Source organism: Culex pipiens, chromosome 3 (assembly GCF_016801865.2).
Source record: "Culex pipiens pallens isolate TS chromosome 3, TS_CPP_V2, whole genome shotgun sequence".
NCBI classification, from domain to species: domain Eukaryota; kingdom Metazoa; phylum Arthropoda; class Insecta; order Diptera; family Culicidae; genus Culex; species Culex pipiens.
This window is the reverse complement of record NC_068939.1, coordinates 103,485,040-103,556,689: the sequence shown is the minus strand read 5'-3', so window position 1 is coordinate 103,556,689 and position 71,650 is coordinate 103,485,040. Positions and strand designations below refer to the sequence as shown.

The window sequence follows — 71,650 nt, the reverse complement described above, 5'->3', positions numbered from 1 at the left end:
TGAAAAATGACAGTTGAGCCAGTCCGTTTTGCGATGCCTGTCCGTCGGGTCGCATGTTTTTTTCGCGTCGTTCGTCGTCGGTGATTATGTCGGGTGAGTGCGTGCGTGTGTGTGTGAAGGTGCGGCTGGCTCTGGTTGAAAAATGACAATTGAGCCAGTCCGTTTTGCGATGCCTGTCCGTCGGGTCGCATGTTTTTTTCGCGTCGTTCGTCGTCGGTGATTTTGTCGGGTGAGTGCGTGCGTGTGTGTGTGAAGGTGCGGCTGGCTCTGGTTGAAAAATGACAGTTGAGCCAGTCCGTTTTGCGATGCCTGTCCGTCGGGTCGCATGTTTTTTTCGCGTCGTTCGTCGTCGGTGATTATGTCGGGTGAGTGCGCGCGTGTGTGTGTGAAGGTGCGGCTGGCTCTGGTTGAAAAATGACAGTTGAGCCAGTCCGTTTTGCGATGCCTGTCCGTCAGGTTGCATGTTTTTTTCGCGTCGTTCGTCGTCGGTGAGTTTGTCGGGTGAGTGCGCGCGTGTGTGTGTGAAGGTGCGGCTGGCTCTGGTTGAAAAATGACAGTTGAGCCAGTCCGTTTTGCGATGCCTGTCCGTCGGGTCGCATGTTTTTTTCGCGTCGTTCGTCGTCGGTGATTTTGTCGGGTGAGTGCGTGCGTGTGTGTGTGAAGGTGCGGCTGGCTCTGGTTGAAAAATGACAGTTGAGCCAGTCCGTTTTGCGATGCCTGTCCGTCGGGTTGCATGTTTTTTCGCGTCGTTCGTCGTCGGTGATTTTGTCGGGTGAGTGCGCGCGTGTGTGTGTGAAGGTGCGGCTGGCTCTGGTTGAAAAAATGACAGTTGAGCCAGTCCGTTTTGCGATGCCTGTCCGTCGGGTTGCATGTTTTTTCGCGTCGTTCGTCGTCGGTGATTTTGTCGGGTGAGTGTGTGCGTGTGTGTGTGTGTGAATGTGCGGCTTGCTCTGGTTGTCACGATGACAGTCGAGGCAGTCCGTTTTGTGGTCACCTGTATGTTTGTCTATTCCTTTCTATTGACGTGGCTTTTTTTCTTCTTAGTTAGATTGTAAAGTTCAAATATCGCGATCGTCTTTCTCGTTAGTCAGTCGGGTTTCTTTGTTCTATGATTCGCGATTGTTTCATGGGAAGATTCGTTTTTAACTGCGTTAGCATAATATAAATTATATTTGACCTTTCGTTTCCCGCGAAATCACCTTTTAGCATTATAGCTCGTAAAGCACGGTGACAAATATTGTTTCAACGCGATTGTTCAAGTCCTTCAGATAACTCATAACTCATCAGTAATTAATTGGTCGCTCATCTTATAAAAACTTAAAAGTATAAATAGTCTCAGGTCAACTCTACGTAAATGTGTTACGCTGAGTATAATATTTCACCTTTTAATTACACACAATTTTGATTCTATCTTTCCACAGCCGGCTGTCTAAGATTGAATCATTTATGCTAAACTTAACACCAAATAACCGGGAATAGTCTCATCCGCATACTCCGACTGATTGCCTTGAGAATGCATAATACATCACACCATTAAACAAAATTTATTGATTATTGGGTCGCATCATCATCCTCTATGTTGAATCCTGGCCATTACCCTTACCCACTAACAAAATCCCAAGTAGAAGTAGTTTTCCGGCACACGCGGGGGTGTGGATATCGTATAGAACCCACCCTTGGTAGCAGCCTGTGCTAACTAACATTCCCGTCCCGTTCCCTCGAGATCTACAAACTGACATGGCGGGCGCCGTTGGTGGCCAATGACTGTTTCCTATTAGCAACGGCTCTAGTTTTGATGATCGTGATGTTTTATCTTTTCAGCGCATTCATGCATGCTGTTGATAAGGGAAACATTATTTGATCGTTGAAGCGTATGACCGGTTGTGTTGATAGGATATTACGGTTCTGTTCAGTAACGGAGAAGGACAACCATGGGTGGTCTCTCATGCTCATGCTCATGCTCATGCTCAAACCAACATTTTTTGTCGATCCAACAAACATGTTTGTTATGGACCAAAATGACATTTTCAATCTATCAACTATCATGAGGGATGGTTCAACAAACATGTTTATCGAATGAATAAACTATTTTATGAAACTGATAATCTGGTTTAACACGTTTTTCTTCTTCATGTCTTATTCTTTATTTTAAAAACAGTGTTGTTTGTTTATGTTCTATTTATTTATTTTTCACAGTAAGCATTTTACGTTAAAATTTAACTAAAATAATCACTCAATATTCCACTAATAACACTATTGTCCAGCAACTGCAGCCAAGAAAATCCTCCACTGAAGTCATGGAGTGACGTCATCTAATGTGGAAAAATAATGAAAAAATATGCAAATATTTTAGAATAAACATCCTTGAGCATAGTTCAATGTGGCATTATTTGATCAAAGTAACATTTTGTCAAAATAAAAAAGACCTCTAACCTGATAACAACAGGATTCGTGACAATCACAAATTGGTTAAAGAAAAAAAACACATTAATTATCAATATTCAATGCTGAAGATAATAAATACTTACGACCTTCCCACATTTTTCGGCATTATTTTTTTAAAAGCCGTACAAAGAAAACATTTCGTGTCCTTTTCACTTCGGCCATCTTATAATTCAGTGAGGGTGAAAAATATACACTCAAAATTTTTAGTACACGTTGAGAAAAATCAAATCAAAGGCAACAAACATGTTTGCCAAACTGACAAAATGTTTGTGGAATCAATAATATGCGATTGTTAAATTTATTAAATTGGTTTGTTGTTTTCATAAACCAAGATATTTATTTCTAACAAACAGGTTTGTTGATTCAAAATAACATAATTTCCGTGCGTGTTAACTTAACTTAACTTAACAAAAATCATACCATAAATGAAACCATGAAAAATCGTTAAAAAACAAATTAGATTTTTAAGGCAAATTGAATGATTTTCTATTTATTCACATGTAGAAAATACTTATTCTGTTAGAAGTTATTTGCCATGATAAACAATATTTCTGCATGATTTTTTTTTCATTTCAATTTATGGTCACTGAGAAAAATTTAAAAGCAATTGTATGTTGCCATAGATTATTACCGTTTAAACAATTTGATTAAAAAAATACTACTTCTCAACAAAAAATTCTGATTTTTTTTCGATTTGGTACGATTGAAAGACAGCCTAAAAAATTATAAAATTTATATATTTTCTCAAAGCTGGATGATTTTTTTTCAAGCAGTCAAGCAATTAATTGATCCTAACATTTATTTTGATCATTAAAGTTGCTGTTCTATACAAATGTGTTGCAAAATATTGATCAGAAACAGGATCAGAATGATTTTCGTTGAATTTCAGATTTCCCGGAAATTCCCGGGATTTCCCGGGAAATTTGTTGAAAATTTCCCGTTTCCCGGGAATTTTGTAACCCCGGGAAATTGGACGCTCTAATTGGACCTTTAAAAAAAATCCATATATTTATTATTTTACCAACCTTTGCCACTTTCTAAATTCCTTCCCGATTCGACACCCTGTTTTGTTTCCCCGTACATGATAAAAAAAATGTACGTTTTTTCAATGCTCAAACAAAACACACTCTCGGGATTCGCGAACTCTCTCGCTCTCAATTTTGTGCACTTTGCTCGTGCGAGCTGGTGTCTCCCCAAACGTGTGCCGTTAGCGTGATCCAATTTTTACGTGAATAAGTCAAAATTTGATGTTTATGCAATATTTAGCGAGTGTACAGCAAGGATTGCCACCCTAAAGGTAGTAGTTTTTTTAACAAAGAACTTTGTCCTAAGGGCCCTATCCACGGTGTTGATTCAAAATTTCGCGAAACGAAAAAGAAACAAATTTGTGTATGTTCTAAAACGCTTATATATTCTACCCATTCTACCCCATTCAAGCAATTTTTATGTTTAAAAAAACGAAGTTGACTTTTTTTTCAAAACTTTTGTTCGTAAAATCGCGATACTCGTGATGTTTATAAGCAAACCCATTATGTATGTATATCAAAACTTTTGTAATTGTCTGCTCTACAACTTTGTAGAACATTATTACACTAATAAAAATATCCCTGCAAAGTTAGAAAAAACACGAAATTTTAAAATGAAAATTTTTGTTCTAAGTGAAAAAATGACCCTTCTGGGTTAATGTAGATTCGAAAAGTACATTAAATTTCCCTTAAAATGACATGTTCCAATATTTTTAAAAAACGAGTAACGGAAAATGGCAGAGCTTTAAAACTTTTTTAGTGTTTTTTCGATGAAAAACACGTTTTTTTGGAATTCTAAGTACGCCATCAAATCGGGCGTCTAATTTTACATGAAAGTTCGTTTGACACCAAATTTCTATCTCATCACCGTTTCAGGCTGCAAATTATTGAAAACGTTACTTAATCCACCTTAAGGTGGTTGGTGCCTTCCTCGCATTCATGTTGTATTTTAGGTTGTATTTACAAATTAATCTAAGAGTTTTTCTAAAATTTATTTATTTTTTTAATAATTATTGATTTTACTTGAACAGCAATTTTCAATTCTTTTTTACCAACTCTCCAAAATAAAGGAGAAAAGTCTCATGAGTTATATATTTCAGTAGAAAGTTCGTGTAAATCTTTGTCGAGACAAAATGATGCAGCAACATAATTAATACAGAAGTTTTCCAGAAGACACTGCTTAAGCAATGTGGCAACCGGGCGATACGCATACAAGGGGATGTGGCTGCCAATCCTCTGCGTGGTCAGATCAAAATCCCTACGCACTCTCGCGCGTAAGCAAAAAGATCCGGCCTTTTAGGTTATGCAAAAATCACCCTTTTTTGTAGCTACAAAAAAACTTTTTCTTGGCATAACTTTAAAAGTACTTCACTAAACAGAATAAAATTTAATAGGGTCTTAGGGGACCCCAAAACGAACAGAATAAGGCGGATCCGGCCAAATTCGGTTCAGCCAGTTCTGAGATAATCGTGTGGAAAAAAAACCATGTCTACACACATCCCCACAGACATTTGTTCAGAATTTGATTCTGAGTCAATAGGTATACGTGAAGGTATATCTAGGAGATAAGATGTTCATTTTTCGAGTGATTTTATAGCCTTGCCTCAGGTGAGGAAGGCAAAAACACGTCTTTTTTCGCATGTTCAAAACTGAAAGGGGTCGTACCGCCCCTTCGTCACGAGATATCAAAAAACGGACCTCGGATTCGTGATCAGGGACAAAAGCTACCCCTTGGGACAAAGTTTCACGCAAATCGAAGGGGGGATCAGGGCAACTGCTGGGTGAGTTGGCGGAGAATTACCCATGTCTGAAGCATACTTGAACTTAAAAACGTATCTAGAGTTTTTTGTTGAATAGGTCCTAACAACATATGAAACATAATAGTTTAAAAAAAAACTTTAGGTATGTGCTTGGATGCACAGATTACTGATCATAAAATAGCAAATTGTTTAATATAAAATGATTGAAACTCAATAAGACAGATTTTATTCCAAGAGCTTTGAATTTGCTAAGAATGATTCAGAAGTTTAGTTTTTCAAACAAATAGTGTGAAAAAAAGTTTATTGTTTTTTTTTAAAACAGTTCTGGAGTTTTTTTTTGAAAAGGTTCAATAAATTTCCAGTTTTTGCTTTTTGGGTGTTTTTGAAACCTCCTTGAGTCAGGGGTTTTTAAAAACACCCAAAAAGCAAAAACTGAAATTTTGGTTTATTAGACCTTTTCAAAAAAAAAAAAAAAACTCCAGAGTTTTAAAATAAGTAGATTTTTTAATAAATATACTACATAAATTCATTATTGATGATTGAAAAAAAAACTTGAATTTTCTTTTAAGGGGGGTGGATCACACTAGTGGGCAGTTCGAATTTTCTCTCTGTCTCCCAACGTTGGCCCAACGACGATGTGTCAGTGGGGCTGGCTGGCTGGCTGTGGTGAGCAGTAGTAGCGTGAATACAGAGGACCAACAATAGTGGCTGGTCGATCACCATTCATCCATCTATCATGCGAGAAAGCATCGATGTATCGCGCGGTTTGACCGAATTTTTGCAAAATAATTCTGCGCAGGTGATACGCGGATCGTTTGTTCTATTTTCGCGTCCGTGATGCCAGTTTGAGCAACATGAAAAGTGGTGTGTTATTTTTAGTCCCCAACTCCTTAATTAACAAAAAAGAAAATCTCGCCTGATGAGAAAAACGACGATGTCGTCGTCACCGTCATTATATCTGTGTGTGGCTGCTTTCGCGATAGAGCTGCTGCCCCCTTCGCTGGATGGCTGGAAAGTGTTATTGTGTAGTGGTGTTAGTGCTGCTGGTTTGCAATAAGTGTCGCGGATTTATGCGAATTTCAGAGAAAGAGAGTAGCAGAGAGTACTTCAGTTTGCTTACGGTGCTTGCATTTTGAAGGTTTGTGACTGTGACTTGCGTGGTAGATTCGTTTAATTATTTTTTTGACTAGTTGGATTAGTGCGATGAATGGGTTTGTTCTTCAAGTTCTTGTGCAAAGCTATGGAGTACTTTATTTGAACATATAAGTATTAGCCTGAGTGATACCTACATGCATTATTGAACCAAACAAATATGAATGAATAGCCTTGGAAATCCATCAATCTTGTATAGAATGCCAGGGTTGATAACGTCAACAGGCATAATGATTCCAAATCAGACAACCTTTACGGTATTTTTTGATATTCAAGTTTAATATTTGTTTGTTTAATTGAACAATGTATAGAGACAGTTCATAACTGTGTTGATGTTTCGAAGAAGCAGAATATTTGATTAAATCCGATAATACAATCTACAAAACAAAACTTTAATAACATATTGTACCAGCCTAAACTATAATGATTTAAACGATCAATTTTCTAAAAACTCTTTATATTTTTATATCAACATTTGTGTAATTATTTGCTTGTCTGAACATTGTTACCCCTAAAAAATATCCCTGCAAAATTTAAAAAAAATAATGAAAATGAAAATTTTTGTTCTAAACGAAAAAAAATGCTAGGTTATTGCAGATTCGGAAAGTATATAAAATTTCCCTTAAAATGACATGTGCCAATCTTTTTTACAGTTGAGTAACGAACAATGGCGGAAATTTTGAAACTATTTTGTATTTTTCTCGATGAAAAATAAGTTTTTTTTTCGGAATTACGCCATCATCGGGCATCCAATGTTCTATAAAAGTCCCTTTGACACTAAATTTACAAACTATAGCTGGTTGCAAATTATTATTGAAAAACACGACTTCTTTCGATTTTTTTTTAAATGCAAGGGGTTTTACCGTTACGAGATATCTAAAAGTGTGAGGAAAGGAAATTCACGTATGTTTGACAGGTTAAAGACTCGGTCCTAATACCTAATACCAATTAGCATATTCTCACTATTTCAACATGTATAAAGTATCATTGTGTTCCGTAAAATAAGCTTAATTATCTTCTTTAATAAAATAAGCAATTTAAAGCAATTTAAAGCCGAAATGTCGGTGAAATAGGAAAAATACTTATTTTTTGGCTCTGTAAAAGGAAAATGTTTTGCTTAAAAATCAGTTAAAAAAAATTCAATAATATTCGCCTATTCAGGACGCCATGGCTTGGCACTTTGACTTTAAATTTTAAAAGAGATTTAACCCGTTAAATTGATGGCTTTTGGGTTCTGCCAATACCGAAGCCGCTTAAAGATTTTAGAAATTTTCAAAAACCTCAAAAACTTTGCCGAGGTTGCACACAAGATTCGTAAACTATATTGAGAATGTTATAGAATTTATAACAGCGCCGCTCAAAAATTCAATTTTTTCTTCAAGCTTTTCTCGCACTCTTCGGCTAAGTTGTTCCCTGTAACAGAAACTATGATCTCATGAGGCACGGGGTCTTTTTTAGGGGGGTAGTATTTTTTTAAAAATAGCAAGAAAACTGTCATATACAGTATGTAAAAAAAGTATTTGCACCCCTTGGGCTCTATGCACATTTTGTGATGAAACATGTAAACAATTTAAAATTTTACCTAGTAAAACTTAAAACCTAGTACTACGTTTTGTTCAAAAACTCATGCCGAACATTTTGCAACAAAAAGCTTATGAAAAGATGATTTCTATAAAAAGTTATATAACAAATGGGTAATGCTCCGCCAACTCACACAGCAGTTGCCCCGACCCCTCTTCGATTTGCGTGAAACTTTGTCCTAAGGGGTAACTTTTGTCCCTGAACACGAACCCGAGGTCCGTTTTTTGATATCTCGTGACGGAGGGGCGGTACGACCCCTTCCATTTTTGAACATGCGAAAAAAGAAGTGTTTTTCAATTATTTGCAGCCTGAAACGGTGATGAGATAGAAATTTGGTCATCGAAAAAAAAACACTTAAAAAGTTTTAAAAATTCTCCCATTTTCCGTTACTCGACTGTAAAAAAATTACGAACATGTCATTATACGGGAAATTTAATATACTTTTCGAATCTACATTGACCCAGAAGGGTCATTTTTCATTTAGAACAAATTTTTTTATTTTAAAATTTCGTATTTTTTCTAACTTTGCAGAGTTATTTTTTAGAGTGTAACAATGTTCAACAAAGTTGTAGAACAGACAATTAAAAAAATTAATATATAGACATAAGGAGTTTGCTTATAAACATTACGAGTTATTGCGATTTTGCGAAAAAAAGTTTTGAAAATGTTGGTCGTCGTTGATCATGACCGTTCTTAGTCTCCCGCGACAGACACGGACGACGAAACAAAGAGAAACGCAAAAAGTAACTTTTTCAAAACTTTTTTTTCGTAAAATCGCGATAACTCGTGATGTTTATAAGCAAACCTCTTATGTCTTTATATTTTTTTTTTGTAATTGGGTACTAAAGCCCTATGTAAATTTTTATGTACAACGGTAAAAAACACGATCAAAAACCATTTCTGATCACTTTTTTTCATTTTAATGCAAAAAAAATTTGACAAGGGCAACATTTTTTCGATGGATCATCTATGATCCCCTTGGAACGAGCTGTCAAGTAGGAGCTTTTCTGTCAAGAAGGACCGCGAGGTTAATTTTTCAAAATTGATTTAAAAAATCATTTTAAACTTTTTGTAGTCGTACAAAGGGTCATTGTATTCAGAAAAATAAGCTTTATCGCTGTAAACAATAATATCAGCAATCTAAGCTTCATTTTAGGACCCAATTGTCTGTTCTACAACTTTGTAGAACATTGTTACACTTACACTAAAAATAACTCTGCAAAGTTAGAAAAAACACGAAATTGCAAAAAAAGTTTGTACATCTTTCGAAAAATTAACATAAATAAAGTTATTTGTTGACAAATCACCATAAATCCAGTCTCCCAACTCCAAATAGGCATCCTTGACTGATTAAAGAAAATAATTTGGATTTAATATAGCGTTTACTAAATACTTTGTATAAAAGCTTATATAACTCTGGAAATTTTATATAAAACTTATCTAAACTTAATTTTGCAAACTTTCAATTTATCTAAATATATATATGACCATAGTATTGCTAAATAAACATTTTGGAGTGGGTATAACACCGTTTTGGGGGTCTTTGTATCGATAGAAAAGATTTTTCGTTGGAATTGGGTACCAACCCGGAATTACGTCATCGGAAAATCCACCGGCATCCGAACCGGTCCATAATTCACAAGTCAACCTATGTGGCATTGGAAATATGGGAGATTTTCGGATAAAATTGCACACCCCTTTCCCAAAAACCACAATATTTTTAATATTCAGATCATTATTTTGATGAATTCTTTTTTGAGAAATGTTTCTGGGCCCATTGGGTTTATAAATCACTACAAAATGTACAGTAGTTGTTCGGTAACTGGGTGTTGTTTAACTGGGCTGCTTTTTAACTGGGCGCTCGATAACTGGGCCGTAGCCCAGTTAAAAAGCAGACAAACGTCAAAGAACCAAAACAAACCGAAATGACCGAGGGGTTAATGGATGCAAAAATTATGTTCTGTAAATAAAACAACTTTTTTCAAACTTTTATGTAATTTCAAGTAACAATTAAAGAAATATGAAAAGCAAGCATTGTAAATTAATTAGATTAACTTTTTTTTATGCATCGGTGGTCCCCTCGTTATTTTCCGTTCAGCCCAGTTAGCGAGCAGCATTCGGTGACTGGGCTACGTTTTCAGCCCAGTTACCGAACAAGTACTGTAATTGGTTGGGTTATGCTGAACTGTAAGTCACTGTTTTGAATTTTGGATTTCAGCCGAATCAACATATTTTTGTGTGTTTTGGTTATGAAATGTACCGTTTACATTATATTTTCACATTTTTATTTGTCTTATTAAAACTCACAGGAGATCTCGTACTTATTTTGAGGTCAGGTGAAAAAATTGTAATTAAAAAGATCAATTATTTGTGTTTTCGCAAATTAACGGGGATATGTATATGACAGTTTTCTTGCTATTTCTAAAAAAATACTACCCCCTAAAAAGACCCCTTGGAGGATTTTGAAATAATCGAGATGCCCTATCACAGATTTTTACTTAACGATACCTTTTTCTAATATGTCGATTTCTCTGAAACGACGCAACTTTTTGGCAATCTTTTGAAAAAATTGAAAGCTTGGAGCCGTTTAACTTAAGATTCAACCAGGCGTCTCCATTAGTATTAAAAACACATTTTTGTCTGAAAACCTGAATTTGAAAAGAATCATTTCTCTTCATGATTAATCACAAGATTAAATATGATTTTTTTAACTTCATCATCCCGGTACGAGGATCAAACTTACGACCTGTGGATTGGAAATTTATTACTAAACATATTCTGATAAATCATAGCGTTACCTAACGAGTGATCAGATTCTTGATGGTTCAGCTTTTAATTCATAACTCGGTGATAATTTAAAGTCGCGAGTCACATCAATTAGAAGATTTGTCTTTAAAGGAGTGCACATCTTGTTTGCGATCTGTATCTTAGTTTAGCTCTGGCGGTCAGTCGAATTAGTAAAATAGCCTAGGGACTTTCTGTGATATGTATTTTTTAATGTGGTTTAAAGTAAATGTGTGTAAATGCAATCGTTTTCGCTTAGTTCGACTACTCGAATTTCAACAATTGTGTCGAAAATAAGGCCCATTAATTTAACTTGCACATGCTACTTGCAGAACAAACTGCTGCTTAGCCTTAATACACATAGCTTCGTAATTGCAACACTGTAGGTTGTGAACTAAACACACAAACGTGCTTTAATCCAGCAGCAAAAAAAAACTTACTGAAGCAACAAAACAACATCATTACAAATGAAGCCGGTAGTGTACTTATAGTGGATACGTGTGACTTATGCTGACTCTGGTGGTTAAATGTATGCAAGTATTATTATTGATCGATGAAGAGTGTACCTCAATTACGATTGGTGGCAGTAAGTGAAAATGAAGGAAAATTTCACCGAAAACACTGCGATTTGGCTTGTGAGTGAGAGCTAGTGCATAATTTGAGGTGGTTCGGCATGAGAAGAGTGATTCAAGTTTTATTTTGTTGAAACCTAGCCAATATCGATCGCGTTGACCAGGCAGTGTTGCAGAGTGTTGGGGGGTGTGGGTGGTTATAGCAAGGCCGTAAAATGGTTTCCCTGTCGGATGATTCCAATGGTGTGCAGAGAAAAAACAAATTTCTGCCGCAACTGGTTCGACGGCTGGGAATTGGCCGGAACAAGACCATCATCAAGCCGGGTACCGCACAGGATTCGGAAGATGAGGTGTGCCTGCGGAAAAAGATTGTGTCATTCGACGACGATGACGATGGGGTTGGTGACGAGGTAGTTGACCGTCCCACCAGTTTGCCGTTGTTGATCAGACACGGTGACAAAAGGCAATCGGTGGACGCTGGAAGGGAGGAAAAGGCAATTAGCTTGGGCAGCGAAGGAGCCGCCCGGTTGACGTCGATTCTTAAGCAACCTGGTTCGCAGGTGTACGTGGTCGAAGACGGACGTGAATTGTTCATCAGAGGAAAAGTGAACGGGAAACCGCTAGAAGAAGGCACCAACAGTTCCGGAAACGAATCATCTTCGTCTCCCTTCAGACGGGGCTCGTCCTTTCGTCAAAGTTTTAACTACCTCTTCAAACGAAATCGACTGAAATTAAAGGACCGGTCCTGCACCAGTGATAGCGATTCCAACGCCGTTCTCGAGCTAGACGAAGACAATAGTTGTGCCAACACGCCAAATAAACCTCTTTTGGATGCCTTCCTGCCGGAAAAGGTGCCTTCGAAACGTGCCAGTACGGGTGACATATTCGACGATATTGTGATACAGCTCAATGAAGATTTTGGAGTGAAGAACAAGGCAAAGTCCCATCGAAGAATGCATTCCGATTCGATGTACTTTAGTGTCGTATCCTCAGCTGCCACAGGCACCGATAGGTGAGTCGATATATTAGTATTTACAAACATACATTCATAGTTTAAAAAATAGAAGCAACACATTTTGTTTAAAAAGAAGCAACAGGCACTTCATTTGCAGCTTACAAGCCACAGAGGAAGTATACACAAATCCGCTTATGGAAGCAAACAACGTCATATTTCTTTTCTTTTTTGCTATTCTGGTCGATATAATAAAGAGTTGAATTACGACACTTGACGACTAGTTCCGCTGACAGTTGTGTTACATGCAAACCTAAGTTTTACTCCCCTCATAGATAAACGTGGGTGCGCTTGGTTCCTTATTCCCGAAAGGCGTCATCCATAAAGTATGTCACGCAAAAATCGGCCAATATAAATCCCCCTTCCCCCTATATCTCAAAGTTCGTCATATTTTGCCAGACCACCCCCCCCCCTTGTTTTCGATGGGATTTTTTATAGTTTTTTATTTTTTAAACTCTCATAATTTTGGTATGTATGCCAATCTATATATCTGGAGTTTTTTTTGAAAAGGACCAATAAACCAAATTTTCAGTTTTTGCTTTTTGGGTGTTTTTCAATACCCCTGACTCAAGGCGGTTCTAAAAACACCCAAAAGCAAAAACTGGAAATTTGGTTTATTGGTCCTTTAAAAAAAAACTCCAGATATATAAAATTTCGACGGTTTTGTTCGAACGCGAATCAGCTCAATACGGAGCGTCGGATCGAGGTGCTTTTTGTTACGTTGGGTTCGTATAAGCCCAAGGAAGGTTCTTACGCCAAAAAGTGGCAACTTTGGCCACTCTGGAACCGATTCCCGAAAATCTGCAGATTGTATGGGAAAAGCTGCGTAAAATCAAATTTTGATCACAGGAGGCTGAATAAGCAAACAAGCAAGAAACGTCAGGAAACCAAAAAAGGGCAGGACGAAGTTTGCCGGGAAGAGCTTGTTTTAACATAAAAAAATATTATAAGTTGTCTAAATATTCATTTGATAAACATTGCTTTTAAAAATTAGAAGAACTTGTCAAAAAAATCAAACCATCCACATTAACGACCCCCGGGTCTTTTGTGGTTTCTATTGCAAGTTTCTGCTCGAACCTAGGAGTCCGAAGGATTGAATGGGGAGAGCACCCAAACCTCTTTCTACTCCAAGGAACCTTCCACCCCAGTGTTTGAACTGACGACCTTCGGATTGCGAGTCCAACCGCCGCCAGCGATTCCACCGAAGTAGGTTTGGTTTGGTGTGTTGTTTGTACTTATGGCATGGAGACGACTCCTACACCTGGAATGACTTAACGGCCTAACAACCAAGGCCGGGACCGACATTTTACTTCCTCATCCGATGGTAGGTTGCAGCAGATGGGAATCGAACCCAGAATCATCCGCTTACAATCCGCCACCTAGAAGACCTTGTATAACATTCAAGTATTGAAAAATCTTAAAAACTGTTTTTCACAGCTTTGTATCTAATAAGTTCAAAATATTAAAAGCAGTTTCTTTGAACACCCTGCTTTCAAAGCATTTATTTTTGTCAAGCAAGAATTTGCAAAATATTGAAGTTCCAGCTGAATAAAAAAATGTGACTATATATCAATTATAATGTGATACTCGAGGTGATAATTCTAAATAATTGTAAGCATATAATTTAAGAAAAGAGGATTTAATTTAATTGTGTACATTTCGAATTAATATTATACAATCATAAAAAAAAACCTAGCGTGACGTCACAGTCTCGCAAACCCCCCTCCCCCCTTCGTCACATCTTGTCACACCTACGGTAACCCCCCCCCCCACTCCCCCCCCTAAGAGCGTGCGTATTTTATGGATGAGGCCAAATTTACAATTTTATTTATTTGCAGAGAATCCACTAAAATTAAATCCGGTCGATTTGAGCATGTACAGGAAGCCCACATTCCTCATATCTTGACATAACTAAAGCGTTCACTGACATCAACTTCTATAATGTCGAGTTGTGTAGTCATTGTTTGAAAATTCAATACATTTCAAGGCTGTAATACTCAAATCTCGAACTATCAGTTTTTTTTGCTTTCTATATCTCTATATTTGGTTTGTAAACCCTGATTTGCATTTCTGGGAAAAGAAAGAGAGCTCACCGTGTATGTACGGAAAAAGCAAAAAAGCAACAACACGATTCGAATGTGTGTATAATAACATGAAACCTGTCGGTAGTAGACCGGCTGGCAGTCATCGTCGTCTTCGTCGTCGTTGTGGTCATCATGCGTTTTATTTCTGTATTTGTTGAAGCACGTGCATCCACAACTCGACTTGGATTTGTCGGTCTTGGAAATCAGCCGTTAGCCTGCTCGCCAGAGTATAGTTTCATTCGATAGTGTGCAACGGACAGCAGCAGAGGTGGTCTCCGGTCCGTTCGCTCACCTTGCTAGCTAGTTTAGTGTTAGTGTTGTTGTCTGGTCCTAAGCGTTCCGATTAGTTTTGCCTTTACTTGTTGTAGGCCGTCAGTAGGTTTTCGCGAGTTTACAGCTGAAAAACGGTTCTCCGGACTCGGTCGTCACTCGTTCGTTCTTCTGCCGAAGAGTAACGATTTTTTTCTGTGTTCAAATGTGGGAAATGTGGGAAAAAAGTGTAACAGTAAATAGCCACGTTAATGCTCTATTCCCCGGTGTCGTACTCTGCCCAGTGCGAGCTCAACATATCGATCAGGGAATTGTGTCAATGTGAAGTAATTCGGCGGTTTTGCACGTTGACTTTCGTCATTTGGGATCGGTTTCCCAAGCAGAGCACATTTTGTTAATTGGTGGTGCCAACACCAGTAGAAGCCATGTAAATTTGGTACGGTTTTGTGCAATATTGGATCAGTGGAAACCCCAAAGCGAAAATACTGTGGAAGTTCGACCTGAACACGACGACGCGTAGAAAGTGTTTATTTTTACGATTTCTTTCGTGTGTGTCAAAATATGTGTGCTCGTAAATATTCGAATTTGTCTTTTTTTTTAAATTTCACATTTGAAGCAGCTCATAGCAAACCAATAGCAAACATCAAAAGTATTAAAAGTATCAAAAGTATATTAAAATATGTCTTTTTATATTGAGAGTAGTTTTATGTTTGCAGACTACTTTAATATTTTTCGTGATACTAATGTGGTATTTTTATTCAAACAAATATTGCTAAATAATTTGATGATTCAGCGTTTCAGCGTAATTTTAAATCTAAATATTATAAAAACAGTGATATGTATTTACTCCAACGAGTGTTGTGCGTGTTTTTTTTCTCGCCGAAAAATATCTTTTTGAAAGAAAAAACTTAAACGTCAAAATATAAGTATGTTTCCTTTATTTGAAGGATTTTTGTTAAAAAAAAAAACACAATTATTTCATTTTCACAACTTTTCTTCCAAATGTGCATATGGGTAATTCTCCGCCAACTCACACAGCAGTTGCCCCGACCCCTCTACAATTTGCGTGAAACTTTGTCCTAAGGGGTAACTTTTGTCCCTGAACATGAACCCGAGGTCCGTTTTTTGATATCTCGTGACGGAGGGGCGGTACGACCCCTTTCATTATTGAGCAGAAAAAAAATGTGACCCAGAAGGGTATTTTTTTCATTTAGAACAAAATTTTTCATTTTAAAATTTCGTGTTTTTTTTTTAACTTTTCAGGGTTATTTTTTAGAGTGTAATAATGTTCCACAAAGTTGTAGAGCAGACAATTACAAAAATTTTGATATATCAACATAAGGGGTTTGCTTGTAACCATCACGAGTTATCGCGATTCTACGAAAAACAGTTTTGAAAAAGTTGGTCGTTGTCGATCATGGCCGATCATCGTCACCCGCGATGGACAAGGACGAAGAAACAAAGAGTAACTTTTTGAAAAAAATGATCTTAATATCGTAATAACTAGTGATGTTTATAAGCAAACCTCTTATGTTTATATATCAAAATTTTTGTAATTGTCTGCTCTACAACTTTGTAGCACATTAATACACTCTAAAAAATAACCCTGCAAAGTTAGAAAAAACACGAAATTTTAAAATGTAGATTCGAAAAGTACATTAAATTTCCCTTAAATTGACATGTTCCAACATTTTTTAAAGTCGAGTAACGGAAATTGGCAGAGCTTTTAAAAGTTTTTTAGTGTTTTTTCGATGAAAAATAGGTTTTTTTTGGAATTCTAAGTACGCCATCAAATCGGGCGTCTAATTTTACATAAAAGTTCCTTTGACACCTAATTTCGATCTCATCACCGTTTCAGGCTGCAAATTATTGAAAAACACCTCTATTTTCGCATGTTCAAAAATGAAAGGGGTCGTACCTCCGTCATGAGATATCAAAAAACGGGCCTCGGATTCGTGATCAGGGACAAAAGTTACCTCTTAGTACAAAGTTTCTCGCAAATCGAAGAGGGGTCGGGGCAACTTTTCTCGATTTCGTGTGAGTTGGTAGAGAATTACCCATATGAAATCAAGTTTTAATGAATTACCTAAAGAAATCTTTATTTCAGCTGAGCACAATTCCATTAACTTTTGTATATAGTTTTTTAAAGAAATCAATTTTGACTTTTATTAAAGCTTATCACTTATCATGCATTACAGTATGGCCCATAAAAAATGCGACATTGTTAATAGGTGTAAATCAGGACTATTTTTACTATTTGTGATGTATGTAGCATGTGTACATGTTAAATAGGTTCAAAACAAACAATCAATGCCTTTAAAACCATTCCCTTAGCATAAAATAAGTTACAGCTCATTGAAATTTATAATTTTCCAATTTGCTCTACGCCCAGGCCATATAAAGAAAAACATACTTTTTTCATGTTGGTCGATCTGGATAGCCTATTATGGTATTTTTATGCACCCAAAACTGGCAGCGCTAGTCCGAGAGAATGATTGTTTCGAGTCGAGAGAATTGTGGTACCATTCACGGACGCAGAGAACACAGCTCGAGATGGGCGATAGAACTATTCTCTTGAGGTTCATTTGCAGACTTACCTTTTGACGGGTGCGACAACGGTTTGCTATGATACCGGTTTTTCTATGCGCACCATTTCTCGTCACGACCCAAAACCCGACACAACTCGGTAGCTTGATCGGTGCACCAAACCGAAGTTTGGTGTGACGGCGGTGTGGATCGGGTACACAAAACTGACATGGTTTCTGCGCCTACCACACGGGAGAAGTTTGGAACTCTTGATGCCTTGCAAGCCAACTGAACTCAACAGTTCTTAATGGTGTGGTTGTCAAAGGCAGTGCATTAGTATTTTAAAGGTTCTTGGTTCGAATCTCGACAGTTATTATTTTATTTTTTGAATGTTTTTTATTTGTTTAGAATAGTTTGTTAGGAATAGAATTTCGTAGTGTCATGAAATATAAACTTTAACTTCTCGTGCATATAATCCTGAAATAGGCATTTTCACTTAAATCTGCCTGCATAATATGGAACGTTTTTTCTATTCCACTACAAAAATCCATTCAATTTTCTAACTCTTTGACTAAAGCGTCGCAGGTTCGAAGAAGTTACTTAAAAAATGTATATAATCAGTAATTTTGACAGCAAATATTGAAAAAAAAATCCTCAAAAATATTTGTACCCAGGATTGAACCAGGAACCTCGTGGTAAAAAGACGGAGACAACAACCGCCACGCCATCCCGAAGTTGTGAATGATGGCTGGCAAACCTCAATCAAAACAATGTCGCCTCCGGTTTACTTGGATCAACCATATGTTGAGTTGCATCCTTGGTATACAATTTGGTGCACCGGTGGTGTACCAAGGTGCTTTCGGTACAGTTGCTATGGTGTGACAACAAACAGCTCGGTTTGGTTTCTAGAGTGACACGAAAACCGCACCACGGCGCACCAGATCTTGGTGTTCAGTGAAGCCTGTTCATTTGCAAAAAAAAGTTCATCCGTCAAACAAAAAACCAAAAGTGTCGACAACGGGAATCGAACCAGAGACCTTTGACAAACCAATCCAATGACTTAGCTGCCTCGGCCACCACAGCTAGGTGACCAAGGAGAAGTCAGAAGTCGATGTATGACACTTGTTGGAGATTTATTGATTCAACTAACGAATGAACTCATTTGTTATGATGGTGTGAGTTGGTACCATTATTCTATCGATTTTGGCACTGAGCCCTCAATAAATTTTGAGAGAACGATTATCTCGACTCTGAATTTTGGGTGTGGACTAAAAAGTATACAGCCTTCAAGGTTACTGTTTTTGAGAGTTGTAAGAGTTAGTTCCACCGAATTTTACGCATTCTATTTACCAGTTATAGTAAAATAGTGAACTTTTCAAAAATATCCCGATTCTGAAAATGCATCAATTTTTGGTATTTTTTGGAGCCTACAATGTTTCAACGAAAAAAACAAATGCTACTAATGATGGTAATTGATACTAACAGATGCTCTGATGTGACTTTTAACAATATAGAGCCGCTGGGCACGCTTTTGAGCCATCGACAACGGTTTTAAGTTATTGATTTATTTTGACAGAATCACACAAAATAATAACCAAAATGGCATTTTTCACACAAATTACCAATTTTAACAAAATTAAAAAAACTTTCTTGATTGGGCGTTATTAAAAAGGACTTCTAATGATGCTTTCGGTACATTGTTGGATATTTTAAACTGTTTCGATTTTGAAATATAAATTATTTAATTAGGGTTAATATTGTTCCAAAAACACATTCATAGTTGTAGACCGCCTGTACACAGTTTTGGTGAACTGCAAAAAATTATCATGACGATATCTTCAAAACATACTAAACTAACACCATAATACATAAACAATCAGATTGTTAAATAAATTTAAGAATGGCACCATTTTTTCTGTGAAAAAATGCACATGTCGCATTTTTGTATGGGCCATACTGTACATGAGGACAGTTAAAACAATCTCCAGAGAGTTTACAAAAATTTGAAAAAATATGTGTGTCTGTGGTTTCAACATTTAAAATAAAAGTTGTTGTGAAACACACGTTAACAGATGTTTTACATTTTTAATTATTCAAATATCTAGGTTCAATCTAGGTTTTTTTTGCAAGAGAATCTATATGCAGAAGAAAAGAAATCGATAAAAAATTTAGCAAACAAATGTAAACTTTTTACTCGTGGAGCATTTATCGCATCAGGAAGGAGCAGCAGGTTATTGTTTTGCTTGGTCTCACCCTTGAACTGTTTACGTGAGCTGAGAGGTGGAGAAAAAAGATTCAATCGTGTAGATACTTGCACATACAGCAGCTCTGTAATTACTTATATACACATTGTGGTACGAGAACGGATGGTATTGATGAGTGAAAGTTGCTGCATCTTCTCCGTCAAAAAATAGCCCGTCTTTGTCGTAGCTAATCGGATTGTAACTTAACTCTTCTATTACTCTTTCATGTAATTAAAAGAATTTTACTTATTTGTTTAACATAAATTATCCAAGGCACAAGTAAATAACAAAACAGTTAAATTATTAGATTTTTTATGCATTTGTTTGTTATTTCTGCATCGAAATTATAGATTCATCTATTTTATGCAAATTTTGCAAGTTATGAGCAATTAGTTATAAATAAACAAGTATTAACTATCTAACATTTCAGTGGTTATTTCTCAGAAAATCTAGCCAATGTAATTAAAATTAAAACATTTTAAAAGACACATAAGGGGAATCACCTAAATGAGTTTAAAAACTTAAATTTAAAATTTATTTTGTTGAAAGCAGAACTAGATTTGATAGAATTGGATTGTTGGATTATGATTTCATACACATTACTAGAGTTTCAACCCTCTGCTGTGGGATTTGCTCTACGGTTTGAACATTTTTTACATCTGTCGCTTCTATCTACCGCGCACGAGCTGGGTGGAGCTCAGACGATTGAGTGATAAATTATGCACACTATTTTGAAAAATTCATTCACACAGTAGTAACTGACCGCATGCATTAGTGAACCAGCAAAAACACAAAAAGAGAAAGAAACACCGAAATTCTACGAACCACCTCGAACTGTGATAAAAGCTTGTGATGGAGGAAAGTGTATAAGCAAAAGATGATATTAATTTTGTGAGGAAAAACAGAATTGCTTATTCATAAGTTGGCGCCTTGCTATCGTGGACATTTACTATGGTACAACAGGTTGTACATGGTCAAGTGTTGCTTCTGTTTGTGGTTTCTGTACCGGAGCAGTTTAGTAGTGGCGTGCTGATGTACTGGACAACATTATCATAATTCTGTGCAGAGGACTTTCTACTTGGGTCACTTACAAGAGTTGCACGTTGATGAGTAGAAACGAAAGCGAACGGCAGCGAGAAAAGGAAAATCGCATGAAAGACTCGTTTTACGGCCAGTCAAAATTTTTCCAACCATGCTGTGTCTCGTGCAAGGTATTACCGGAACGATACCCAGCGAAAGAAATAGCAAAATTAATTCATCGGATGGATCGTCCACGGAAATACTCGATAGTAATCTCATCGGTGGCGGTTGCAGAAACAACATCAACAGCAACAGCAACAACAAATGGGGCATGTTACGAAAATCTAGGTATTTATAGTGTTGAAATCATAAATGTTTTCCGCGACAACATCGAGCTCATTATCCGTTGCTCAAGATTCTCGGAGTTGCTGTGGGCAACGAATTGTATTGCGACTGCAAACTGCGTAATAAGTTCAGAATGTCAATCGGTTTGACTTCAGGAGAAATTAGAAAAGTATATTTGTTTTTATTGCAAATACATATCAGCATTTGCTAATATATTTTAGAGAGTTTTGAGAATATTTTAATTATACAATTTACATTTCTTATGTTTGAAAATAACTTAATACATTTTTAACTCGCTGTGCATATTTTTAAAAGGTGGGTGCACTATGGGCCATAAAATTAAATTAAATTTATGAACACAAAAAACACACAATCACACGTATACATTTTTTTTCAAATAATGTATCATTACTTTCAAAAGCTCTGTAATTCTTCACGGTGTCTGATAAGCTTTGCATGTAGTGAATATTTTTTGGAAAATGAATGGTTCAAGATATGCCCTAGGCAAGCGTTAGGCACATTGTTGTGATTGGTTAAATGTGTATGCAAGATTTCATTTCCAGTTTTGAGATATTGACGAATTCGACGACATCATCTATCAGATTTGAGCACAATCTATAAGCACACAAAGCAAAAAAAATGTAAAATCGCATACAAAAGCATGTACATCACCTTTGTGAGGAAAGAAACTGAAAATTACTCGCTGCATGTACACTCAAACCCCGAAGGTTTGACACCAACTGTTGTCAAACGAACGACCCCTTTTTAGTTTGACACCCCTTTTACACGGAGTTCACAAACACTACCAAATGTTTGTTTTGATAGTGTGCGTGAGTGCCGTGTAGAAAGTGACAGTTCGTCACTTTTTAGTTTGTCAAACCAACGGGGTACAAACTAAAAAGTGTCAAACGAAAAAGTGACCAACCACCGGGTTGAGTGTACTATTCAGCACCATCAGAGAGGGCTAGCGCCCACAAGATCCTCTGTAATTACTCTTAGCTTTAAGTAAAATGTAATTACAAAAGCCAACTCGGCCCTAACCAGGTCCCAGCACCGAAAAGAACCTAATAAAAATAATTTTATGAAAAAAGTGGGCTAGCGCCTAAGCCCGCTCGGCTGTTAGACAGATGGAGTATTGGAAGACGCCTATATGAGTCTGACATTTCTAATATTGCATAAAATATCATAAAGTATTGCAATATTTATTTTACACGCAGCTGAATTACTTCTTTTTATTGCTGTGCAATGAAATTTTTAAAGTCCTTTATGACACAAAGTATTTTGTTTGATGTTCTAGGGACAGCTTTTGAATCGTCAAAACACAGTTGCTTTTTTTATTTTTCAATATTTTTAATTAAAAGAATAAAATTATCTGGATCTACTCTGTCAAAACTCCGTCTTCTAGGACCAAAACAAAGTCCAGGTTATATTGGCGCTCAGTATCGTTTTCTCAAAAAATGTCAAAAATTGTTATGTTATATTATTATCTCATCGAATACAATAAATTTTTTTTTTAATTTTATTACTTTATGTCCTAGCCTACATTCTGACTGTTAAAAAAAATATGTTTATGCCTAATAAGCAATCGTGTTTGAATGATGCTGGATAATCTGGAATGTTCCTTGAAATTCACTAAAACCAAGTACACCAACGAGAAGAGCAACTTTTTGTGAACATTTCTGTTTATTTTAACTTTTATCAAAAGTTATGCTATTCCTTTTACAAGCATTTAAAAAAAATATTTCAAAAATGCATTCTAATCAGTCGAGAGTATTGGGCCATGCCCATTTTTCTATTTTCAGCTTAGTTCTTTTTCTTTCAGCGCTCTTTTGGGTCTGCTTAGTGCTGCCAAATTGATGAAATTTTAAGCGAACACTCACGAAAATTAGCATTCATAGCGAAAGTTTCCTGGCAGCACTTGCTCACTCCAACAGGCGCTGCACCAGAATGTTGGTGGTGTTGGTGGCCACCCTTTGTTCTTTATTTGCCTTCGCTCCTCGCTCGGTTTTCTTCAGCCTTCGATTGGAACGGGTATTCAAAATTCATACGCCTGAAGACTTAGCGCGTTTGTTTTTTTTATGGTGCTTGCAAATCATTTGCATTTTCGGGATTATTTTTCAAGTTAGTGACTAACTAATGTGCAAAAGAACACGTTGCCGGTAGTTGGAAGCAATTTTATATCTTAAGCGCTTTGAAAACGTTAGAAAACGTTAGATCTTGTGTGTGGATGTGTGTGCCACCAAAATGATGAAAAAATGGTCTCGCAAAATAGAAATTATGATCAAAAGTGCATTAAATTTAATCTTTTTGGGCAGTAAATGGCATATATTTGCGTGCTTACTCGGTACTGTTGCTGGTATGTTTATAGCCTAAATAGTATTTTTGGAGCTTTAATCGAGCATAAGATAGGTGTTTGATTAGAAAGGGTATATTTCCCCTTCTTCACGTTTTCGCAAATCGACTTTTATTTATTTCGATAGAACTTTGGCCATTGATTCTTGAACATTCCTTCTTGAATTGACAAAAATTTCTTTTTTTTTCAAAAGATTCAAAATCCATTTACCCACATAAAACCACACCAGCCCTAATGTTGAAAAGTAAATATTATGATCGGATTACTAGACGAGTACCTGGTACCACCTGGCAGGTAAATCGAGTAGGCCTGGTTCTCCAGTTGAGAATCGCTGCTCTAAATTATATCATAAATTTAAAAATAAAACAAAGGGGTAAACTTTGGGGACCCGTGGTGTAGGGGTAAGCATGGTTGCCTCTCACCGGCCTGGGTTTGATTCCAGACGGTCCCGGTGGCAAATTTTGAGACGAGATTTGTCTGATCACGCTTTCCTAGAGGTTAGGTCGTTAGCTCAGTCCAGGTGTAGGAGTCGTCTCCCTGGGTCCTGTCTCGGAGGAATCGGTGGTAGGCAGTTGAACTCACAGTCCCAAGGTTGTCAGTTCGAATCCCGGGGTGGATGGAATCTAAGATGTAAAAAAAAGGTTTGCAATTGCCTCAACAATCAAGCCTTCGAACACTTAGTTTCGAGTAGAAATCTCGCAATCGTGAACGCCCAGGTAATGCTGTAGAGCGAATAAGTTGATTTTTTTATTTGAAACTTTGTCAAAATCAAGTTTTTGCTGTAGAATGTTGAATAAAAAAATCCGTGTAACCATTTTATATGACAAGCCCTAATCGGTCTTTTATATGTTTTTCATATGTTTTCATTCTTAAAAACACCATACGTCTCCAGCAAAGACGCTGGTCTTATGCAGACGCATGGTGTTTGAAGTATGATTTTTCCGAATTCATTTTTAAAAAACTTTACTTTTACTTATGTTATGTATTGTAGCCGCCACTGTTTATTAAGTACAGAGATAATTATTTTGAAAATATAAAGAATAATAAATCGGTGTTATATTGCATTAAGCAAATTAGATTTTTGCTCAGCAATTATTTACAAATAATTCATGTTGTTCTCTATATATGTCCGTTTCAGATCTACAAGCAGCGTTGGTATAGGCTGTCGTCCACTTCCAATTTCCACAACCATCGAGCCGTTGAGTTCCGATGTGCTGCAGCTCCAGAACAACAGTCAGTTGTCGCGTAGCCCAAGTCACACCTCCACAGGAAAGAGTGATCAAAAGTGAGTAAATTGCCGGGTTATCTCTACACCAACGTCGGATTTAGAGCCTAACGTCTATTTACAAATCTGGTAGCAACGCAAAATACTGCGCCCAGATACCAAGCTTCTAGCTTCCCGTGGCGTTCATCAAACAATCGTCATAAAATCTGCCAGGTGTTCAAATGCTCTATCAGAGAAACACTTGTGTGTCACTAGACGATAGTAGATAGGAGGACCAACCTTTTTTTGTTTTCTTGTTCTGCTCGATTACCCACTGATAACGGCCCGGATAGGTATACAAACCAGATGTTCACAATTGTTCTGGGAGTTTAATCAGGTGGGGAGAGTGAATGTGTCCTGCTTTATATTTTTTGTACTGGCTGACGCAATTCAATTCTAGCGCATCAATCAGCAGCTCTAACCCGTATTGCGGTGTACACTGTAGAGCAAAATTTATTGGAAAGACGCATTTTTAAATAACTTTTTTTGTTCAGCTCTGATGTTTAGCTTATCTTATGGGCAATACGAAGAAGCATAAAGTTTAAACAATAATGTGGATTGTGTTTCATTTCCTTTGCATCTAATCGTATCAAATAACGTAGGGTTCAAAACCCAACTTGGTTACACAGTGTCTATGCTTGATTTAATAGGCGATGATGTATAGCACAATTGATAAGCTCTATCTTATCAGTCTGAGGGGAACTTCCTGAGAGCGTGCTCTGCGGCTGAAAATCATAACTTTTGACCAGCAACGTCAGTAGTGAGCTTTGGGAATCAGTTTCAGTGCTACTTTCACAGTTAGTAGTTTGGTTTAATTGTGTTTCAATTTACAGTTTAGCCGAATTACGAATCCGAGTTTTGTGCGTTTTTTGAAAAGGCAATTCGCACACTGACGAGTGTGAACAGAGTTGTAAACAACTGAGCTAGCAAAAACAAAAACCGCTCGCCCAGCGTATCATGTGATGAACGTGTAAATATCAGAAGAAATGTTTACTCAAGAATAAAAGTTATGTTTGTGAAAAAACGCTGCTAAACACAACTGATGAACAAGACGTGAACTTTCTGCGTCGTCGTGAGGGCTAGTTTAAATGTGTGAGAAGAAAAGCGGAGAATTTATTTCAGTGTATGCTATAGAATCTGCACAGCATCCGTAAACAAACCTTTGATATTGTGGTGATTTGCAAAGCGATTATCTTTTGTAAACAATTTACTGGGTAGTTGTTGTTGAAGTGTGTAATAAATCGAGGTTATCACTTACGTTTAACACTCTACTACCCAATTTTTTCGAATATTTTTATTTTTCCCGTGTTCAGGAGGTCATGTAGAGCAACTTGTGTTCTACATAAAAACTTTACTTCTCTAGTTTTATCTATTTCTTATTTAATTTTTAGTTTAGTTTTAATTTGCATTTATCTAGTTATGTTTATGTTTGTTTTCGGAAGTACCGTCAGTGGGGGTGACTATGGGTCAAAAAACGATACACCTCTCGTATTTTCTTAATAACAAAAACAATTTAAATAACATGGAAAATCTTTCAACGTAGATTTGTTCTTAGATAGTTTACTAACATTTTCCCAAAATATGGTGGATTTTGATGAACACTACCTTAAATGCCAATTGTTTGAAAATTGACCCAATCTCACCCCTTAGAGGGGGTGTCAATGGGTCAAATGAAACTAAAATGATTCTCAAAAACAACGATATGGTAACAACAAGTCATGCAACAGTGTTTCTTGTTCGAGGGAATCGTATTAACACGCTACAATGTTTGAAGTGGAGATTTTCAAACATTTGGGTAGTTTTCGAGCAATTCTTACAAACATATTAGAGAAATGATTTTTCGAGAGGTCATTTTTGGCCAAAAACGTACCCCAACTTTAGACATCTGCCAAAATAACAGGATTTGTTCTAGGAATGAGATTTTTTCAGCGAAGTCATCTTAAGATGTCCCCTACACAACCCTTTCAAAAGAATTCATTTTCATTGAGAAGAACCTGAGAAATGGTAAAATCCGTAAAAAATCACTTTGACCCAATCTCACCCCCCAGACCCAATGTCACCCCCACTGACGGTATTTGGCCTATTCAACCACCTCCTATCATTACATTTTGCCTATCATATTTTTTATGTTTTTACTGTAACTTTTTCAATTTTCTGCATCTTTTTCACATTTTCTGCTATAAAATGGCACCATTATCATTTAAATTGTAAATAAATGCGTAGAGGCATAGTCTGGGGCACTAGAAAAATTACTGCATACTTCTTTTTACTTTAAGTACCTATTCGAAATGTTAGTAAAAACACAGCCAGAGTTGACCCCTAATAAAGACATTTTTAAAAACATTGGCGAAGTCACATTAAGTAAAACTTCCAATTTTCTACATTTCATTTTCTGAAATCATAAGAGTTCTTCTTTCCAATGCTTTTTAAAGTTCAAAAATTGGTTGAAAAATGTTTTTTTTTCGATTTTTTGAGGTGTAGAGGGTTAAATTATTTGAATCGAAGGAATTTTCCAACTCTCAAATTATCAAAACATTGTTAATGTTAAACAGATTATGGCTTTTTTCTGTAAAGGCTTGTTCCGTTGGACGTACCGAGCCCAAATATGTATGAGCGTGATTGAACGTAACAGGAGCTGGCGCTTTGCAAATTAATGATTTATCAAAAAAGCTCATTTTTGAGGTATTTTGCCACCTGGTATTCTGGTATTGCGATACTAAACCTCAAATATGATCGAACGAAAACTCGAGCATCCCAAGCAAAGTACTTTTGTTATGCAATTTTGTATGAGAAAAGACACTATTTCTGTTGTAGCCATTTTGAACACAAGTATGGTTTTGAAGTTTAATGCTTTTCGGAGCCTTTGTAGGAACAGGCTCTTCAATGTTTGGTCTAGTAAGAATTATATGAAACATTTTCCAATTGTGCTAATGTTTATGCTTTTGACAAGTTAATCACCATTTTGTAATTTCGATGCTTTGCAATAAGCTTGCTGGGATTTTTACCTAGTTAGCATAAGAGATCACAAAGGCATCGATTTGTGATTCCATCGCTACTACATAAATTAAATTATAAACAACAATTTTCGACGGTTATAGCAATCAAATATTGTGACATGGATTGTAATATGCATAAGCGTCTCCGATGTTTAAAACTGGCCTGACAGCCAAAACTTTGGCCATCTCTGATGTTGAAGGCTTCAATTAAGATTGAATATAAGTTTTATTTCCTGAAACATTGATTTCATGCGATTATGGACGGTATTTTTTGATATACTCAGCGGAGTTAGTACACTATTAACTACTAACGTACAATTTCGATAGGTAGAGAAATCATGGGAATAGGTAAAGCAATAAAACAAAGTTAAGTGTTAGCCTGAGATTTTTTGGCATCAACACTCCAGATGGAATCTACTGTGTGACCGTTGAAGTGAGTGCTAACAATTGTAAGTGGACAATCGTCTTTAGCAAGCAAACAGTTTTTTTTGTGCGATCACCATGCCGATGACTCCAGCCCATTCCACGCCCAATATTGCGCTTGAAGATAGCAGTGATGCCGAGGGGGTGGTTTTCCGTAGGAAGCATACTGCTTTCTATTATGGGTGAGTGACACATTTTGGACCTTGTGCAAACTATTCTGTGATAATGAACTGCACCAACAGTGTTATATTGAGTCTCAGACGTACGTTGTGATTGCATTTCATGTATAGAGATGGGGGGGGGGGGAGCTTTACGTGTGATCATCACGTTTGAATATGTCATTAGCGAGAGATAATAGTGTTAAGTGTTTGTGAAATCGCTGGAATTGACTTTTAATTCACGTGTCACGCGTCAACGTGCTAAATAGTTGGGCAAATTGCAAAAGCTTAATTGAAAATATTTTTCTCCGGGATGAGAAACAAAGGTATTTTGCATGTTTGGTTGCGATGATGAAGACGATCAAAAGAAGTTTGTAAGTTGTGATTGAATTCTAAGAAGTTTCACTATGTAATCGAATCGGCTTGACCTTATTACCATGCCAATTGAAGAAATGCAAATCATGTTATAAAAGGGTAGCGGCGTTTGTATTGGATCGGAATAACAACTTAAATATTGGCACAATGTCACACTATAGAATCATTCACCACATTCCCTTTCCATATTGCTTACAACGCTCCGGCGTAACTACAACTCTACGTTGTACGTTCATTTGTTTGATCGATTCCGGTGTGTGTGTTTTTGTCTCCGATTTCTTTTCAGATCTTTAAAATCCCTCACGTCTTCACCGCTGGCGGTAGCACCGACGATAAGAAGTTCCAGCCCACATCCGTCAAAATCGGTCACCAAAAATGACTCCAGTGAAAAGCCGGAAAAGCCAGAGAAAGAGAAGAAGAAAAAAGAGTTCAACAGTTCCCGCCAGAAGAAGTTCTCCCGGCATTTTATCCAGGTGGAGGACGAGAAAGTGTTGAACTGTGAGTTGAATAACTATAAAATGTTTTAAAATACTGGAGCAGCCTCCAACGCTTTTTTTGTTGAAAAATAATTGTTATCTTGATATACCTATTTGCATTTTTTTTATCTAAAAATTTACAGACTTTTCTTGCGCTTTGGTCAGTGACATTCTGTTGCAAGGTCACCTCTACATCACGCAGAATTACTTTGCATTTTACTCCAACGTGTTTGGATATGTAACAAAGGTGAGCATTTGTTCGGTAATGGCGTGCCAACAGATAAGTAACTCTACTCCATTTTAGCTTTTGATTCCCACGGTGTCGGTGATCAAAATCTCTAAGGAAAAGACCGCCAAAATGTTCCCGAACGCGGTCGGTGTAACTACATGTGACGATCGTCACGTGTTTGGTAGCTTTATGAGCCGTGAGGCCGCCTACCGGTTGATGTGCAGCGTGTGGCGTCCGGTGGCCCCGGCGGAAATATTGGAACCGACCGCACAGAAGGTTCCCGACGTCGAAGTGTCCGAGTGTTCGGTCGAGGACGACAGCAGCTGCTCAATTAGTGGTAACGAAAGTTCTTCCCATGTGAAAGATAAAAAGTCTGACTTAGTTGATTCGGGTGACTCGACTAACGATAAGCTGACGGTAACAGATGGCACCAAGCGATCCCACGACGGTGAGTTACGCACTTTGCGCGCATGTGGACGGGCTGACTCATCGTTTGGGATTTTTTTCTCTGTATCATTTCAGTCACCAAAAGTATTAAATCGGTGCAGAAGGAAATTATCATCAAGTCTCCGGTGGCGTTGCTCACACCCGGAGTGATCCTGAAGGCGGCAGCTTCGGCCAATATCGGTCTCAAAGAGAAATCCAACTGTAGTGATACCCTCTATCAGAACACTAGCAGCAGTAGTAATGACGATAGTATGCTAACAAGACTTAGAAACAGGCTACAGAAAATCTTTCCCTCCGATTTTGGTGTTATACACGTAGGAATAATTTTAGCAATAGGATTAGCTCTGTTTTCCTGTTTTCTCATGTACAAAATACACTACCTGCAGACCCGGATGTACAGTTTCAACGACTTGCGTTGGGTAAGTCTTCAAACTGTTGTATAAACACGAATGACTTTTAAAATTATTTTTTTCTTCAGGGCGAGAACGATAATATGGATGTTTACGCTGAAGTTTTACGGTGGCAGAAACAAATGCAGGACAAAAGCACGGAGGAGGCTCAAATAGTTCTTAATTCTAATTTAGAGCAAATTGCTAAGGTAGAGCTACTTTCGTTTTTAAATATTTTTCTTGTTTAATTGAGTTGTGCTGCCTTGATTAAAAAGTACATCAGATGGGAATTAAAATTGAGGTAACATTAAGTCTGTCAATTTGGGGGTATTCATTATCCACAATAATTACCAAAACTTTATTCCGATTTTTAAGAATATTTTAAGGACGTTATGAATGGTAACGGCTTTATGCCCGTCTGAAAAGTCATAAGCAAAACAGCTTTTTACGCGGTACCAACATTGTAAAATAGTGTCGCTGTCAATCGTACCACATTTTTTCTGATGTTGAGTACTGAGAAACCTCATTTTACGCGGTAGCGTTACGCGTATTGTCTCGTAGATTTATCTTAAACCATACAATATTTTGGCATGCTTCGAAAAGCGTTCTGTAGATCTGAACAAAATCTATCAATTGCTTTTAAAAGATTGCAAAAATGTTGCGTCGTTCCAGAGAAATTGACAAATTAGAAAACGTATCGCGTTAAAAGAGGTTTCACTGTATTACACTAGTATCACGAGATTTTGACTATTCAGGTAGGTATAACGCCGTTACCATCCGTTACCATTTATATCGTCATCGCATACATGTTCAACTGATCGCTGTTTATGTGTTAAAAGTTGTTTTTTCCTTATTTTGTTATCGTAAGCTCGTAAGATCTTTGATCCTGACACCGTCAAGTCGGCATACCTCCCTACTGATTTTTTCCTTCCATCTTCTCGTTCAGGTACGCAAAAGTTTGGAAACATTGTCAGTTCTATTGCACGATTCCTCCAAAAAGTATGGTGTGGCGAGTGGCAACCCCGACGTGGGCAACGTGGTTCTGGAGAGTACATCCGAATATACGACGTAACAAACAAAGTAACAAACAGTGCATCGTAGTGTTTGTGTGCTTCAAAAAGCAAAAAAAAAGTAATACAAGCTGCAAGTAGAATAGTTTTGCTATCATCTTTAACTTATAATCGTGATATTTATTTTTAAGTATTTATTCGCGAAAGCTAGGTTGCATTTAAGAACAAAAATTAACAAAAGCAAAATGTGTGCGCTGGATCGATCACAGAACCAGCCAAAATAGTTAACAGACAGAAAGACAGTTCAACACAAATCAACATTAAAAATTAAACAAATTGTTAGTCATTAGTTCCTTTAGGCCTATCCACACGTGCTAAAGTTTAGGACGATTACTCCGTACTCCCAGCATAGCTGAACTTTGATCATGGCTCTGAAATAATCGATATCGCAGTTGTCAAAAGCTAGCTAGTCACAGCAGAAGAGAAGAGACAACGGACATAGTCCACCCAGGTTTAGGATGGCAACGTTTTGGACTTTTAGTAATATTTCAAACAGCTTTGAGATTACAAGGAGTGAGCAATAGTTTTCGCTGTGGTTCATCAAGTGGCGCTGAAAAGTTCTCATAAATTAGGCCTTTTGTGTAAAGTAAATTAATACAAAACAAATGTTATACGTCTAGTGAAATAGTTCGTTTAAAAATGTTTTGAGAAATTATTGTTATGGACTCATAACAAGACCGGAGGCATATTGTTACATTGATAATTTCGGTGGATTTTTCTGAAATATTTCATCTGCCAAATTCTACATCACGTGTCATTTTTATGTTGAACCCCGGCAAAAATTTCACCGGCATGGCATGTTGTAGTTGACAGAATAAAGTTTTAAAAATTTCCACCAACATTATCAGTTTAGTAATATGCCTTGGTAGTTTTCCTTTAACTGAGCTTTTTAAATTGAGTTATTTTCCTTGCCGATAACTTTTCATGAACTAATAGGAATCCACAGACGTGCAACAAGCCTGTCAAAAAACGGTTTGATTAAATTGAAACTGCATTTTTCACACATGTAATGCCAAACTGCTGCTCCTTTTTCGTTGACGAATGTGTCTGTGATAGAGAAATGAAGAGTGGAGAATCAAAAGAATGGGCGACCTTTTTTCAGAAGCAATATGTCAACAATATCAGTACATTACAACAAAATAAAATAAATAACTCTACGGTCACAGTTTTCTAACGGGAGTAGGTAAATACCGTACATTGCTGGTTTAAGTTTGATTATGCTTTGTTATAACTTGGGATGATTTTCTTTTGTTTATTTTTAGAAATATCTGAAATACACAGAAATGCATTTGAGTAATAAAACTGAAATTTTATTCATCCGAAAGCAAATCGTCGAAATCTTACTAGTACGATTGTCTGCTAGGCTGCTAGCAAAACAATCCACTTTAAAGCGATATACGCACATCGGAAGGAACCGGTCAAGAAAAATTTCAAATGGGCAGCAGCGGCAGCGAAAGCAAGCCAGAGAGGGTGAAGAAAATCCCCAAGAAAACGCTCCATCTCCTTTGTTCTGCTGTTCTTAAAGCTGTTTATTGACCATCGGATCTCTATACTAGCCTTAGCACTGGAACGCGCAACGCATGTCCAACTTACACGGACGAATAAGCCTCCCAAAAAAGGTGGCCTTGGGCGTTGGAATGTTAATGACCCCCGGATCTTTTGTGGTCTCTGTTGCAAGTTTCTGCTCATTTTTAGGCGTCCGAAGGTTATGTGTGGTGAGTCACCCAAAACCTCTTTTACGCAAATGGACCGACGTTTTACTTCACCATCCGATAGAAGGCTAGGAGGATAAGCCGGGCATCGCACCCGCGACCCATAGCAATTAAGCGATCGGCAGCCGTAGCCGCTAACCACCGCGCCACGAGGCCCTTCCTGCTAGGCTACTATCAGTTATCAAAAGTTGTTTAAGATGAATTGGGACTTATAGTTTACGCAACTTCGTATCTGTCAAACGATGCAAGCCGATGAAATGTCCGATAGTTTGACAAGATAACAACGGTGCATGCGTATTGGTCAAATGTACCGAAGATGTCACAGGTTCTGTTCATGCTATAGAGCTTTATGACGTTTCGCGTACGCACACTAGCGCACCGGACAAAATTTAACCTCAATCTTTTGTGTACGTACACGCAATACATGCACACGTAGAAACCTCTATTCTCAGCTTATGGTACGTTCGTTTGATGGCTAGTTCCACACTGAGTGCCGCACTCAGAGCTGTCAAAGTGTTTCTTTGAAGAAACTCGCGCTAGTTCCGCACGAGTTTCGCCGCCATCTTGGAACTGAAAAAACCAAAAGAAACCGAAATCACCGAGGGGATAATGGATGCAAAAATAAACTTCAACAAATAAAACAAACTTTTTTCTAACTTTTATGTAATTTAAAGTCACAATTAAAGAAATATGGAAACTAATTATTGTAAATAAATTTGAGTAACTTTCATTGTTATATTTTATTAAAAAAAAAATTATGCATCGGTAATCCTCTCGTTATTTTTCGTTCAGCCCAATTACCGAACAGCATAGAGCTTTATGCTGTTTCGCGTACGCACACTAGCGCACCATTTGATTTTGCTGCCTGACAAAATTTAACCTCACTTTATTTTCGTGTACGTACACGCAATACATACGCACGTAGATTGCTCTATTCGGTGACTGGGCTACGTTCTCACCACAGTTACCGAACAAGTACGCTGAAAACCCGATGGTTTGACATGAGCTCACACCTACACAGAAAAAAAGAAGTTGAATTTTGGAAGGTTGAAAATTTGACTGGTTGAATATTACCTCTTTTTTGTGTTATATTACTAAAAAAATGTGTAAAAATGTGAACCTGATGAATATTCATCAAAAACTGATGAAAATGAAAATTCATCATTTTCAGTGGTAAAATTAATAATTTTTGCCACAAAATCTGTCACCATTTCCTGATGAATATTTATTACCATCATTTTTTTCTGTGTACTACAAAACGTTTGGTTTGATAATAAGTGTTAGTCCCGTGTAAAAAGTGACAGTTCGTCACTTTGTAGTTTGACTTTGATCATCCTACGGGGTTCAAACTAGTGGTGGGCAAAACCGCTCATTTCTGTGAGCCGCTCATTTTCGTTCGCTCATTCAAATGAGCAGCTCTTTTGAACGGCTCATCCGCTCATTTCGCTCAAAGTCAGAAAGTAGTCTGAATGAACTGAAGCATCTGCTCAAGATACCGTAAAACGGGGTGACTTTGATAGCCGGGGTGACTTTGATAGGTTTGCGATTTTTCCGCAAAATGAAGAGTACAATTAAAATACGTAAGGAATGGTTTAGAAACATACTGACCGTGGTAGAGAAGTGTTCAAAGTACCTCAAGAAGAACTTTTCATAAAATTTTGACAAGTTTAAAAAGTTAGTTAACTATAGTTAAGAAAATGTTGATGAATGTCATTATTTTAAACTTCTCAAAGGGTCATGATTTTCTCAATGAACATGATTTTGAATCGGAAAACGGAATGAATTTTCGGATTCTTTGGACAATTTTCCACTAGGAGAAGGTTAAAAAAGTTTGTAAAAAATAAATAATGTGTGTTTTTGAATCAAAATTATAAAAACTCTCTAAGTTTATAGGCAATTTCAGTTGAACAAATTTCATGTAAAATGTGAAAACTTGTGATTCGTGTTTCGAATTCAGTATAAAATGCAACATAAATCGATAATTTTATGAACAAAATTAGTTTTAACAAATTTCAGGCAAATTTCCGACTTTTTAACAATTTTACCTAAAATTTATATGTATTTTGCTTAAAAGCTTATACACTTAGTTAACTAAATATAAACATTGATTTTTTTCTTAAATACTATATCAGCTACTTTAGTGATGGTACATTTAACGTACAAATATAGTTTGAACATCTTAAATATGATTTTAACAAGAAAAACTATGACTATCAAAGTCACCCCGGAATTCAAACTAAGAATTTTTAACGTAACTATTTTTCTAAACACTATTGAAAAAACTTTTTTTCCGAAATAGTGCATGGACTTTGTGTGGCCTACCCCAGTACATGTTTTAAAAATAATAATCTTAAGAAAAACCTTACCTGTTGGAAAATATTCTAAAAACAAATTGAAATTCTATCAAAGTCACCCCGGTTTACGGTATTTAGATTTTTTTTCAAACGACCAATGGAGTGTCCATGAGTGTCACGCTTCGTATGATTTTTGTTGATTGTTAATTAAAAAATATATGTTTTCATAGCACTTATTTTGAACAGATTGGAGATCGTCTATAAAACATAGAAAATCGTCGATTTGCTTTATCCTTTTTTGGAAAGCATTTCAAATATAAACGTTTTATATGAAAAAGGAGAAAAACATTGATCTCTGAAGTCCAAAATATCGAAAACTTTTTTCATAGAGAGGTAAACAAAGTTTGTTTGTTTAACAAACCTTAGTTTTCTTCAAAAGTGAATATTTTCAACCAAATTATTGCTTTCGACCCTCCGTGTACGCACGAGTGCAAGCAGCAGTCAAGTGCTCAGTGCTCTATCGTTTTTTCGAAATTTTTCGCCGTAATTTACCGTGATTAGCCGCGAGTTTGCTCCAACAGCATGCCAAGGGCCGGCCGTGGCCGTGGCAGTTCGAGTGCGGCCTCGAAAAACCCGCGAAGTTCGTCTACCGGCCGTGTGCAAAAAGGTAAACAAACAAACGCCGCGTCGACCGCCATCGCGCCGGGGAGTGTGTGCGCCAAAGGATTCGACCCCAAGTTATTACACCCTAATTACCGTGTCCAGGGCCGCAGCCCTATAAGGCTCCGTTCAGCTACTTCCGGCAATCCGTCGACCGATGGCGCTTCAACATCCGCCAACATTCCCACCAGTAACAAGTTCGCGAGACTGAGTGACGAGGAAAGCAACAACAACAACAACAACACCGACGGTAGCACTACCGACGACGACGACGACGATGGTCGTGCACGGAAGAAAGTTATTTCGCCAAAAAAAGTAATTACTCCGAAGGAACGACGACCACCACCAATTTTCGTTTTGGACACGTTGGCGGACGATGTTGACGAGAAGCTGGAAGGCCTCGTGTTCTGCCTCAAAATAGGTAAATCGTCAGTGCAAGTGTTCACATTTGACCAAAAGAACTTAGACCTGGTTGTGGAGAAATTGAAGCGTAAAAACTTCAAGTTCTACACATTCGACCCCGTGCAGAAGACCGCTGTTAAGATCGTCTTGCAGGGGTATCAAGACCGCCCGATCTCCGTCCTCAAGGAGCACCTCTCGGGTGTCGGAATAACGCCGCGAGACATAAAAGTCCTCTCGCGCAAGACAACGGTAACAGGTACACACACACTGTACCTGTTGTACTTCGACCGCGGCACCGTCAAAATTCTAGACCTGCGGCGGACTAAGGCGTTGGACGGTTTTTGGGTAAACTGGCGGTTTTACTCCAAAAATCCGACGGACGCAGCGCAATGTCACCGTTGCCAGAAATTCGGCCACGGCTCGCGGAACTGCAACCTCCGGCCCCGCTGCGTGAAGTGCGGTGAGTCACACCTCTCGGAGGTGTGCGCACTGCCACGAAAGGCGGACTTGGGGGAAAACGCAGAACAAACCAAGCCGCGCGTAAAGTGCGCGAACTGTGGCGGTAACCATACCGGTAATTACCGCGTATGCGTCGCGCGAAAGTCCTACCTCGAGGAGCAGGAAAAGAGAAAGAAGAAAGCAGCAGCATCCCACCCTTCTCAAAGAAGTACGAGCGCAGCCGTTCCTGCAGCTGGCCAGTGTACGGTTCCAACGGACAACCCAGCGTTCCCTCCTGGATGGGGGCGGTCGTTTGCAAGCGTGGTCGCTGCCGGTAGTGGCGATGCGGCCAAGCAAGGAGTCACCGGGGAAGATCTCTTTACCCTGCCGGAGTTCTTTGCTCTCGCGGGGGAGATGATGACGCGGTTTCGGACCTGCCGTAACAAGGCGGAGCAATTTCTGGCCCTCGGGGAGCTGATGATTAAGCACATCTATAAAGGATAAAAAACTGTGATCTAGTTTTAAGCTTTTTCTATTTCTATCCCCTTTCCCTTGCAATTTTAGTAAGTTTTTTTCTCAACTTTTTCTTACTTTCGGTAACCCCTTACTACAAGCAACAATTGTTCCAATATGGATTATGATGTAACACACAGCTGAAAGGAACTCCAAAACTCTGTTTTGTACCTTAAAAGAACTTATTGTATCTGATTATTCACCAATAAAACCGAATTTGAATTTGAATTTGAATTATTGCTTTCAATCGTTAAAAGTTATGACAAGTAAGCTGAATTATCGTTTTGATAATTATCTTTCCATTATTTTGTGAAACAATAGATTTAAGTTGGTGTTCAGTAACAGGCATATTTGAGGTAGCCTTTTGCTGCACTTGATAAACTAGTCTTGAAATGCAGTTTTTTGTTTAATAAGAAAAAATCAAATCAAATTATTCGCTCTACAGCTTTGCCTTGGCGTTCTCGATTGCGAGATTCCTACTCGAAACTAGGTGTCCGAAGGCTTGATTGTTGAGGCAATTGCAAACCTCTTTTTACACCTTAGCTTCCATCCACCCCGGGATTCTAACTGACGACCTTTGGATTGTGAGTCCAACTGCCTACCAGCGAATCCACCGAGGCAGGACCCAGGGAGACGACTCCTACACCTGGACTGAGCTAACGACCTAACACCTCTAGGTTAGACCGGGACCAACATTTACATCCCCATCCGACGGAAGGCGTGATCAGACAAATCTCGTCTCAAAATTTGCCACCGGGACCTTCTGGGATCGAACCCAGGCCGACTGGGTGAGAGGCAATCACGCTTACCCCTACACCACGGTCCCGGTCCCGGTAATAAGAACAACTTTTATTAATGACAGCAAATGAATGATCAAAACAAGCGTTAAAAAAGAAGATCAGAAAAAAATGCATTAAGAAAACTATTGAACAATTACCACAAAAGAGTACCAAGTTTGTGTGATGTGCTGTGGTAAATTACATTTTAAATCATAAACGGTCCAATTCATGGGTTAAACTAGCATACGAACTATGTTCGAGAGCGAAATGTATCGATATTTTCATAATGAGATCATACAACATCGGGCGACAGTCAGCTGATTCAAAATCACAGGCGCCCCGACACGGGCTAGCAACAAGCATAAAGTGCGCCATAATGTGGGAACATGAGGCGACCGGTGAGAACCCCCTCTTTTCTCCACAGCACCGTCACCACCAGCGCGTGGAAGAACGAACCAAACGAGAGCGAATGAGCGAGATCGAAATAACGAAAGAGTGAGCGAAAACGACGCCGTTCGACGACGCCGACGACGGCGCGAGCGACGCTAATCAAGCGCTCCGTTCGTTCTTTCCGTTCATTCGCTCTCGCTCATTCGCTCTCGTTCGGTTCGTTCTTCGACTCGCTCTTTGATTTGACGGTTCTTTGAAAAGAACCGGTTCACAAAATGAACCGCCGCTCATTTTTTCTGAGCGGTCGCTCATTCGTTCTTTTGCTTGAGCCGGTTCATAAGAACGGTTCGCTCAAATAAGCCCATCTCTAGTTCAAACTAAAAAAGTGTCAAACGAAAAAGTGGCCAACCACCGTGGGTTGAGTGTACTATATTCATTGATATAGATCAGTGATTCTCAACCTTCTTCTATCTTTTGTTCCAAAGCTCAGAAATTATCGCTCTTCACTGATGAAAACGGTGCCGATTGAAGCGCATAAATGATTTATTTTACAGCGCGTAAACATTCGTGGGCAACCACAACTGTCAGCGATTCGGTCAATTGCGCAATCGTGAAATTAAAAAGAGAGATTTGAACATGCACAGAAAAAATGTTGAATTTTGGATGGTTGAAAATTTGATTGGTTGAATATTACCTCTTTTTGAGTAAATTTACTTAAAAAATGTGTAGAATAGTGAATCTGTTGAAAATTCTTTAATTAAAATAAATCATTTATTTGGACTCAAAATCTGTCACCATTTATCGATGAAATTTTCGCAGTTGTCATGATAAACTTCTCACCGACATAATGTTTAACTAAATGTTGTACTTTAAACATCTCGATACAATGCTTCTTTCATGGCAACTCCGTTCGTCAACGACAGATTTTGAAAAAAAAAAATACATTGAATCAGCTTAGAGCGACAATCGGCCTTCTTGGAGCCATTTGCTGCGAGAGGAAGGTTTTCAGCGAGAGAGGTTTTCGGAAATGATTGGTGTGGTAGTGATACACCAGAGCAGAATTGCGTCTAGTCCGAATTGTGGGGAACCTGCTTTGAGAGTACCGGCCACTCCACGTTTTGGCCACCACTGTCGAAATGGCCATTTTTCATGAGAACCGCCACATCATGGGGACTTCCACCGGTCCGCTTGGTGCGGCTTTGTACGAAATTCCTCCTTCTGCTGCTGGTGGTTCTTCCTTCTGGTTGCTGGTCCTCTTCTCCTATTGGCCGCTGCTGCTGCTGCTCCGCACCGGCCCGATGTACCCGGTTCGAGTGCTCGTTCCAAAGTGACTTGCTTTTGCGAAATTTTCTGCTTAAATAGCGGCAGAGCCGGAGAACAGCACAAAAGGGGCGCGGCCTCGAATGCATACGCTTGCTCTGATTGGTCATCTGCCCGATTTGAACTGAAAAATGACTCATTTTGATTGCATGTTTTAAGCGCTTTAACTATGTTTAGTCAAAGTTATTATGTAGCTTAAGTCTTCCCCTTTCGACTTGTGATTGAATCTTCTGGATCAATCGATTGGAGGAAAAGATATAAGCGTTTGAAATATGTCATTTTTTTCGCACGCTTGTGACGGTTTGGATCGAATTTCTGAACTGGCCCCCCAGTATAGTAAGTAGAGACATAGTCCTATGTCAAAAAATGTATATCGCAGTCCAAGCAGGCAAAAATAACATCTCAATAGCAAAATTCATTGTTATTTAATGTTGATCGGATTAGAAATGAACAGGAACAGTAAACGGTAAACATAAAATAACGATTTCATAATGTTACAATAACAATTGAATGTTATTTTTTTGCGGATCGAGGAGGTAAAGCCAGGATCAAGTCAGTACAAGTACGATTGATAACATTCAGGTTATCGATAAGTTATTAAAATAACGGAGATGGTTATTTATAGCACATTTCGCTGTTATTTGTCTGTTATTAATGAGTTTTTTTAAAATAAAATTGATGTTATTTTTCACTTCATGGAATGCATTTTTTCAGGTAAATTATTTAACAAAAAAAAAAAAAAGACTTTGTTTTACTATTTACCGCATGGCTTGTTTTATTGTTCGATTAAGTAACGTTGGGCTTTTCTTTCACAATTTTAAATAAATAAAGTTTCGGTGTCGCACAATTGATCTTATAGTAAACTCAACGAATCTACGGCTGTTTGTAGCGGGAGAGGAATATGGCAGAGGTCGCACATTTTCTGCTTGCTGTTTTGTGTTATTGTCCAATACTCACTGCTGAATGAAACGAAACTACTGACTCATTGAACGGTGGACTGTTTTATTCAGAATTATAATACTGGCTGCTCGAAACTAGATTTACTGTTGCGCCGTATCTTCAAGGGAGGAGTGCTCTGCATTCTGACACGGGACAGGCGACTCTCAATTAAATGTAGGCAATAAGAATATCATTTAGAGGTATAAGTTACTTTTTTCAACCTAATTTGACCGGTGCGCGCTTGTAAAGGTAAATTGAAACTATCCGAATTGTATTCTTGCCTGGGGCTAGCGAGTTGTTTTTGGTGGAAGAGCGACAGTGTTTACTTTATTCTCTCGCAGATGGCGTTGGTGTACTCCGAGCACTTGGCCTTGCCACCCAGATCGCCGGTCAGATATTTAGCGTCCTTAATGGTTTCGAAGCAAGCTGCCTGGATCTTCTCCGCGTGCTGGTTCAGCTCCATGTGCCTCAGCATCATCACGGCAGACAGCAGCAGGGCAGTTGGGTTAGCCAGATCCTTTCCGGCAATATCCGGGGCGGTACCGTGCACCGACTCAAACAGGGCACCATTGAGGCCCATGTTACCGGACGGGGTCAGACCCAGCCCTCCCACCAGACCAGCGCACATGTCGCTCATGATGTCACCGTACAAGTTTGGCATGACCTGCGAACGGCAGAGAGAAAAAAATCTGTAACGCATTGGCATAGAAAATAAAGTTATACTTACAAGAACATCAAATTTGCTAGGATCTTGCACCATGTTCAAGCACACGGTGTCCAGGTACTTCTCCTCAAACTTGATCTCCGGATACTTCTTGGCCATGTCACGGCAGCACCGCAGAAACAAGCCGTCGGACATACGCATAATGTTGGCTTTGTGCACAACGGTGACCTTCTTGCGATTGTTGTCCTTGGCATACTTGAACGCGTACTCGGCCACTCGGTTGGAGGCTTCCTCCGTGATCAGCTTGATACTCTGCACGACGCCGTCGACGATCTCGTGCTCGATACCAGAGTACTCACCCTCAGTGTTCTCGCGAATCGTCACGACATCGACGTTATCGTACAAGGTCTTGTAACTGCGGGAAACATACAAGTTAGGAGATTGTGCAAACATACATGCTAGACGCAACATACCCCTCCAGACTTCTGCAAGGACGCACATTGGCGTACAGGTTGAACTCTTTGCGGAGGGCCAAGTTCAGGGAGCGATGACCCTTGCCGATCGGAGTCATCAGCGGGCCCTTCAGACCAACCTTGTTGCGGTTGACCGAGTCGATGGCACTTTGTGGAATTCCAAATTTGCCGTCCGGATTCTGGAAAATCACAAACACAAAGTTGTTATCACTAAATAAGAGACTAAATAATCGTGACGTGAAACTCTTAACATGTGTCCTGTTAATAATCGATCATGGTTCACATTAACTCTTTAGAACCACTCTCAGCATAATTCGCGTTAAAACCCCAATATACCAGCTTCTAAGTTTGTTATAATTCTAATCTATAGTCAAACAAGGTTGATTAGCTTGGATATTGGTGTTTGATCACATGCTCATGCTGATAGATGCTCAAAACTAAAGGTCAGCATTACTACTAAGCGATTCAAGGGACATCCGAGTTTAGGTGTGTGATGAAGAACTGTCTTGATTATCACTGCTGGATTGGGTATTGATAACTATTACAGGCGTCTTTCCTCGTTGACGAATCGACTGACCCAGCCCACCCACCCAATTCGGTGCTTGTTAGTGCTGAAGCCCAAATCTCAAAGCAGCTCACCCTGACTGGTGTGACATCGACGGCTTCCCATTCGATGGGCACGTTGGCAGCTGCGAAAATCTTCTGCACAGCGGCGGAAATCTCCGGTCCAATTCCATCTCCCGGGATAAGCGTTACCTTCCTGGTGCCGGACGCGTATCCACGTGCCCCAAAGGGACTGGAGGCCTGAAAGTGGGGAAAAGTTATTTTACTGGTAACGTGAGTTTTACATGGGACAGTTTTGTTCATTTAGATACAGCACAAGCACTAAAGTGTAGTTACGTAACATAAAGTTTATGTTGGAGTCAATGGAAAAAAAAATGGTCGCTTAAGCTTTAATTTTCAACATTTCGCTATCAATTTTGATGACGCGTGATTTCTAGACTTAGTAAATATTTTACTTATCAGAATGTTTATTTACTTGGACAATTGGCTCGGTTTTATTATGCTTGGATTCGGGAGACGAGGTTATGTAAATTTTGACCGAGTTGCCCTTCACTTTTTGTGACAAATTCTTTAGTAAATTTTCAATATCGACACCGAACTGAAAAACAAATAAAATATTTATCATTGAAAAAGAACCAAATGTTATAGGCGCAAAAAAACTAAGGGAATAAGAAACATTTTGATTTTCTAAGCACTTGAAACCGCCATTCTGTTCACAAAGTAAATTGAATACAATCATTTGGCAATGATTCACGAAACAAGTGTAGTTTTGGAAATTCAAAAACAAATTTCACACTTTGCACTAAATAGAACACTGTTCTTACAATTTTGTTAATCAAACGGGCCGCCATTCTTTGGAGAGATTTCGTTCGCAAAAGTTCGCGACCGCAATGAATGAAAAATTCTGAAGTTTCGCCTCCCGAAGTACGATGACAGACTGCCTGACAGTGACAGGAGGGAATTCGAGGATGGTTTCGGTAACGAAAATCAATAAAAAAGAAACAAGAAATGACAGCTTAGGTGATTGCTTTGTTCACTTGCTTCAACATTTTTTCTTGAAACGAAGTGTTTTAAGGGCTTCCATAGAGTTATCTACGTGCGCATGTATTGCGTGTACGTACACGAAAAAGATTGAGGTTAAATTTTGTACCCGCCAGCAAAACAAATGGGGTGCTAGTGTGCGTGAGCTCGGGCTTAGATAACTCTATGGAATTGAAGAAGAACATTCTGGAGTTATTTTTTTTGAAAAGGTCCAATTGGGTCCTAAAATGAAGCTTAGATTGCTGATATTATTAGGTCTATTCCCGTACTGCAGAATTCTGCAATTCTGCACAAAAACGGCAGCAGAGCGTTCCCGTACTTTTCTGCAAAAAAGTAACTTTTCTCTCAGGCAGAACTTCTGCAGTGAGAGAGGTAGAAGTTGCAGCGAAACCGTTCCCGTACTTTTCTGCAAACTCTCTCTTCTCTTTCTTGTTGAAAAGTTACTGCAATTTGGTGTGATGGATGTTGAGTACACGCTTACATAAAATTTGCAAGTTGGGTGAAATCAAGCATTTTATTATTAGTTGTAATAATAAATGATTTTGGGGTAGTTTTTTTATGTCTGGTTTTATTGAAAACGATTTTTTTATGTTTACGATTTCAGGCTTAGTTCATTCATGTAAATGATAAAGCGATTTTTTTAGTGTTTTTTATCTGATAAAAACGGCTAGTACTTCAACAAAACAAAATACACTATAAAAACAAATTGTTTTTAAAATCTTTTAAAATACACATTTCTTTTGAGTTTAATAATTTCAAATAAATATTTGTTCAGGAATAACTTTTGATCTTAAATTGATTTTGAATTAAGTATATATTTAGTAGTGTTAAAATAATAGGTAAGTTTCATTGGCAAATAATGAAATGTACCTTTAACGGTGCTACCAATTTGTATTCTTATATGAACAAAAAAAAGACGTAATTTTGTCAAAACTAAAATTCTGAAACTCTGAAATTCTTGAATTCTTAAATTCCTAAATTCTCAAATTATTAAATTCTTAAGTTCCTAAATTCTCAAATTCTTCGCAATCTTGAATCATAAAAAACACACATTTTTTGGAGTCATATTTTAGGTTAGAAACTTAAATTTAGAGGATCAAGAGATTGGAAATTTGGACTGTATCTATTTTATTTATGTTTGAGTTTTGAAATTTTTGGTTAACAGAATTTTTTAGTTTTACCTATTTTTGAAATTATAATTTCTTTAATTTTCAGTCTTATTATTTTTAACTGTTGCTTTTGAATTTTTGGTGTTCTGAACTCATAAATATTCAAACTTTTGTTTTTTTTTTATTTCAATTTTTTTTCAACCTTCATTTTTTAATTTTGAATTTTCAAAATTAAGATTCTTTTGAAATTTTAAACATTTTGAAATATTTAGTTTACAATTATTTGAATTTTTAAGCTTTGAATTTGTGATTAATTACTCTTTTTATATTTTTCTGATATAATTATTTGCATTTTAATTTTCTCAAATATCTGATTTATGTTTTTTGAAAGTTTCTCAATTTGAAAATATTAGTTTTTTTTTAATTATGGATTTCTTAATTTAAGTTTTTAATTTTTTTTTTAAGTTTTTGATTCATTTTTCAAATTTGTAAATTTTGCTGCTTCACAGTTGATCTTTCATGTGACATCTAGTCATAATTTATTTATGTTATTATGAATAATCTTTCAAACATTCTGCAATTAAAACATGTTGGTCCCTTCTATATAAATCCTATGTTTGTCTTTTTTTAATCATATTTATTAAACGTACCTGCCACTCTAATTTGTAAAATTGTTTACCTAATGTACGAAATTTGAGTTGTTTCTAAAATAATTTCTACCTAAGCATAATTAATTTCTAGTTACTTAATAAATAATACATCCTTGATTTTTCAAATAAAACGTTGTGCTGCATAAAAAATTGTATCCCCGTTATAGAGGTAAACTTCTTTCAATTACTTTTTTGTGAACCATTTTTTTAATATGTTGAAATAATTAAAAAAACTTTAATACCCAATTTGAGTAAATCCACTCAACTGTGTACAACATTGCAGAAAAAGTACTGGAACGCGCTACCCAGGCAAAAGTTTTGCAGTTTCTCTCCTTGCAGAACTTCTGCAAAAGAGAGAGATGAAGAGAGCGAACTGAAACGTACGGGAACGTGCTGCAAAAAAGTGACTTATGCTGGCTGCAGAATTCTGCAGAAGCTGCAGAAATTCTGCAATTCTGCAAGTACGGGAATAGACCTATTGTTTACAGCGATAAAGCTTATTTTTCTGAGTACAATGACCCTTTGTACGACCACAAAGAGTTTAAAATGGATTTTTAAATGAATTTTGAAAAATTAACCTCGCGGTCCTTCTTGACAGAAAAGCTCCTACTTGACAGCTCGTTCCAAGGGGACCATAGTTGATCCATCGAAAAAATGTTGTCTTGTCAAAAAAAAAATTTGCATTAAGATGAAAAAAAGTGATCAGAAATTGTTTTTAATCGTGTTTTTTATCGTTGTACATAAAAATTGACATAGGGCTTTAGTACCCAATTAACCAAATTTCCAGTTTTTGCTTTTAGAGTGTTTTTGAAACCGCCTTGAGTCAGGGGTATTAAAGAACACCAAAAAATCAAAAACTGAAATTTGGTTTATTGGACCTTTGCAAAAAAAACTCCAGGCATCATCTATTCTTGTTTTTGACATGTTGTGAAATGTGAAAACGTTTTAATCGAGAAATTAAAAGTGCATCATGGAGTTAAACTTTCTGCCAAGCTTCTGTAAAGTTTACCATGGCAGTTGCGAAAGTTTAACCACTGACGAACTGACGTGCCACCACTGACGAACTGACGTGCCACCCCATACATTTTTATGAGATAATTCTGTGTGTGCAACCAACCAAACGGGACCACGCGGTCGCTTCTTACAAATTGAGTTGTTTCCATGTATTTTTAGCTCTCATTCTATACATGCAAATAACTCGCATAGGCATTTGGAAGGTGTTAGCTCTGCCGAGCTTCGGTGACCCATTTCTACGCTGGCTAGCCGAGCGCGAGGTACTTCAGCTTTGTCGACAAGCCCCGCCCTGAAGAACGTTTGGACCAATCAGATTCAAACGTTATTTAGAACTTCCGAACCCTTGTCAAATGGACAAGGACCCAGCGCGTATATAGTTGATGGTGGTAACAGTATTCCTAATTCCAGTCATAGCTCACAAAGTCGCGATGGCCTAGTGGTTAGCATTTTTGCTTACCAATCCAAAGGACGGGGGATCGAACCCCGACTCGAGCGACTTTGATTTTTCGTACATGTTCAGAGTTTCAAGATTTATATTTATATTTCCTATACTTTCTCGTTGGGAGCAGATGGGAATCGAACCCAGGACCATTCGCTTACAAAGCGAACACCGTAACCAGTAAGCCACGGCCGCTCCACATTTTTATGAGATAATTCTGACCGCAAATTCTTCAGCGAACACCAACTCCATCTACCTCCAGGTTCGCTGAACTAATTCTCTCTCCCACACGTGTTTTTGATATTGCGACTCTGCTTCAATTTGTAATCTGCGTCGTTTCAAAAGAGTATGCGCTCAGAACGATTTTGGAACGCGCTGTTCGTTTCGGCGAAAGCGTGTGTTAGTTTATGCTGACTTCAACAATACATTGCATGTAAACATTGGCGCGAAGCGAAAGAAGAGAGCTAGTGAAGAGAGGGAAGAGAGAAAAATCGGTTGACAGATTGTTCGCTAGAAGCAAAAACGCCAAACAAGAAGAAGACAACTGCGGTCAAAAGTGGTTTGCTCGTGGCACGTCAGTTCGTCAGTGGTTTAACTCCATGTTACCGGCTCACATCTCTCTTTTAAATTTTTCGAGAGACAAGAGTGTATCACTTTCACACCTTATGCAAACTCTCCTAGTCAAATCAATCCGAATTCTGAAACGGAATCTAATTAGAATCGTATAAAAATTCCGTTTCAAACGCTACAACCGGTTCGAACACGGAACCGGAATTTGTATACGATTCTAATTAGATTCCGTTTCAGAATTCGGATTGAGTTAACTGGGCTTGTTTGCAAAAGTTTTGTGCTCTTTGGAAATGTTAGGCTCCATTTGACATTAAAATATGAACATTCCAAAGAAATCTCTTATTTGTAAATATGTTACCTTAAATCGAAACATGAACGTCTCGTATTTTATGAACATTTCCTAACGAGGGGCTTAGCTTTGCTGAATAATTGACACTCTGTAACAAAAAAAAGTGCTCGCCATTTCCATAAATACATTTATCTCAATTGGGTCCTAAAATGAAGCTTAGATTGCTGATATTATTGTTTAAAACGATAAAGCTTATTTTTCTGAGTACAATGACCCTTTGTACGGCCACAAAGAGTTTAAAATGGATTTTTAAATCAATTTTGAAAAATTATCATCGCGGTCCTTCTTGACAGAAAAGGTCCTACTTGACAGCTCGTTCCATCGAAAAAATGTTGTCTTGTCAACAACTTATTTTTGCATAAAAATGAAAAAAGTGATCAGAAATCGTTTTTAATTGTGTTTTTTACCGTTGTACATAAAAATTTACATAGGGCTTTAATACCCAATTGGGTATTGAGCGTGTTCCCGAAAAAGACACGCGGCATATCAGCCTCGAAACGACGCGCCGCACTTTCGGCAAATGCTCGCTGTTAAATCCCATACTGCGCTTTTTGTTTTAGTTGATCTTCTTTTTCGAATCGCTTGCCATTGTTGCCAGGTACGTTTTTTATTGCACTAAAAGTGCAGAAAATCGCTAGCAACAATGTCTATGGCACATTCTGAAATGCCACGCGGCGTGTACCTTTGAAGGAAACGAACAATACTAAAGCCCTATATAATTTTTTATGTACAATGGTAAAAAACACAATTAAAAACCATTTCTGATCACTTTTTTTCATTTTCATGCAAACAATATATTGACAAGACAACCATTTTTTCGATGGATCAACTATGGTCCCTTTGGAACGAGCTGTCAAGTAGGGCATTCTCTGTCAAGAAGGACCGCGAGGTAAAATTTCCAAAATTGATTTAAAAATAAATGTTTGACTCTTTGTGGGCGTACAAAGGGACATTGTACTCTGAAAAATACACAGCAAAGAATCCGATGGTAAAGTCGCATGCAAAAGCATGCACATCACCTTTGTGAGCAAAAGCATGTAATATTGTATGAGAAAACGTGAACACAAAAATCGTGTACCGAAGAAAAAAAATCAGGTCTGCTCGCCCCAAAACTTCAATCAAATGTATTTCTTTGTTCACTCAATACCCGGTCGTTGGAAACTTATTCGTTTGACACTTTTCAGTTTGTACCCTGTAGTTTAACAAAGTCAAACTAAAAAGTGAATTATCTTTTTCGCGGGACACTTACTACACCGACCAACAAAATTTCTGCGCAGACTCAACTCAAGGGGAAGCTTTGGAGAAAAAAACAATCGGACCTGTCTAAATATTTTTGAAAAACTCAAAGTGCACGTGTTTCTTGGGACCCTTAAGCTAAGAACAAGATTGTACGTTCGACGCAGTGGTGAACGTAGAACGCTGTGCCAGTTCGATTTTTCCAACAACTGTCAGTCGAACAATCTACAGGGGTTGCTTTGTTCAGTGGTCGATGACTGGCAGGCTATGATGACAGGCGCAAAATTTTGCGTTTGCGTCCAGGTCTGACGGACAATCTTGTTCTTACTTAAGTTGAGCTTAAGTTGATTATTGAAAATGATCTATTGTTGCCCAAAGCTTTTAAAAATATTGTTGCAACACAAATCTAAAATACATCTTATATCCTAACTATACAGAAACCCCGATGGTTTAACACCATTTGTTTCAAGCTCCAGTACCGAAAAGGACCTAATAAAAATAATTTTATGAAAAAAGGGTTGTCAAGCTAACGGGGTAACTTTTAAGTTTGATACCCTCTTTACACAGTTGAGCAACTCTCTACGAAATCGGCCGATTTCGACCATTTTTATTTTTTGTATTTTTTTATTTGACTCAAACTTTGTGGGGGCCTTCCCTATGACCAAATAAGCTATTTTGCGTCATTGGTTCACCCATACAAGTCTCCATACTTTTGAGTGAATTTTCTGATCAATTTGGTGTCTTCGGCAAAGTTGTAGGTATTGTTGAGGACTTTTGAGAAAAAAATAGGTACACGGAAAAAAAATTTGGAGATTTTTTTATCAACTTTTTTTTCACTAAAACTCAATTTCCCAAAATACATATTTTTTGATTTTCGAGATTTTTTGATATGTTTTAGGGGACAAAAATCCGCAACTTTTGAGCCATAGAGAAACATGGTCAAAAAATCTGCCGCCGAGTTATGAATTTTTGAAAAAATAGTGATTTTTGGAAAAAATCGAAGTTTTATGCAAAAACAAGTTTGACATTATTTTTTAATGCAAAATTGAATTTTCAATTGAAAAGTACTTTACAGATTTTTTGATAAAGGGCTCCGTTTTCAAGATATAGCCACCGAAAGTTTGATTTTAGCGAAATATTTGCAGTTTTTCAATTTTTAAAAATAGTGACCATGAGTGACCATTTCTAAAAATATTTTTTTTGTAAAGTTCAGAAAATTTGCTATAAAATTGTCTAAGAGACATTGAAGATTGGACCTCTGGTTGCTGAAATACAGCGGCTTAAAGAAAAAGAAACACGAAAATTGAAGTTTTCTAAATCTCACCAAAACAACCCACCTTTTTCTAATTAAGATATCTCAGCAATTAAAGGTCCGATTTTCAATGTAAATATATGAAACATTCGTGAAATTTTCCGATCTTTTCGAAAAAAATATTTTGAAAATTTTTAAATCAAGACTAACATTTTAAAAGGGCCAAATATTGAATATTACGCCCATTTAAAATGCTAGTCTTGATTTAAAAATTTCCAAAATATTTTTTTCGAACAGATCGGAAAATTTCACGAATGTTTCATATATTAACATTGAAAATCGGACCATTAATTGCTGAGATAACGTCATTAGAAAATGGTGGGCTGATTGGGTGAGACTTCAAAAATCAAACCATCCACATTAACGACCCCCGGGTCTTTTGTGGTCTTTATTGCAAGTTTCTGCTCGAACCTAGGAGTCCGAAGGCTTGAATGGGGAGAGCACCCAAACCTCTTTCTACTCCAAGGAACCTTCTACCCCAGTGTTTGAACTGACGACCTTTGGATTGCGAGTCCAACCGCCGCCAGCGATTCCACCGGAGTAGGCTTGGTTTGGTGTGTTGTTTGTACTTATGGCATGGAGACAACTCCTATACCTGGAATGACTTAACGGCCTAACAACCAAGGCCGGGACCGACATTTTACTTCCTCATCCGATGGAAGGTTGCAGCAGATGGGAATCAAACCCAGAATCATCCGCTTACAAAGCGGACAGCGTAACCATTCGGCCACGCACTGCCACTGGGTGAGACTTAGAAAACTTCAATTTTCGTGTTTCTTTTTCTTAAAGCGGCCCTATCTCAGCAACCCGAGGTCCAATCTTCAATGTCTCTTAGACAATTTTATAGCAAATTTCCTGAACTTTACAAAAAAATATTTTTAGAAATGGTCACTTATGGTCACTATTTTTAAAAATTGAACAACTGCAAAAATTCGCTAAAATCAAACTTTCGGTGGCTATATTTTGAAAAAATATCAATACCTTTATCAAAAAATCTGTAAAGTTTTCAATTTTGCATTAAAAAGTAATGTCAAACTTGTTTTTGCATAAAACTTCGATTTTTTCCAAAAATCACTATTTTTCAAAAATTCATAACTCGGCGGCAGATTTTTTGACCATGTTTCTCTATGGCTCAAAAGTTGCGGATTTTGTCCCCTAAAACATATCAAAAAATCTCGAAAATAAAAAAATACGTATTTTGGGAAATTGAGTTTTAGTAAAAAAAGGTGCAGGTGGTTATGTTACACATGACCAGTATGACAAAGGACTTTGCAAGATGATTGTTGAAATTTTCGATTAGAATGTCCGGTCCAAATTCCCCCTTATAATAACCGTCCTATCGAACTAAGGGGACGGAAATTGCAAGTGGAGCTGAAATAGAAATCGAAGTGAAATCAATTTACTTTCCTTCACCACTCGAAAGTTACCAAGATACGGGAATGTTTTTGCAAGGCTATTGCAAGCAATCGGCGGCAGTAAAGGAAATTTGAACAGCAGACATAAAAAACTACCCTTTACAGGGCTCTTAATGATTACAAGATAGTTATTCTAAATTTCCAGAAACAGATTTTCGCAGTGGCACAAAAAAATGAACATCGCAGTAATCTATTTATAACTTCCTGCCTAATAAGCAATATATTTTAACTGCTTAATTTCAGATAATGGCCAAATGCAACTTTTTATGCCCAGTATCAAAAATCATAAAGTTTGATACCCATATTGGCCCAACTCTTACGGTTCGGCAAATGTCCCCCCATTGGAACATCCGCGGGGCCTCCGGCCACTCCGGATTGTGGCCGCTACTGCCGAAATGTCAAATTTCATGTCCAGTATCAAAAACCATAAAGTTTGATACCCATATTGCCCCAACTCTTACGGTTCGGCAAATGTCCCCCCATCGGAACATCCGCGGGGCCTCCGGCCACTCCGGATTATGGCCACTACTGCCGAAATGTCAAATTTCATGTCCAGTATCAAAAACCATAAAGTTTGATACCCATATTGCCCCAACTCTTACGGTTCGGCAAATGTCCCCCCATCGGAACATCCGCGGGGCCTCCGGCCACTCCGGATTGTGCCCACTACTGCTGAAATGTCAAATTTCATGTCTAGTATCAAAAACCATGAAGTTTGATACCCATGTTGCCCCAATTCTTACGGTCCAGCAAATGTCCCCCCATCGGAACGTCCGCGGGGCCTCCGGCCACTCCGAATTGTGGCCACTACTGCCAAAATGTAAAATTTCATTTCCAGTATCAAAAACCATGAAGTTTGATACCCATATTGCCCCAACTCTTACGGTTCGGCAAATGTCCCCCATCGGAACATCCGCGGGGCCTCCGGCCACTCCGGATTGTGGCCACTACTGCCAAAATGTCAAATTTCATGTCCAGTATCAAAATCCCTAAAGTTTGATACCCATATTGCCCCAACTCTTATGGTTCCGCAAATGTCCCCTTATCGGAACATCCCCGGGGCCTCCGGCCACTCCGGATTGTGGTCACTACTGCCGAAATGTCAAATTTCATGTCCGGTATCAAAAACCATAAAGTTTGATACCCATATTGCCCCAACTCTTACGGTCCAGCAAATGTCCCCTTATCGGAACATCCCCGGGGCCTCCGGCCACTCCAGGTGGTGGCCACTACTGCTAAAATGTCAAATTTCATGTCCAGTATCAAAATCCATAAAGTTTGATACCCATATTGCCCCAACTCTTATGGTTCCGCAAATGTCCCCTTATCGGAACATCCCCGGGGCCTCCGGCCACTCCGGATTGTGGTCACTACTGCCGAAATGTCAAATTTCATGTCCGGTATCAAAAACCATAAAGGTTGATACCCATATTGCCCCAACTCTTACGGTCCAGCAAATGTCCCCCCATCGGAACATCCCCGGGGCCTCCGGCCACTCCAGGTGGTGACCACTACTGCCAAAATGTCAAATTTCATGTCCAGTATCAAAATCCCTAAAGTTTGATACCCATATTGCCCCAACTCTTACGGTTCGGCAAATGTCCCCCCATCGGAACATCCGCGGGGCCTCTGGCCACTCCGGATTATGGTCACTACTGCCGAAACGTCAAATTTCATGTCCAGTATCAAAATCCCTAAAGTTTGATACCCATATTGCCCCAACTCTTATGGTTCCGCAAATGTCCCCTTATCGGAACATCCCCGGGGCCTCCGGCCACTCCAGGTGGTGGCCACTACTGCCAAAATGTCAAATGTCATGTCCAGTATCAAAATCCCTAAAGTTTGATACCCATATTGCCCCAACTCTTACGGTCCGGCAAATGTCCCCCCATCGGAAAATCCGCGGGGCCTCCGGCCACTCCAGGTGGTGGCCAGTTCCAATGATCGACTCCCGCGACTGGCATGTCTTAGCTGGTCCTTGCCTCCAAGCCATCTGCTCCCGGACCTCCAGGCCGTCTGCTTCTGATGTGTCCTCGTCGACGTCCAGCAATAGAATGAATTTTCGGGACCAACCGAGCCGAGTTTTGTTGGCTCGTCGACGATCCGAAAATTATGAGGTGGAGTGGGGGAGATTTTAGATACATCAATCTCACGTCTCTCGATTGACTGATTGGGAAACGTTCGTTCATCCAACCAGCGTGCACCAAAAAGAGGGGAAATTGGCCGAGAGGGGAATTCGTCACGTAACGTTTTCGCTTCGCGAAAATTTTGGATTGACACCACGTATAGAAACCTTAGGACAAAGTTCTTTGTCAAAAAGTTGATAAAAAATTTTTTTCCGTGTACCTATTTTTTTCTCAAAAGTCCTCAACAATACCTACAACTTTGCCGAAGACACCAAATTGATCAGAAAATTCACTCAAAAGTTACAGCTGTTTGAATATTTACATACACTCAAACCCCGATGGTTTGACACCTACTGTTGTCAAACGAACGGGGTCACTTTTTAGTTTGACACCCCTTTTACACGGAGTTCACACACACTACCAAACGTTTGTTTTGATAGTGTGCGTAAGCGCCGTGTAAAAGTGACAGTTCGTCACTTTTTAGTTTGACTTTGACCAACCAACGGGGTACAAATTAAAAAAGTGTCAAACGAAAAAGTAACCAACCACCGGGGGTTGAGTGTACCATTTTTGTATGGACAGCAGCCAAAATTGTATGGAGACTTGTATGGGTGAACCAATGACGCAAAATAGCTTATTTGGTCATAGGGAAGGCCCCCACAAAGTTTGAGCCAAATCAAAAAATACAAATAAAATCCATTTCCGGTTTTGGTAGAGAATTGCTCAGTTAGGTTTGATAGGAAGTGTGAGTCCCGTTTAAAAAGTGACAGTTCGTCACTTTTTAGTATGATTTTGTCAAACCAACGGGGTACGAACTAAAAAGCGACCAACCACCGGGGGTTGATGCAGCAGAGTGTCCAGAAAAAATGACCTACTGCTTCACAAGCAGAAAATTGGGTTTTGGTTATTTTAAGCTTCTGTTCCATTTTGAGAGAAATTGGTTCAGATTAACCAATTGATACTTGAAATTGGTGAAAAAAAAAATCATGCAAAAATTACTTGTTGAATTCCTGATAACTTTTCAGGATCGTGCTTTACAGCTTTGGTATGTTGTTGTTGAGGATTAAATTTCCCATTATATTATCATTTTTGGGAATATGTGGATGGATGTAGTGCACCCTGGAGACAAAACAAGATTGGGTTGTTCATATCTGTTTTTATTTTTTTCCGATACAAACTTCGCCTTTGAGTATCAATGGGTAAATGCTGACCGCTTTTGCTCAGTAACAGTATAGCTCAAGAAACAATATTTAGCTCGTTGAGCGAGGTTTTGAAAGAAGTCCCATATTCTGGGCACCCTACTTTTATGTGGATTTTGTTTAGGCCATTCTCTTGTTATTTTACTAGTAAAATTGGTCAAGTTTTTTAAACTACGGATTTCAGAGTGTCTGTAATAATTTTGTTAGGCAATTGTTTTTACTGTGACCGTAAACATAGAGGTAATAAATATAATCAACTGGTATCTTTCTGTTTTCGATAAATTCAAAAATAATTACATCGTTAAAGCATTCGTTCTACTTTTATGAAGGTTGAATCGTGTGATTATTCATTATGGACAATGTAATGATTTATAAATTGACGACATTCCACTTAATGTCAATTTAACACCCTAATATTATTAATTCAGTATAGTTTGAAACTTACATCAAGAATGTTGTATGTTAAACTCAAAGTTTTATGTTTGATTTTACTTTTTGTGGTATTTAAACCTTAACTTAAAAATAAAACAGTTTTAATAATTGCCAACTTTTACCATTATAGAAAATTTCAAAGGCTCAGTATGACTATGGAGAAACTACAGCGCCGGCTGACTATCCAAGTCCAGTGGATTACGAAACTCAACCAACAGATACGCAGGCTCCTGAAGAAACACAACCTCCAGTTGATGAAACGCCAGCCGCAACAATTTTGCCGAATGGTGGAGTTGACCCCGGGCTTGAAGTGACAACTATTGTCGATTACAGTAACTACGATGTGATCACCGAACCACCAATAGTGGTCAATCCTACAACTGCTCGTCCATGTAACCGGGTTCCAAAAATGATAATTAATTGGTATCTATTGGGTCCCAAGACAAAGACACCAGTTCGACGTAATGTTCAACCAATGAGACGTCCATCAGCCGGCTATGGAATGCCCTGGAGCAGCTTTTACGGCTACAATCGTAGCAGATACGTTGTCCGAAAACGTCCTGCTGCTAGACATATTTCATCTGGAGGTAGCTCTTCTGGCAGAGTGGTTCGATACTTTTGGCGTGTGTGATAAGGATTGTTCTTGGATTTAAAACGAGCAATATTAAGCACATAATAAAGTTATTAATAACTTTGATGTTTGATTGTTTTATTTTTCCTAGTTTTAATCCTAGTAGCTCTAATTTGACTTTTTGCCATCCATGGGGTTGAATTGTACGGCTGAATTGGACTTAGGGGAACTATACCCTTTCTCAACCTATTTCTATTATCGGCCTATCAACACTTTGATCATGAATTACAGCTTTCAGAAAGTGTTTTGACTGTTCCAAAGTATTAAATAGCTCGAATAAAAGTGAACAAGCGGCTCTTCATTGTTGATACATCTGAAAATGTTGTTTCAATAGCGGAAAACGGCAAAAGTTATGAGAATTGGTCGCACGGCTTAGAATGATTAAAATTAAAAAGGTATAGTTCCCCTAGGTCCTGAATATGAAACCCTGATCGGATTAAAACTGGAGCATCTTAAACCAAAGACTTTTTTAACACTGGAACGCCCAACGCATGTCCAACTTACACGGACGCCCAAGCCTCCCAAAAAAGGTGGAACGGTAACTTCAACTCGCTGGTTCTCGGGCATTACTTAACCAATCGGGACGAGTCTTGTTTCCAGTGATTTGTAAGAATGTCTAGATGATCCTAAAATTTTTCAGAACTTGATTTGAACAAATCTGTAATTTCTGCGACCGAAAACATCGTTCCACCTTTTTTTAAACGACTGCCTCCGTGGAATTTTTGGCGAATTTTTTTTTTGCACGCGAAAAAAAAAGTTGGAACGATGTTTTTGATCGCAAAAACTACAGATTTGATCAAATTAAATTCTGCAAAGTTCTAGAATCATCTAGACATCCTAACAAATCACTGGAAAGAAGAATTATCTTGATTGGTTGAGTTATGCCCGAGAACTTTTGAGTTGAAGTTACCGTTCCAACTACAGTAGTTGTTCGGTAACTGGGCTGAGAACGTAGCCCAGTCATCGAATGCTGTTCGCTAACTGGGCTGAACGAAAAATAACGAGGGGACTACCGATGCATAATATTTATTTGATGAAATATAAAAATAAAAGTTACTCAAATTTGTTTACAATGATTACTTTTCATATTTCTTTAATTGTGTCTTGAAATTACATAAAAGTTTGAAAAAAGTTTTTTTATTTGTTGACCATGATTTTTGCATCCATTAACCCCTCGGTGATTTCGGTTTGTTTTGGTTTTTTGACGTTTGTCTGCTTTTTAACTGGGCTGCGGCCCAGTTATCGAGCGCCCAGTTAAAAAGCAGCCCAGTTAAACAACGCCCAGTTACCGAACAACTACTGTATTTTGGAGCCTTGGGCGTTGGAATGTTAAGTTGATGATGTCTTTCTACTTACCCTCGCTCATGTTTTTAGCACTAGTAGTGACTTTAACCATGCAAAAATGTATAGAAAAACTACTTGGCTTGAGATGTTTGAGTTTTTATCCTGGCTTATTTCCGGGATTTGATTTCAGTACACCCATACAACTCAGCCCTGTAGTAATAAACTACCGTAAACTGGGGTCAATCGGGACACATAGGGCGAATTGGGACAGCAGTTTTAACCATGTTGGAGCACAATATTTTGATTTTTCTGGTTGGTTTCGGTTAGAACAGACTCAGGCCAACAAAATGTGTACAACCATTTCCAAATTTAAAAGCTTTAAGTGCTCTAAAAACTGCTGTCCCTATTCAGACTGTAGTCCCGATTCACCCCAGATTACGGTACTAAAAGTTAAATTTAAACCGCTCTACGGAAGCGTCAGGTAGGTTTCTCAGTGACTCTGACTCCGATTCCAGATGCTGAAAATATCCGTCTTCTGGAGATTTAGCGACTCCGATTCTAGCTCTTCGACTACGACTCTCCAAATAGAATCGACCGGATCCGACTCCAAAAACAACTCCTATACAAATTTGGTGAGGATAAGCCAACTCGGACACTTAAAATCTCTTAGAATTTGTCAACACCGATTCAGGGTCCTAAAAGTACCTGACTCCTCCAAACTCCGACTCCACAGCCTTGGTTAAACATCTTTCATCTGATTTGTGTTCTTGTTTCTCACTTTTGTATGGTTTAGTGGTGAGCGGCCTAGGGTCAATTCCAGTCGTCCCCGGTGGCATTTTTCAAGACGGTGTATTTATATTTTTTTGTTTTTTTTTTTTTTTTACTTTGCCAAGTCATGCAAATTAAATGAGAAAATACATGGAGTTCTTTTCAATTTTTTTAAATTTTAATTGATTTTTAAGTATGTGATTCTATTTATAATAAAATCTTATTCTATCTTCACAAACAAAACTTTCGATAAAACAATTCCCTCAATTGTGCAGACAGAATTTCACCAATAAACACCACTGTAGCGATAAACATAGAAATTGAGAATATTATGTATAATCCTGCGAGATGGTTATTTCCCAGCGGTGTTGGTTCAGCAGGGTTGTCCAATTTCATGGCCAAAAATGCGTAATCTCCATACTTATTGGCCCAATAGTTTACAATGCCAGTAGCTTGCAGCTGAAGGAATATTCTATCAAAAATATCCACTAACGGTGAATTTCTTGGATAGTGAACCGCGACAGAGTAAGTGGCAACTGGATCGATCATAGCGTAGATAATTCCTAATTTTGAATTGAATTTGTTGTGGTAAGCAATGTGATTTAATGATACAAGAACAACTCCTTTGATTTCATGCTGTGCCATCTGCTCCAATGCAAGGATCACATTGTCGGTTTCATGTGGTAGAAATGATGTTCTAGGAGAGATTGTAGTATTTAGTGTCAAGAAAATGTAGCTAAGTAAATAATTAACGAGTATACCTTCTGAGCACTTCCGGACTGTGAGTAAAGTATCTTTCCGCAACGTCTACCATATAAAATGTAAGTCCTTCCTTTTCAGCATCCGAAATGGTTTCTAATCTGGGCCATCTTTGGTCATGTTGGAGATATTTAAACAACAGTCCTTGATAAATCGTTCGAATTAGGAAAGAAAAATAAATCCACCAAAACAGTAGTATTCTTGCATAGTTTTGGCGAGGTGGATTGGGATTGGAGCCACCAAACAACATGTTCAGAATATTGATGATTAGTACAGGTTTCATCTTGAAATGGTGTTGAGAGCTTCGATGGATAAGTATTGTTGAACATATGAACGAAATCAGACTAAATCCCAGCGCGAACCACGTGTCTGTTTCCAACGGTCGGACAATCTTCTCCAGTGGCGTATACAAACGACCGTCAGGAATGGCGAACAGTATTTTAGAAATGTAATGAGGCACTCCTGATTGAAGGTACTGACTACGAGGGGGTGACAAGGCGATGCATGCCACCCCGAGATCTACCTCTTTTGTTTGAATCATTTTCATAAGGCCAGTGCTGTTCTCTTGACGGATAAATCCCCACTGAACATTATTAGTTGGAGATTGGTACACGATGTTGAAGTTTAATTTCTGCGATACAATTTGAACTAGTCTAGCTTCTATGCCACTAAATTTGATTTTGTTATTTTCTGGTTCTTCGATTATATAAGGCTTTACGTCAAACGTTCCAACTTTTACGGAACAATTGTGAAAATTTGTCAAACGATTTGGAAATAAAATGATATTTTTGTCGGGAGGATTATCGAGATAAAATTTCGTTAAAATGGTGGATTCTATTCGATCACAGTTTTCCTCATGAAAAGGAAAATAAGTGTAAATTTCAATACTTCTATTATTGTCTATATTTGATAGAACAACGACATTTGTAATGTTTGAGGACCACAAGTTTTTGAAAAGGGTTTTCAGTGAAATTTGCTTAGAAGTACTGCTACTATTCAAAATGATAGTGTGCCGGCCCGATGAGTGGTAATTATCGAAATTGGAATAAGATTTTCTAAGGGAATCATAGCTTTCAATGAACATGACACTATGATAAATTGGTAGTCCAAGTTGTTCGCACGATATATAGAATATATTGTTCGAATTTTTACTTGCACTGCCTAACATTGCATTTGAAATATCTTGCTGGAATAACATTGTATCTGACTCCATACCATTGTATAACACATATATTGGATAAATTGAACTTTCATAATAATTATCAATTATATACAAAATGGAACTAGAATACAATTGAATAATTTTCATGTATTCATTTTGAGACTTATTGGAAATCAGATTCGATTTCACTGTGACAGTGTAGATGGTCAACACTAATAGAGCTTTCATGATTGACTGATTGGTACGAATGTAAAATCGCATTGTCATTGTCAGGATACGATTTAATTCTGGAAAAATAACTGTCAAGTCGTTACCCGTTGATCATGTTCATGTTTGCTTTCTGTAAAATAATTAATTGTACAATAGTCACACGAAGTTGTGGAAATTTTTTATACCATTTCAATAGCTTTCCATTGAGTGTAAATGCTTCTTTTTTCATGATATCTGATTTTGTTTTTGTTGTGTGTTTTTTGGTGTCTATATCCTGAATTATTATTTTTTTTTAATTTTAATGCATTGATGAAATCCAAAATGTGAATAGTTCACACAAGAAAACAATAATTGCAATACTTAGAAGAAGCGCAGATACTTTGTACAATCCTATCAATTGAGCATTGGTTAAAGGTTTAGGAACGTTGTAAGTTTGCTTGATTTGATGAAGGAATGCATTATTTCCATAGTTGTTTGCCCAATAGTCTGCAATTCCACTTGGCTGAAGTTTGTTGATTATCTTATCAAAATGTTCTGCCAACGGAGAATTTTTGGGATAGTGCATAGCAATAGAATACGTCAGGATGGGGTTAGTCATTGCATGAATTACGCCTATATGAGCTTTAAATTTGTTGTGATAAGCAATATTATTGAGTATAACACAAACAACTCCGTAGATTTCATTTCGTGCTAATCGCTCTAGTGCCTTACTTAAATAGTCGGATTCATGTGGTAAAATTTGAGTTCTGAAAAAAAAGAATCGATGCTTTTTCATGTTTTTTTTTTTTGCAACAGTAGACCAATTTGAGTGTATCATACCTTTCGAGAACATGTGGCGCGTTGATGAAGAATCTTTGTGCTATATCCGCCATATAATATGTTAATCCTTCTCTTTCAATATCTTCTATGGTTTCTACTTCAGGCCATCTTTGTTCTTGTTGTAAATATTGAAATAATAAGCTTTGGTAGACAGTGCGAATGATAAAGCAGTAGTATATCCATGAAAAGAGCACCATACGGGCACAATTTTGTTCTGGAACTTGTGAACTTGGCCCACCAAAAAATACGCTGAAAATGTTCATGACAGGAGATCTGGATTCATTAAGGTTAAGTAATCGATGAGATCCAAGTCGGTAAAATGCAGCTACCGAACAAGCAACTGATGTCAAGCAAAATACGACAGCATACCACATGGACGTTTTAAACGGTCGGAATAGTTTCTCAAGAGGAGTGTACAATCGTCCATCAGGAATAGCAAATACAATTTTGGAAGTGTAATGAGCTGACCCTGCTTGAAGAAACTCACTACGATCTGCCGTTAATGCGATGCTTGCAATTCCAAAGTCGACTTGTCCAGATTGGATCATTTTCATTAGACCAGTGCTATTGTTTTCTCCAATAAAACCCCATTGTGTTCCAATCGCCGGAAAATGATATTGGATTTGGAAATTAAGCTTACGTTGAACTATTTCTATGAGTTTTGCCTCAAAACCGTCAATATTGCGTTCAAAATCTCCGTTTGAATAATCCATGATTATGAAGGGTTTAATTTCGAACGTGCCAGCTTTTAAAGTACAGTTGTGTAAATTTTCCCATTTATTTGGAAATAAAATGTCATTTTTGTTAAAATCATTGTGTGACTTTAAATTTGTTAATAAAACTGGATTCACCTGGCCGCAATTGTTCTTTTCAAATGGAAAATATGTGTACATTGAGATTGTTTCATGAACGTCAGAGTGGCTTATTGTTAAAATGATTGCATTTGTAATTTTTATGGACCACAACTTTGCTAAAATTTCTTGTATTAGTGCTTCATCGAATAAACCAGTGATGACTACCGTATAGAGGCCGGAAAAGTTGTATATTCCACTATTTAGCAATAAAAGCACACTTCGGAACGCACAGAGATCATCAATGAATATGAGGTTATAGAAAAATGTTGTACGTTGCTTGAAATGTGCCAAGTGGAATAATATGTTTGAATTCTCGCTTGCATATTTGAGCACACTGTTTATTAAATCATTCTGCTTGTAAACTAACTTAGCATCTGACACTGAATAGCTTATTTGGGTTGGTAAGTGATTGTTTACGTAATACTCATTCAATATCGACACTATTGTTTGTACGTTAAAATTGAGCTTTCTATTATAAAGATAGTCTTCTTTCAGGATTGCCTGCGTTAAGGTTAAAACTTGTGACAGAACACAGACGAATTTCATGATGAACTGGTTTGATGAGATTGACACCATGTCCGATTGACATGAAATTTACAAATTGTTTTACATGACATGAATACACAGCACGTGTCACACGATATTTGATTGCAAAGCACGTGGATCTATATGAGATTGCGTGTTTGAAACTATTTGTTGTGGATGAACTGTTTAATCTGAACAACCCATCAGGTAATGATTTTTTACCATATCTTGTTGCCAATTTTTTTGATGTGCAAACATTCCTCACCATACCTCAGTGAATCTTTGCGGGCATAGAGTTCTTCAGACGGAGCCACCTATCAGATTCATCAGTTTCTTTTGTAAAATTTTCTTTCAACTAATAAATTTGATGTCCCAGGTAATTGTAGACTCTCCCTCAGGTCAGGTTTTGAAAGATAGTCCCATCTACGTTAGTTTCTGCACTTATAAAATACTGAAGTAAAAAAAAACTGAATGGTAATATAAATTTATCTAAGAAAAATCTATGCAGAATATCTAAATGCGGAACTTTCAATAAGTAAATGATATTGATCAATTTGTTTTTAAAACATTCCGGCAAGGTTGTAGTTTAACTATTTCCAAGGAGTTTTTTAGTAAATAAGGGTGTAACGAAATTTATTTATTTGTGGAGATTCAGGAGCTTGTATCTTGTAATAAAAAAAACGCTAAACGGCCAAAGAGCCCCAAAAGAGGCAATTCTAAAAAAAAATCCAGAGTTTAATTGCATTAAATTTTTGAAGGTGCAACACCAGCCAATGTTGATTACAATCTCGCTCCAGTCAGTGTTGTTACATTCTAATAGTACATAATACTGTTTGTTCTTTTAAGAACGAAAATTAAGAAATATATACTGGCTTATGATTGTAATAGACATATAGATTACTAAGCCTAGTTCCACATTGCTAGCTTTTCAATGGAAGCAGTGTTCTCTGATACTTAGTACAGGATGGTTCGACTTGCATTCGTGGTTCTGAACTGGTTTTTCTTATTTGATAAAATTCATTCACATCAAATCAGTTTCACGCTCGCGCATATACTAAACATGTATGCAGACGTCCACAAAAGTGTTCTGATCAACTTTTCTGGCGAAGATGCCATTGAAAAAAATGAGCAACTCGATATCTTAAAAGAAGTGTTACATTTGTATAGTTACCAATTACCGATCATTATAAGAAATGGACAGCAAAAAAACAGAGTACATCAATCGTTTTACAATGTAATACTATTCGGATCATTACCATCATTCAAAAAAATATGTCAATCTTTTAATGCTTTTGAGTACGATTCAACGGGAATGTACACTGTAGTTTATCAACATGTTCTTAGAAACGGATCTGAACTAGTAGAAGGAGTTTTCAACTGTTTACGTCGGAAACAAATTTTCAATGTGCTATTTATAGCACCGAGTACTTTTAATCAGATCGAAGTTTACACATATCGTCCCTTTCGCAATAAAGACTGTGCAAACGTCAACCCAGAGTTGGTGATGGTATCGAAGGATGGCAAAGCTGAATCTCAGGATCGTTCGTTGTTTTCGAATCAGTTTAATAATATGAACCTGTGTCAGTTGAAGGTTGGCACGTATCCTTTGGAACCGTTTACAATACCTAAAAATGATCATGATGGCAACACATTTTACGATGGAACAGAAGTTCGAATAGTGCAAACAGTGGCTAAAATGCATAACTTCACCGTGCAGTTCATTTATCCGGAAAACAATATGCGATGGGGTTTTATCGAGCCTCAAAACAGCACTGGACTGATGGGCCTGATTCAGGACGAATTGGTTGATGTGGGGTTTGGTTCTGTTGGAATTTCTGCTCAACGATCGTTCTATCTAAAGGCTGGGATGTCACATTTTATCAGCAAGTTTGTGATTGCCATTCCACCGGGACGGAATTTTACATCATTGGAAAAGTTGTTCAAACCATTCACCTTGAACGCGTGGATGTTACTTTCAATTGCAGTTTGTATGGGAATGATTTTAATGAAACTTCGATTCGGGAAGCAAAACTTGAAATATTCAAAACTTCCTTGGATTGAATTGTTGCCAAATCCGATGCTGAACGGCTGGCTCACTTTTTTAGGAAATCCAATGGTGAAATTCCCTCAAAACTGGATGGCAAGATCCGTCATTACTAGCTGGTTGTTTTTGGGACTAGTTGTTCGTACATCATACCAGAGTGCGACCTACCGATATTTACATCATGGTCAACAAACTAAACCAGTTAGAACTTTCCTAGATGTGGAAGCAGCGGGATTATATTTCTATATGTTTGATGTGACCCAGCGCTTTTTCGAGTTGTTTCCTGATGTTCTGAAAAGGTACATTCAAGTAAAGCGTGATTGTTGTCATTATAAATTGGAATACATTCTTTTTCAGAGTTAAAATCATCAAAGACACAGATGATCCTTTCAATCATTTGAAGATGGTAATGCATGGACATTGGGATGGCGTTCTAGTGTTACCGTCAGCCATGGTAAACTATTTCAATCAGAAAAATCTTGGTCGAGGGCATGTCAACGTTGGGACCGAAATTGTTGCTACGTATCTAGTTTGTTTTTACTATCCAAAAAACTCGCCTTTTTATAAAATGTTCGATAAGGTCATTTCTCAGCTGCATGTTTCTGGAATATTCAACTACTGGCTCCGTTCCTTTGGAGAAACTAGTTATTTCGATTTTGGCGATACAAAACCTAAACAATTAAACTTTGATGGCGTGTCCGGTATATTTATCCTATGGGCATTGGGGCTGTTCTTATGCACCGTTGTGTTTGTTATTGAATTGGTATACGGAATTCTTTCCGTTGATAAAAACAACCGATTAAAAGCGGTAATTAGGAATAGTTATCTATAAATGAGAACCATTTAAAAACAATGCAACTATTCTAGCAGAACTAATTAAAACTGATACATTAGTAACAAGATATTGCTTATCTATAGAGCAATGCCTAACGCCAAAGACTAGTTGGAAGGAATCTATGGTTTGAAATGGTTCGTTTATTCATTTTATGTTTGATCTTTCCGTCCTGTGGAGGAATATCTTCCAACAATGGCAACTATGATTTTATAAGTGATGCATTGACTACTGTTTTCGAAAAGTATTACATAATTACGCATAAACCAGTCTTACTGAGTTCACCAAGAAATGATGATATTGAAAGCAATGATTATGTTGAGATATTGGTAAACGCTGTTCGATCGAGTCGCAAAATAATACCAATTGTTTTCGTATTGCACTCTGAAATGCATCCCTCGTACTATAATGTGCTGATTGTTCGGTCATATGAATCATTTCTTCGGCAATACGAAATGATCAATACTGATAGATATGACCTTTCAGGCTTGTACACTATCATTTGCTTTGCATTGGAATCCAATGTCGTTGAAATTATATTTGAGAAACTTTTATTGAACAAAATAATCAATGCAATAGTTATAAAAGTGACAACAGCGGGAGAAGCTCAAATTTATACAAATTATCCATATCATGAAGGAAGTTGCAGTAAAATCAATCCAAAACTCTTGGCAAACATAAGTCACAATAATTCTGAAATTGATATTGACTTATTCCCGAATCATCTGTTTAACATGAATGGGTGCTACTTAAAAGCAGGAACTTACGATGTTGCCCCATTCACAATAGTTGGTAATAGAAGTTTCGATGGTTTGGAAGTAGTAATGGTAGAAACTATCGCAAAACATCACAATTTCACTGCACAGTATGTTCTTAATGAAGATGGAACTAGTTGGGGTGTTATTAGGGAAAAGAATAGCACTGGTTTGATGGGATTAATTCAAAACAAGCAGGTAGACTTTGGCTTTGGTACACTAGGAGTAACAGCAGAACGTAGCTTTTATCTCAAACAGGGAATACCACATTTCATTAGTGAGTTTATTATAGCTGTTCCAACCGGGAGACTGTATACGTCATTCGAGAAGTTGTATAAACCTTTTGATACTATGGCATGGATGTTTATTAGTATTGCACTTGTTGGCTCAATAGTTGTATCAAAGGTTATGTTTGGGAAACAAGATGTAAGATGTCTGAGAATTTTAAAAATTGAAGCATTCGAAACTCCAGTTTTGATTACTTGGCTAGCATTCCTAGGAAATCCTTTAGCAAAATGCCCCAAAAAAGATAAAACCAAAGCAATTGTAATGAGTTGGATGGTTATGGGGCTGATGGTTAGAACTCTATATCAAGGGGCTATGTTTAAATACTTTCACAAAGGACAACACACCAAGCCTGTTCAAACTATAGAAGATATTCAATCTGAAAAGTTATACTACTACTTATATGAACCTGCAAAACGATTCTTTGCATCGTCCCCGGATATTTTAAAAATGTAAAGATATATCAAAGAATCACAGCATCAATCTGTTTTAATTATATTTTGTTGCAGGCTCAAGTTCATCAACCCTGAAGAAACCAATCCCAAACTTTCACAGTTATTAAATGGAGATCTAGATGGTGTGATTCTCCTGCCATCGTCCACGTTGAACTATTTCAATCAACAGAACATAAAAAAAGGATTTGTGAAAACTGGAACGGATGTTATTGCAACTTATGCTGTTGGAATTTACTACCCCAAGGACTCTCCGTTAAATCCAATGTTTGACGAAGACATCTTAAATTTGCAAGCTGCAGGCCTAATGAAGTACTGGAAAAGTGTTTTTGAAATTACGAGCTTCAAAGAGTTTCATAGCGTAGAACCACTTCCTCTGGATATGGACACGATCTCGGCCATCTTTATAATTTGGTTGATATTCACTTCTTTAAGCGTAACAAGCTTTTGCTTAGAATTATTATGGAAGTGGTAGAAAAATAAAACAAATCATTGTATCAACGCGTTTCACATTTAGAAATAAAGACTTACAATAGCACACACTTTCTAGAACAAGTTTAAATTTTTGAACATTCAATGTGAATGAAAACTGTTTTATTAATAAAGTTATACGCCTTAAAATGATAACCGAGGATATCATATTTCTACAATAAAATATGCAAGTCAGTGTTGTCAGAGAAATCATACCCTAATGAACCAATCAATTATAATGTAAAGCTAATTGAATCGACCGATGCATTCTTCCGAGCATTAATTTGATGCCAAGTGTAGTTTAAACTTGTTTGTTGTCATAATACTCCTGATGCTCCAATTTCGTGACGCAATATGTGCACCCACAAATCAAAACGTGCCTAGTGAAGCACTATCATACGTTCTGGAAAGTTATTATGTTGAATCGTACAAACCAATTCGGTTTCATAAGGAGAGTAAAACCAGTTTTAAGAATAATGATGCAATAGAATTTTTACGAACGCCATTCAATTGAATAGTAAAATGATGTCAATCACATTTGCATATTATACTGGACTGCCACCATCCTTTTACAACGTTTTTGTTGTAGAGTCATACGAAGCTTTCCGTAAACAGTATGAAAAAATCAGCCCAAGCAGTCATGATGTCTCAGGCTTGTACACTATCGTATTCCTCGAGTTGAACTCGGATGTGTTGAAACCAATGTTTGAAAAGTTATATCAAAAGCGTATCATTAATGTCATTGTCATGATCGCGTCTAGCGAGGATAAAGTGCAAATTTATGCAAATTTCCCTTACCAACGTGTTCATTGTGGGAATATAAGACCCTTAGTTTTGGCTAAATTTACTAACAAAAGTATTGCATTTGAAGAAACACTTTTTTCCAAACTATATATTAAACATGCAGGGCTGTTCCTTTAAAGCAGAGACGTACAGATCAGAACCGTTTACAATAGTTTCGGAGGATTCGTCTATGAATAAGTGCTACAATGTTTTGGAAGTGTCGAATGTAGAAACTGTCGCCGAACGTCGCAACTTTACTGTAGAATATGTGCTGAATGAGGATGGAGCTCTATGGGGAGAAATCAAGAAAAGAAACAGCACAGGATTGATGAGATTGATTCAAAACATTTTTGTAGACTTGGGCTTCGGTACATTAAGAGTGACGTCGGATCGTAGTTTATATCTTAAACGTGTGTGCCTCATTTTATTAACGAATTTGTTATTGCTGTGCCAAGGGGAAGGCTGTTTACGTTGTTTGAAAAGTTAGTTGAGCCCTTCGATATGGTGGCTTGGGTTGTGATTTGTACTGTTCTGATTTGTGCTATGATGATTTCAAATACACTGTTTGGCAATCAAAGTATTAGATGTTAAGATGCTTTCAAAGTTGAAATCATCGTTACGCCAGTTTTGACGACGTGGCCTGCATTTTTGGGGGGTCCGTTGGTTAAATTCCAAATAGCATTAAAATTAAATTAAATAGCAAGTAAAAGAAATGTAATTATTAAAAAAAATTCAGTAAGGACATATTTAATTTAAAAAAAAAAAAGGATATGTGAAAACTGGAAAGGATATTATCGCAACGTACGCAGTTGGAATTTACTATCCCAAGGATTCCTCTTTCAATAAGATGTTTGACAACGTAATTTTATAACTACAAGCATTTGGTATCGTCAATTATTTACAAAGGGTTTATTGAATGGATAAATTTAGGGAAGATCTTTCAGCGGAAGCAATGTCGTTAGACTTTGATACCGTTGCAAGAACATTTTTCATTTGGTTAATTCTTGTTATGCATTGTTGAGTGGTTTTTTGCTTGGAAATTTGTCGTGCACCGAATGTCATTGAAAAAATATTCCAGAATTTTCTTCCGGTAATAGTGTTCACCTCCACTTTGAAATAATAGTCCGGTAGTAATGCTTCAGTGAAATCAAATTAGTGTTTACAAGGGCGTAGAAACTGATTTAAAAATAATGAACAGTCCTGGTTGATCGTTTTTGCTAGCTACAACACTTGCAGGATGTGGTTCTTGAAATGCAATATAGTTTTGATTTTTATGTTAGTTCAGGTATGTTTTTGTTTACGAAACTCTAACATTTATTAATTTTTGCGTTCTTTCTCAGGGCTACTTGGCTGCAAACTATTATGCGCCATCAAATCCACTTTCTCGATTTTTCAACAAAAACAAAAACGGTCGGAAACACATTATGGGACCAGTTAGTGAGACAATATGTCGTTGGTATGAATTAGCACCCTTGCAAAAAGTAAATCGTTATGGTGCTAAAAAAAGAGTTGTTACAAGTGTTTTTCCCAAGCGTTACAAAACATGTTGGTGGGAATTATATGATCGTGAAACAACGGCAGTAGATTATTACGAAGATCAATATTCTGAAGTAGAAGCTACAAACGGTATGAGTTACGATTATTTGTATTACTATGATCAACAAAGACGGCACCAAGCGGCTAAACCGGTGTTCTGGAATACAAGAGACTTTATTTCTTCGTACTATGGATTTCAACAATATGGAGGTTCCAGTTGTAGACAGTGCTGTTGTTACACTGGTGGTCAAGCAGAAAATGTATTTTGGGGATATTATTTATAAAAAAAAATCAGACATTGCTGTTGAGATTTCAAGTCGTGTGATATTTCGTCAATAAATATATGAATACCTCGGTTTCAACATTGATATCTTAGTACTCTAATATCATTAAATGACACATATTGGGTGAACTATCTAGCAATTAAATTAGGTTAAAAGTTTCGTGACGGAGGGCGGTACCACCTGACGACCAACCGTAACTGTTGGACATTATGACATTATTTCAAGAGAAATTTAATGTACTTTTTTAATCTGCAAAAGACAGCGAGGACATTTTTATTCAAGAACATTTTTCATTAATTCAAAAAACCTCGTATTAATTTCAGTGGCTTCGTCCGTCAATCGGACCACGTAATGGACTCACAATCCAGACGTCATCGGTTCGAATCGCACGTCGGGCGTAATAAATTCTTACTAAGGTGGCTATCTTCAACAATATTTGTCCTCACTCTCTTGAGGTCCGGTGAGCAAATTCCAATTTACATAATATTAGTTTTATTTTCCTATTGATTTGTTGATGGATATTGATTGGTGGTTTATATTATCATTGGCCACTATAACAACCATGTTCTATTTTCCAAGGTCTAATTTTTCATGGATATCATCACAGCGATTCCATACGAAAACAGCATGATTAAAAAAAAAGTTGTCCGATAGGGCTTCACATTTCTGTGGAGTTCCTTGGCCGAAATAATTTAACCCGTTTTTTTGTTAGGCAATTAGAGTGACAATCGCTTAAATTATAGTCTTATCGCAGTTTTTGTAAAAAAGTAGTTTTTTCCGTTTTCGTCATTTTCTGGTTTTTGAGCGCGGCGCGTCGAGAACTTATTTTTAAAAAACGTTACTTAATCCACCTTTTGGTGGTTGGTGCCTTCCTCAAATTCATAAAGTCAATACATCCAGTCAAAAAAGCAACATTCCCCCTTAACATGATTAACAAATCAACTTTATTACTCATTTCTTTCGATAGGGTTTTCAGACCTTAAATCTTTCAGGCTCATCGGCAAGGTCTGATATAAATCAACGATAGTTCGCATGGAAGATTCGGACAATAATTCTATCACAATATCTGAAATCCAGCCGGTGTATAAATAACACTTAAGTGCTTATAATTTTTGATATGGTTGTCAGATATTTGATGTTTCATTTAAAAGGTCTTTCGATTACTTTACTAACGACGAGTCGCATGATGGACCCGGACATCATATTTATTGAAATATTTGAGATCCAGCCTCCAAAAAGTGTTTAAATAATAGGATGTAACAAACTTAACTGTACTTGACTAAACATCACCATTAGGGTGGGTACGTTTTTCAAAAAGTTCTCGGATCAAGTTTTAGTATGGTTCCCCTTGTAGGGCATGCCCATAGGGACTTTCATGCCAAATATCAGCTTATTTGGTTGTTAACTGGCTGCGCGCATCAGGGTTAAAGTTTACATGGGAATTACTATGAGAAATTGAAACTTTTTGTTCAAACGCTCCTACAGGCCTGGGAAAATCACGCGCCAACTTCTGGTATGGTCAGGCCTATAGGGAATGGTCTGGAGAACATTTTTCCCGAAGAGAGCATATGGATTCGTTGTCCCTGGACCTGGCGCATCGGCAAACAATCCGATGTCTCCGGAATCAACGGTTTTCCCTCAAAAATCATCACATTTTCCTTAGCATGCTATGAAAGCTTGTTGCAGACCGCGACGCCATATGTCAGGTAGCTGCCACGTGGTTGAAATATTAGCAATAAAACACAAATTTGCTTTGCAAAGATTCTGGATTCGACTAAATAATATCAGGAAGTTCGAAATGTTCATTTTCTAGTTAAAAATAAGGTTGCAATTGAACATTTCAGCCATTTCTCACCCACGTGGTAGCTACCTGACATATGGCGTCGCGGTGTGCATCAAGCTTTCATAGCATGCTAAGAAAAATTTGATACTTTTTGAGGAAAAACCGTTGATTCCGGAGACATCGGATTGTTTGCCGATGCGCCAGGTCCAGGGACAACGAATCCATATGCTCTCTTCGGGAAAAATGTTCTCCAGACCATTCCCCATAGGCCTGACCATACCAGAAGTTGGCGCGTGATTTTCCCAGGCCTGTAGGAGCGTTTGAACAAAAAGTTTCAATTTCTCATAGTAATTCCCATGTAAACTTTAACCCTG

At 37.7% G+C, this 71,650-nt stretch overlaps 4 protein-coding genes across 8 annotated transcripts; 2 read left to right on the top strand and 2 right to left on the bottom strand.

Annotated features, from left to right (window-relative positions):
* Window positions 1–5,897: 5,897 nt before the first annotated feature.
* Window positions 5,898–31,769, top strand: LOC120422709 (uncharacterized). Of its 2 annotated transcripts, none has more exons than XM_039586222.2 (9): window positions 5,898–6,368; window positions 11,173–12,331; window positions 24,311–24,457; window positions 28,675–28,886; window positions 29,008–29,111; window positions 29,169–29,541; window positions 29,616–29,959; window positions 30,019–30,138; window positions 30,876–31,769. In XM_039586222.2, exons 2-9 carry the CDS (start codon window positions 11,535–11,537, stop codon window positions 30,999–31,001), a joined length of 2,223 nt encoding a protein of 740 aa, XP_039442156.1. In that variant the 5' UTR covers window positions 5,898–6,368; window positions 11,173–11,534; the 3' UTR covers window positions 31,002–31,769. The 2 variants fall into 2 exon arrangements, with proteins under 2 accessions (XP_039442156.1, XP_039442158.1); XM_039586224.2 differs by having other exon boundaries at window positions 11,134–12,331.
* An 8,483-nt stretch (window positions 31,770–40,252) lies between these two features.
* LOC120422742 (probable isocitrate dehydrogenase [NAD] subunit alpha, mitochondrial) lies at window positions 40,253–43,132 on the bottom strand. Of its 2 annotated transcripts, XM_039586281.2 has the most exons (6): window positions 42,972–43,117; window positions 42,623–42,745; window positions 42,223–42,387; window positions 41,584–41,762; window positions 41,174–41,525; window positions 40,253–41,110 (listed from the first exon to the last, which is right to left on the bottom strand). In XM_039586281.2, exons 1-6 carry the CDS (start codon window positions 42,996–42,998, stop codon window positions 40,769–40,771), a joined length of 1,188 nt encoding a protein of 395 aa, XP_039442215.1. In that variant the 5' UTR covers window positions 42,999–43,117; the 3' UTR covers window positions 40,253–40,768. The 2 variants fall into 2 exon arrangements, with proteins under 2 accessions (XP_039442215.1, XP_039442216.1); XM_039586282.2 differs by lacking the exon at window positions 42,623–42,745 and having other exon boundaries at window positions 42,972–43,132.
* Window positions 43,133–56,978: 13,846 nt separating this feature from the next.
* Window positions 56,979–64,235, bottom strand: LOC120422755 (uncharacterized). 2 transcript variants are annotated; one of them, XR_008212578.1, is made up of 3 exons: window positions 60,673–64,235; window positions 58,484–60,599; window positions 56,979–58,419 (listed from the first exon to the last, which is right to left on the bottom strand). XR_008212578.1 is itself a non-coding variant. In XM_039586300.2 (2 exons), the coding sequence occupies exons 1-2, from the start codon at window positions 59,908–59,910 to the stop codon at window positions 57,954–57,956; spliced, it is 1,893 nt and encodes a 630-aa protein (XP_039442234.1). In that variant the 5' UTR covers window positions 59,911–60,146; the 3' UTR covers window positions 56,979–57,953. The 2 variants fall into 2 exon arrangements, 1 of the variants encoding a protein (XP_039442234.1); XM_039586300.2 differs by lacking the exon at window positions 60,673–64,235 and having other exon boundaries at window positions 58,484–60,146.
* Window positions 64,236–64,256: 21 nt separating this feature from the next.
* LOC120422758 (uncharacterized) lies at window positions 64,257–66,953 on the top strand. Of its 2 annotated transcripts, XM_052710821.1 has the most exons (3): window positions 64,257–64,394; window positions 64,453–66,419; window positions 66,477–66,953. In XM_052710821.1, the coding sequence occupies exons 2-3, from the start codon at window positions 65,062–65,064 to the stop codon at window positions 66,892–66,894; spliced, it is 1,776 nt and encodes a 591-aa protein (XP_052566781.1). In that variant the 5' UTR covers window positions 64,257–64,394; window positions 64,453–65,061; the 3' UTR covers window positions 66,895–66,953. The 2 variants fall into 2 exon arrangements, with proteins under 2 accessions (XP_052566781.1, XP_039442238.1); XM_039586304.2 differs by having other exon boundaries at window positions 64,265–66,419.
* Window positions 66,954–71,650: the final 4,697 nt, after the last annotated feature.

Bases quoted from the DNA above. Each gene is read 5' to 3' on its own strand.
- LOC120422742 (XM_039586281.2), bottom strand. From the start codon at position 42,998: ATGGCGGCCCGTTTGATTAACAAAATT. The intron at 42,746-42,971 runs GTAAGAACAGTG...TTTGTTTTTCAG, and splicing joins CCCGTTTGATTAACAAAATT to TTCGGTGTCGATATTGAAAA. The intron at 41,111-41,173 runs GTAAGTATAACT...TGCCGTTCGCAG, and splicing joins CTAGCAAATTTGATGTTCTT to GTCATGCCAAACTTGTACGG.
- LOC120422755 (XM_039586300.2), bottom strand. From the start codon at position 59,910: ATGACAATGCGATTTTACATTCGTACCAATCAGTCAATCATGAAAGCT. The intron at 58,420-58,483 runs GTATACTCGTTA...AATCTCTCCTAG, and splicing joins AGTCCGGAAGTGCTCAGAAG to AACATCATTTCTACCACATG.
- LOC120422709 (XM_039586222.2), top strand. From the start codon at position 11,535: ATGGTTTCCCTGTCGGATGATTCCAATGGTGTGCAGAGAAAAAACAAA. The intron at 29,112-29,168 runs GTGAGCATTTGT...ACTCCATTTTAG, and splicing joins TGTTTGGATATGTAACAAAG to CTTTTGATTCCCACGGTGTC. The intron at 30,139-30,875 runs GTAGAGCTACTT...CTTCTCGTTCAG, and splicing joins ATTTAGAGCAAATTGCTAAG to GTACGCAAAAGTTTGGAAAC.
- LOC120422758 (XM_052710821.1), top strand. From the start codon at position 65,062: ATGGTTCGTTTATTCATTTTATGTTTGATCTTTCCGTCCTGTGGAGGA. The intron at 66,420-66,476 runs GTAAAGATATAT...ATTTTGTTGCAG, and splicing joins TCCCCGGATATTTTAAAAAT to GCTCAAGTTCATCAACCCTG.